General features: G+C 48.4%; 3 protein-coding genes across 7 annotated transcripts in view; all 3 read left to right on the plus strand.

The window, feature by feature from the left end:
- The first annotated feature begins 17250 nt into the window (after positions 1–17250).
- On the plus strand, positions 17251–25665 carry SERPINA4 (serpin family A member 4). Its single transcript, NM_001131754.1, is given in 5 exon segments — positions 17251–17303; positions 19229–19894; positions 22723–22996; positions 23882–24041; positions 25158–25665. Coding segments are annotated over 4 exon segments (1284 nt in total). The 5' UTR covers positions 17251–17303; positions 19229–19245; the 3' UTR covers positions 25359–25665.
- A 9228-nt stretch (positions 25666–34893) lies between these two features.
- Positions 34894–47749, plus strand: SERPINA5 (serpin family A member 5). 5 transcript variants are annotated; one of them, XM_024231752.3, is made up of 6 exons: positions 34897–35006; positions 35131–35226; positions 40820–41455; positions 43504–43774; positions 44212–44359; positions 46688–47749. In XM_024231752.3, the coding sequence occupies exons 3-6, from the start codon at positions 40837–40839 to the stop codon at positions 46868–46870; spliced, it is 1221 nt and encodes a 406-aa protein (XP_024087520.2). In that variant the 5' UTR covers positions 34897–35006; positions 35131–35226; positions 40820–40836; the 3' UTR covers positions 46871–47749. The 5 variants fall into 5 exon arrangements, with proteins under 5 accessions (XP_054386444.1, XP_024087520.2, XP_054386443.1 ...); XM_054530469.2 differs by lacking the exon at positions 35131–35226 and having other exon boundaries at positions 34894–35006; XM_054530468.2 differs by lacking the exons at positions 34897–35006; positions 35131–35226 and adding an exon at positions 35397–35507.
- An 18998-nt stretch (positions 47750–66747) lies between these two features.
- Positions 66748–70745, plus strand: part of SERPINA3 (serpin family A member 3) — an 11654-nt gene continuing 7656 nt past the window's right edge. The window contains exons 1-2 of the mRNA NM_001133380.1: positions 66748–66800; positions 68884–69534. Coding sequence (NP_001126852.1) covers positions 68892–69534 — 643 coding nt within the window. The 5' untranslated portion in view covers positions 66748–66800; positions 68884–68891. The remainder of the gene's footprint in view (positions 66801–68883; positions 69535–70745) is intronic.

Below are 70745 nucleotides of genomic sequence, written 5' to 3' on the forward strand. Positions count from 1 at the left end.
CTTTTGTTCTCTTTGTTATAATTGCTTTGATCAGCATTCTGTTTTGATTTATATCTCTCCTGATTGTTTAGGTGTGCCTTTTTAATTTCAATTTTTTTTTTTGAGATGGAGTGCAGTGGTACGATCTCAGCTCACTGCAACCTCTGCTTCCTGGGTTCGAGCAATTCTCCTGCCTCAGCCTTCCAGGTAGCTGGGATTATAGGTGTGTGCCACCACATCTGGCTAATTATTGTAGTTTTAGTAGAGACAGAGTTTTGCCATGTTGGCCAGGCTGGTCTCGAACTTCTGACCTCAGGTAATTCACCTGCCTCAACCTCCCAAAGTGCTGGGATTACAGGCATGAGCCACCATGCCTGGCCTAATTTTAAATTTTTTAAATTTAAATTGGGGAGGTCTTCAAAGCTGCCTCAAATCCTTTATGGGATCAAGTGTGACATAAACATCTTCATCCCCCTAAGAATGCAGAGCTGGAAAAGTCCTTGAAGATCTTTAAGCTGAACGTACACAAACCTGTACTGTTTGGTATGTATAAATGTCTCTAACTTACTGAAATTAGAGGCCCACAGTTAAAAATTGGGATAGTTTACAATTTAAAATGTCCAAATTTCCAACTTCTTTGGAGTAATCGGGAGATCTGTTGACACGGTCATTGGACTGGACACACAGTTTCATCTATTCCTCCAACAAGTATTCAAGGAGCATCTGTGCTGTGTGGACACAGCCCCAGGCACTGATGACATACGTGGCAGTGGCACAGTCAGGGATCCCCGTCCTCCTGGAGCTGACAGCAGGCTCTCCTCTGAGCTCCCGTGACCTGCCTCCTTGTCATGTTAATGACCTAGCCCCAGATGGTCCAGTTCACAACCCTTTCCTGGTCCAGCCACCTTGATTTACAATTGAGGAAACTGAGGCCCAGAGAGAGAATGTGACTTGCTGAAGACCACTTAGTGACCAATGGCAGACGTAGAACTAGAACCCAGGCCTCCTGACTCCAGTTCCCAGGACATTTGTCTGAGCTGGGCTGGCTGGCTTCAGGCAGCTACTCCCCTGTCCCCATGATCCGGTTCAGCTTTCCCTCCAGGTCCCTCCATCAGGGACCGCCCCTAGGGAGGGGCTCCCTCAGTGCTGCCAGGACCCCCGTGTTTTAGTAAATGTGTGTCCTGTGCTGGGCTGATCTGACCCCTGTGGGGAGGGGCCCCTCTCCAGCCTCCAGCTGAGGGCAGGCAGTGACTTCCATCAGGAATACACGTCATTGGCAGGTCCATCCCCTTCCCGCTGTACAGCCAGCCTGGCGTCTGACTAATCAGAGCCCACAAGCCCACCATGTGAGTAGCCTTGTTGTTCCTTAGGTTGTTTGCCTTTAGTTTTTAAATTTTTTTTTTAACTTACTATGATCAAGCTCTCAGCAGGCTCATCCAACCCAGTCATCCCTGCAGTGAAACCTGTCATTTCAGCTGTGCGTGATGCTCAGCTAGTTGTCTCTGAAGCCTTTCGTCTTCCCACCCACACACCTTTTGGAGGTTGGCAACCGCCCAGTTCTCCTCCCCGGGCACCCACCCCCTCACTGTCTCCATCTTTGCAGTTTCTATGGTACTGCTGAGCCAGGGACCATCACTTTCTTTGCAAGACGGTTTCCATGGCAACGGGTGCTGTGGCGCCCGAGTGAAGCAGAGGCCACCTCTTCTCCAGAGACTTCCTGGTGTGGCCTGGGTGCCCTGGCTGCCTCCTTCCGCTACTGACTTCTTGTGTGGCCTGGGCAACTTGCGCTCTTCCCTTAGCCGGAAATGCTCAGCCATGCTTGTTCATATGGTTTGTCCTGTCCCTCCATGCAGCACTTGGTTCGGATGCCACTTCCTCAAAGTGGACATCACTGACCTTTTGCCCCTAATTACTCTTTATCCGCTGCTCCCCCTGGACTTCTTCTGGCACTTAGTACAAGCTGAAATTCTATTATTTGTTTATTTGTTTACTGCCTACCATTCTGTCTAGAATATACATTCCACAAGGGTAGAAACTTTGTCCTGCTCAATGCTCAATTTCCAGAGCCTTGCACAGTGACTGCCACATAGTAGGTACTCAATGAATAACCAATGATTAAGTAACTGGTCCCATGTCTCCTTTCCAGATCTCAGCCTTCTAGTCCATGGGAACATCATTTATCCAGGTGTGATGTTGGGCTGTGTAGTGTCTGTCAGGCGAGCGATGCGTTGGAGTTCTTCAAAAAGAAAAAGGAAAAGGAACAATGACTTGAAAAGCCTTTTAAATCTGGGACTGTTTGGAGAATCCGTTGCAACGTAACAGATGACCCCAAACCTCCGTGGCTGAAAACAACAATGGCTTTATTTGCTCAAGATTCAGTGGGTCAGGAATTCAGGACTTAGCTAAGTGGTTCTTTGGCTGCATGTGGTGCCAGCCAGAGTCATTCGCTCAGCTGCATTCAGACCATGACTGGCTGGGCTGGTCTGGAAGGCCACAGAGGCTTTGCTTACATGTCTGGTGCCTGATTATTCCTCCATGAGACCTCTCTCTCTCTCTCCATTTGGTTAGCTTGGGTTTCCTCATAGCATGGCAGTCCCAGATCACTTGGACTTCATATATGGCAGCTGGCTTCTCAAAAGGAGCATTCCAGCATGTAAAAGCAGAAGCTGCAGAACTTAAGGCTTAGCCTCACGTTGCATCACTTCTGTCCCATATTATTAAGACAAGCCACAACTGATGTCCAAACTCAGAGAAAGGGGAAATAGACTCCATCTTTTATGGGAAGAGCAGCAAAGGCCTTGAAGCCATATTTCATCTACCACAGGGACAAATCCCTTCCCAGATCCCACCAAAAAGACTTGCATAAATATATACTCCATGGCATCAGGCCTTACTCATTGCCACTGATTGGAGGATTATAATTATCCACAAAAAGGCTAAGCACAATGATGGACTAAGATAAAGGATGAGTTTGCTGTGGAAAGTAATACTAAGGACAAAATTGAGGGAGAATATCAGCCCAACTTGTGAAATATGCTAATACCTGTGCCAGTTATACTTCTTTTGGTTACAAAAACATAATCTTAGAGACCCTTTGGATTGCTCAAACAAATAAACAAAAATATTGGAAGGACTGCCAGGTTGTGGGCGAGCCTCATGGAGCATGGAACAACTGGATCACAGAGAAGCCAGCTGTGGGGATTCAGCTGCAGGGGGCTATGGATTGTCTTTTGAGGCTCTGCTGCAACCACAAATCAGCACTCAAGACTCTGCTCACTGTTTTCCTCACTTCCAAATCTCACTTTCCAGGACAGGGACTCAGTGGCCCATCATTCAGTTGTGCTGCTAGCTCCAGCCTGGGGGACTGATATGGTCTGGCTATGTCCCCATCCAAATCTCATCTTGAATTGTAGCGCTCATAATCCACACGTGTCGTGGGAGGGACCCGGTGGGAGGTAATTGAATCATGGGGGTGGGTTTTTCCTGTGCTGTTCTCGTGATACTGTATCTCGTGATACTGAATAAGTCTCAGGGAGATCTGATGGTTTTATAAAGGGCACTTCCTCTGCACATGCTCTCTTGCCTGCTGCCGTGTAAGACGTGACTTTGCTCTTCCTTCACCTTCTGCCATGATGGTGAGGCCTCCCCAGCCATGTGAAAGTGTGAGTCCATTAAACCTCTTTCCTTTATAAATTACCCAGTCTCAGGTATGTCTTTGTTAGCAGCATGAGAATGGACTAATACATGGAAAGACGCCCAGGCCTGGCCATGGCCTTAGGGACCGTGCAAGGTATCGGGGGCAGATCCTGAAGAGGGGAGGTGATTGCAACCCAGGGGCAGGATGGACACCTCCCACTCAAATTTGATCTGGATGTTGAGACCAACAACAACACATATGCACCCAAGGATATAGAAAGATCTAATGCTTGCACTATGAGGCTTCTCAGGACAGCAGGGCAGGTTGCCTAAGGTACTCTGAACATGGCTTGAGAAATCAAGGAAAGAAGACTGACTGTCTTGGTGTTTTATGGTGGTTAGTGGGTGGGGCTGGGGTGAGAATTCCCAAGCACAGTTTGAGAGGCACTGGGCTATCCCATCAGTGGGCCCAGATGTGGGGTAGAAAGGGGAGAGGGAGGAACCAAGCCTAAAAGCTGTCAGCAGCCAAGCATCAAGAAACGGAGTCAGACTGCATTCCAAGGGCCTGCTGCCAAGTCCTTCATAGCCGCACAACAGTTTAGAAAGCCTGCTCCTCCCCTTACCCTACAATCCACAACAACTCCAAAGCACTGAGACCTAGGAGGCCCTGAGCTGAGGGGTAGAGAAGGACAGGGCAGAAGGTCAGGCGTTTGCTCTGAACCTGGACTTTAGTTAGCACTGCACAGAGACGGCAGCATACGCAGGAAGCCTGGGGTGGGAAGGGCGGCTTCCCCTCCCTCTCTCCTCAGTTCAGAAATATCCTCACCTTCTGAAATCATCAGCTCAGCATCAGTTAGAAAATCCTCATGGCTAAGGTGATACCTGCTCTGCATGGCCAGAATCAATGTCCTCAAATCAAACCAAACCAGGATCAACCTAACGCCCCCTCCTCCGTGACGCCTGCCCCTATCTCCCCTTCCCTCCCCTTGCTCTACGGCCTGTGGCCTCACCTAGGGCTGCCTCATCATGTCCTTGCTGCTCTCTAAGGTCAAGGTTGCTCACGTCTGTGTCCTGGATGTACCCTGGCCCCCGGGGCACAGCCATCATCATTCCATGCTCCATACTTCTACAGGACATTTGCCCATGCTGTTCCCCTACCTGGAACACTGTTCCACACTTGGTACCTCCTTGTCATTCTGCTCAGCTCAAATGCTCCTTCCCCAGGAAGCCCTTCGTAAGGCCCCCTCCCCCAGCCAGCGAGTCCCCGTTGCAGTCAATCCCAGCTCCTGCTCTCCGCTTCAGAGCCCGCCCACACTGTGCAGCTGCAGGAGCTGCTCCCGCCAACCGAAATAGGGTGATTTTGCTCACTGCAGCAGGAGTTCAGTAAGTAGCTGAGAACGAGTGCATGAAGCAATGAAGGAATGAACTCAGGGTCCTGCTGAAGTCTTCTCCTCACTGGGCCAGTGGCTGTTTCTCTTTCCCCTCCAACCTTCGACAAGTCTGAGCTCAAGAGAGGAAGGGGCCTGTGTGATGTGAACCCAGCTGCTGCGAATCTTTCTGAGCCCAGCTCCTCCATTAACTTGCCTTAGTCAAGTTCTATCCCTCACGTAAGAGGGGGTGTTGGGCTAGATGAGCTAGCATTAACACTTTCAGAATAGTAGAAGACTAAGCCTGTGTTTCCAAATGCAAAAGCCACCTTTTCCCACCCAAAGCCCCAGGGCACGGGTTTTAGGAGCGCCTGAAGGCAGAGGATGTGCCAGTGCAGTTACGAAATGGAGGCGCGCCCTCTGGTGGTGAAAATTCAAACTGCAGAGACCGGGCCCCGCCAAGCGCTTGCCCTGAGGCCGTGGGTGATTCTTAAGACCCCCTTGGGGACAGCATTGAAGTGTAGGCCCCCCAGACCCGCCCTGCACGCCCACACCCGTGATTCTGATTCAAGAGACTTGGGGGAAAGCCTGTGATTCTTTGCTTTTAATAACTACTTCTAGGCCAGGCACAGTGGCTCCTAGCATTTTGGGAGGCCAAGGTGGGTGGATGGCTTGAGCCCAGGAGTTCCAGACCAGCCTGGGTGATACGGTGAAACCCCCGTCTCTACAAAAAATACAAAAATTAGCCGGGCGTGGTGGTGCATGCCTGTAGTCCCAGTTACTCTGGAGGCTGTGGTGGGAGGATCATCTGAGCCCAGGAGGTTGAGGCTGCAGTGAGCCAAGATCCTGCCACTTTCTTCCAGTCTGGGTGACAGAGCAAGACTGTCTCAAAAATAAATTAATTAACGAGTACCTCTCTTATGGAGGACTCCAGGGCCACATTTTGAGGAATGTTGGTCTTAGGCAAAAAGCAGCTGAATTCTTTGGTATCCTAGTGCCTCGGTGGTCTTATGGGGCGGTGGCCTCTGTGACTGTGGGTGTGGCCTGCACAGCTTCCTGCAGGGTCACGGGCCCACAGGGGGCTCAGTCTACCCACATAACCCAAGAAAAAAAGCCTAATCCTCTTTGAGGGGAAAGTGTGGGTTGGGACTGCCCCTGGCTGGCTGCACAATTGGTTGAGGTTAAATCTCCTTTCTAATAGTACTAGTCAAAGGCGGAGGTGAAGAGCTTGGACTTTGGGACCAGAAATTTCTGGGTTCAAGTCTCAGTTTTCCCATATAGGAGCTGTGTGACCTCAAGGAAGATATTTAGCGCCCCTGGGCCTCCATCACCTCCTCTCTTTAATGAAGATAAAGCATGTCTCTTAGGATTCCTAGGATCATTTAATGTCATTACATCATCAAAGACAAGACCCAGCACATTGCAAAATCTCTACAAATAGGATCTGGTTTTGTTGTAGTTATTATTGTAGTTATTTTTATTATTTTTTTCCATAGGTTATTGGGGTACAGGTGGTATTTGGTTACATGAGTAAGTTCTTTAGTGGTGATTTGTGAGATTTTGGTACACACATCACCTGAGCAGTATACCTTGCACCATATTTGTAGTCTTTTATCCCTCGCCCCCTCCCACCTTTCCCTCATGTTCCCAAAGTCCACTATATCATTCTTATGCCTTTCTATCCCCATAACTTAGCTCCCACCTATCAGTGAAAACATTCGATGTTTGGTTTTCCATTCCTGAATTACCTCACTTAGAATAATAGTCTCCAGTCTCATCCAGGTCGCTGCAAATGCCGTTAATTCATTCCTTTTATGGCTGAGTAGTATTCCATTGTGTATACATACTGCAGTTTCTTTATCCACTCATTGATTGAGGGGCATTTGGGTTGGTTCCGTGATTTTGCAATTGCAAATTGTGCTGCTATAAACATGCTTGTGCAAGTATATTTTTCGTATAATTACTTCTTTTCCTCTGGGTAGATACCCAGTAGAGGGATTGCTGGATGAAATGGTAGCTCTACTTTTAGTTCTTTAAGGAATCTCCACACTGTTTTCCATAGTGGCTGTACTCATTTACATTCCCACCAGCTGTGTAGAAGTGTTCCCTGTTCACCACATCCACGCCAACATCTATTGTTTTCTGATTTTATGATTATGGCCATTCTTGCAGTAGTAAGGTGGTAACACATTGTGGTTTTGATTTGCATTTCCCTGATCATTAGTGACATTGAGGATTTTTTCATATGTTTGTTGGCCATTTGTATATCTTATTTTGAGAATTGTCTATTCATATCCTTAGCCCACTTTTTGATGGGATTGTTTGTTTTGTTCTTACAGATTTGTTTGAGTTCACTGTAGATTCTGGATATTAGTTCTTTGTCAGATTTATAGATTGTGAAGATGTTTTCCCACTCTGTGGGCTGTCTGTTTACTCTGCTGACAGTTCCTTTTGCCATGCAAAAGCTCTTTAGTTTAATTAGGTCCCAACTATTTATCTTTGTTTTTATTGCATTTGCTTTTGGGTTCTTGGTCATGAAATTCTTGCCTAAGCCAATGTCTAGAAGGGTTTTTTCAATGTTATCTTCTAGAATTTTTATAGTTTCATGTCTTAGATTTAAGTCCTTAATCCATCTTGAGTTGATTTTTGTATTAAGGTGAGAGATGAGGATCCAGTTTCATTCTTCTACATGTGGCTAACTAATTATCCCAGCACCATTTGTTGAAAAGGCTGTCTTTCCCCCACTTTGTGTTTTTCTTTGCTTTGTCAAAGATCGGTTGGCTGTAAGTATTTGGGTTTATTTTGAGGTTGTCTATTCTGTTCCATTGGTCTATGTGTCTATTTTTAAACCAGTACCATGCTGTTTTGGTGACTATGGTCTTACAGAATAGTTTGAAATCAGGTAGTGTGATGCCCCCAGATTTATTCTTTTTGTTTAGTCTTGCTTTGGCTATGCAGGCACTTTTTTTGGTTCCATATGAATTTTAGAAGTGTTTTTCCTAATTCTGTGAAAAATGATGGTGGTATTTTGATGGGGATTGCATTGAATTTGTAGAATGCTTTTGGTAGTATGGTCATTTTCACAATATTTATACTACCCATCCATAAGCATGAGATATGTTCCCATTTGTTTTTGTCATCTGTGATTTCTTTCAGGAGTGTTTTGTAGTTTTCCTAATAGAGGTCTTTTGCCTCCTTGGTTAGGTACATTCCTAAGTATTTTACCTTTTTTGCAGCTATTGTAAGAGGAGTTGAGTTCTTATTTGATTCTCTGCTTGGCCGCTCTTGGTGTATAGAAGAGCAACTGATTTGTGTACATTAATCTTGTATCTGGAAACTTTGCTAAATTCTTTTATCTGTTGTAGGAGCTTTCTGGAGGAGTTTTTAGGGTTTTCAAGGTAAACGATCATATCATCAGCAGTGAGAGTTTGACTTCCACTTTACCAATTTGGATGCCCTTTATTTCTTTCTCTTGTCTGATTACTCTGGCTAGGACCTCCAGGACTATGTTAAAGAGGAGTGGTAAAAGTGGGCATCCTTGTCTTGTTCCAGTTCTCAGAGGGAATGCTTTCAACTTTTCCCCATTCAGTATTATGTTGGCTGTGGGTTTGTCATAAATGACTTTTATTACATTGAGGTATGCCCCTTGTATGCCGATTTTGCTGAGAGTTTTAATCATAAATAGATGCTGGATTTTTTTGAGTGCTTTTTCTACATCTATTGAGACAATCATGTGATTTTTTTTAAAATTCTGTTTATGTGGTGTATCACATTTATTGATTTGTGTATGTTAAACCGTCCCTGCCTCTCTGGTATGAAACCCACTTGATCATGGTGGATTATCTTTTTGATATGTTGTTGGATTCGGTTAGCTAGTATTTTGTTAAGGATTTTAGCATCCATGTTCATCAGGGATATTGGTCTGTAGTTTTCTTTCTTGGTTATGTCCTTTCCTGGTTTTGGTATTAGGGTGATACTGGCTTCATAGAATGAAAGGGAGGGTTGCCTCTTTCTCTGTCTTGTGCAATAGTGTCAAAAAGATTGGTACCAATTCTTCTTTGAATGTCTGGTAGAATGCTGCTGTGAATCCATCTGGTCCTGGGTTTTTTTGTTGGTAATATTTTATTTACCATTTCAATCTTACTGCTTGTTATTGGTCTGTTCAGAGTATCTAATTCTTCCTGATTTAAGCTAAGATGGCTGTATTTTTCTGGGAAGTTATCCATCTCTTCTAGGTTTTCTAGTTGATGTGCATAAAAGTGTTCATAGTACCCTCAAATAATCTTTTGTATTTCAATGGTGTCACTTGTAATATGTCCTGTTTCATTTTTTAATGAGGTTATTTGGATTTTCTCTCTTTTTTCTTGGTTAATCTTGCTAATGGTCTGTCAATTTTATTTATCTTTTCAAAGAACCAGCTTTTGTTTCATGTATTTTCTGTGTTTTTTTTTGTTTTGTTTTTTGTTTCAATTTCATTTAGTTCTGCTTTGATCTTGATTATTTCTTTTCTTCTACTTGGTTTGGGTTTGGTTTATCCTTGTTTCTCTACTTCCTTGACATTTGACCTTAGAATGTCATTTTGTGCTCTTTCAGTCTTTTTGACATAGACATTTAGGGCTATGAACTTTCCTCTTAGCACAGCCTTTGCTGTATCCCAGAGATTTTGTTAGGTTGTGTCATTATTGTCATTCAGTTTGAAGAATTTTTTAATTTCAGTCTTGATTTCATTTTTGACCCAATGCTCATTTGGGAGCAGGTTACTTAATGTCTATATATTTGCATGGTTTCAAAGCTTCCTTTTGGAGTTGACTTCCAGTTTCATTCCACTGTGATCTGAGAGAGTGCTTGATATAATTTCAATTTTCTTAAATTTATTGAGGCTCATTTTATGGCCTATCATGTGGTCTATCTTGGAGAAAGTTCCATGTGCTGTTGAATAGAGGGTGGATTCTGCAGTTGTTGGATGAAATGTTCTGTGTATATCTGTTAAGTCCATTTATTCCAAGGTATAGTTTAAATCCATTGTTCTTTTGTTGACTTTCTGTCTTGATGACCTGTCTAGTACTGTCAGTGGAGTATTAAAGTCCCCCACTATTATTGTGTTGCTGTCTATCTCATTTCTTAGATATATTAGTAATTGTTTTACAAATTTGGGAGCTCCAGTGTTAGGTAGGTATATGTTTAGGATTGTGATATTTTCTTGTTAAACAAGACCTTTTACCATTATATAATGTCTCTCTTTGTCTCTTTTAACTGCTGTTGCTTTAAAGTTTGCTTTGTCTGATATAAGAATAGGTACCCCTTCCCGCTTTTGGTGTCCATTTGCATTAAAGGTCTTTTTCCACCACTTTAAGTTTATGTGAGTCCTTATATGTTAGGTGAGTCTCTTGAACCCAGAGGATTGTTGGTTGCTGAGTTCTTATCCATTCTGCAGCTCTATATCTTTTAAGTGGGGTATTTAGGCCACTTACATTTAATGTTAGTATTGAGATGTGGGGTACCATTGCATTCATTGTGCTATTTGTTGCCTGTGTACTTTGGGTTTTTTGTTTTTGTTTTTGCTTTTTAAAATGTATTTTTGTATTACAGGTCCTGTGTGATCTATGTTTTAAATAGGTTCTGTTTTGATGTGTTTTCAGGATTTGTTTCAAGATTTAGAGCTCCTTTTAGCAGTTCTTGTAGTGCTGCCTTGGTAGTGGTGAATTCTCTCAGCATTTGTTTATCTGAAAAAGACTGTTATCTTTCCTTCATATATGATGCTTAATATCACTAGATATAAAATTCTTGGCTGAAAATTGTTTTGTTTGAGAAGGCTGAAGATAGGGCCCCAATCCCTTCTGGCTGGTAGATTTCTCTGCTGAGAAATCTGCTGTTAATCTGATAAGTTTGCCTTTATAGGTTACCTGGTGGTTTTGTGTCACAGCCCTTAAAATTCTTTTCTTTGTCTTAACTTTAGATAACCTGATGACAATGTGCCTAGGTCATTATCTTTTTGCGATGAATTTCCCAGGTGTTCTTTGTGCTTCTTGTATTTGGATGTCTAGGTCTCTAGCAAGACTGGGGAAGATTTCCTTGATTATTCCTGCAAGTTTGGAAATGTTACCTGGTGTTTTCCAAACTTTTAGATTTCTCTTCTTCCTCGGGAACACCGATTATCCTTAGGTTTGGTCGTTTAACATAATCCCAAACTTCTTGGAGGCTTTGTTCATATTTTCTTATTCATTTTTCTTTGTCTTTGTTGGATTGGGTTAATTTGAAGATCTTGTCTTCAAACTCTGAATTTCTTTCTTCTACATGTTCAATTCTATTGTAAGGCTTTCCAGAGCATTTTGTATTTCTGTCAGTATTTCTATCAGTGTGTTCAATGTTTCCTGAAGTTTTGATTTTTTTAATGCTACCTATTTCCTTGAACATTTCTCCCTTCACTTCTTGTATTGTTTTTTGGATTTCCTTGCATTGGGCCTCACCTTTCTCTGGTGCCTCCCTGATTAGCTTAATAACTAACCACCTGAATTCTTTTTCAGATAAATCAGAGATTTCTTCTTGGTTTGGATCCATTATTGGTGGTCTAGTGTGATTTTGGTGGTGGGGGCGGGGTGTGGGGGGTGGTGTTAAAGAGCCTTGTTTTGTCATATTACCAGAGTTGGTTTTCTGATTCCTTCTCATTTGGCTAGGCTCTGTCTGAGGAAATGTCTAGGGCTGAAGGCTGTTGTTCAGATTCTTTTGTCCCACACTGTGTTCCCTTGATGTAGTACTCTCCCCCTTTTCCTATGGATGTGGCTTCCTGTGAGCCACATTGCAGTGATTGTTATTTTTCTTCTGAGTCTAGCCACCCAGCAAGTCTGCCCGGCTCCAGGCTGGTACTGGGGGTTGTCTGCACAGAGTCCTGTGATGTGAACCCTCTGTGGGTCTCTCAGCCATGGATACCAGCACCCGTTTTGGTGGAGGTGGCAGGGGAGTGAAATGAACTCTGTGAAGGTTTTTAGCTTTGGTGGTTTAATGTTCTATTTTTGTATTGGTTGGCCTCCTGCCGGGAGGTGGCGCTTTCTAGAGAGCATCAGCTGTGGTAGTATGGAAAGGAACTGGTGGTGGTGGGGTTTCAGAACTCCCAAGAGTATATGTTATTTGTTTTCAGCTATCAGGGTGGATAGGGAAGGCCCATCGAGGGGCAGGGCTGGGCGTGTCTGAGCTCTGACTTTCTTTGGGTGGGCCTTGCTATGGCTGCTGTGGGGGATGGGAGTGAGGGTCCCATGTCAATGGAGTTGTGTACCTTGGAGGACTATGGCTGCCTCTAGTGAGTCATGCAGGTAGTCAGGAAAGTAGGGGAAAGCCAGCAGTCACAGGCCTCACCCAGCTCCCAAACAATCTGAAGGGCCATTCTCACTCCCACCATGCCCCTGCTAACAGCCTTGAGTCTGTTTCCAGGCAGTGGGCGAGCAGGGCTTGGGAACTTGCCCCAGGTTATTCACCTCCCAACTGTGAAAGAACAGGGCTTTGATTCTTCCCCCACCTGTGGATTCGGCACACCGGATTCTCACCCTTCCCCAAGTTCTGGCCAGGAAGCTTCTTGCCCTGTTCAAATTGTTACAAATTTTAGCTGGAGACTTTCTTCTCCCTGTGGCATTTTCCCCCACACCTCTGGCCACCTTCCCAAAGGGCTCTTGTGGTGCCAGGCAGGAATGGCCTGCTTGGGGATCCAGCAAGCTCCCAGGCCCTTTCCCGCTGCTTCCTCTACCCGTGTATTTTGCTTGGCTCTCTAAATTGACTCAGCTCCAGGTAAGGTCAGAAACTTCTCCCACAAACTACATCTTCATTTTCCCCAGTGGGGGTGTGTGTTTTGTAGCAGAGGGTCTCCCTTTCCCATTTCCGCAGTTTGGGTACTCACAGTATTTGGTGTGTCTCCTGGGTCCTGCAGAAGCAGTCCACTTCCTTCAGAGGGTCTGTGTGTCCTCTCAGGATTCCTGATTTGTTCTTGAAGTCATTCTGGCACTAAAATTCACCATGCAAGCCTCCGCATGCTGCTCTGTCCATCCGAGTCAGAGCTGCAATCTAGTCTTGCCTCCCATCCACCAGGATGATCCTGAATGACGTCTAATTATTGTTTTTTATTCAACTGACCCTAACATAGGACTTGTTCTGTGCTAAGCAATGTGCTAAGCTGTGAAAGTTAGAGGGAAGGACATGAATTCAGGAAGAAAAAGGAATAAAACACTGTTCTTGCTTCCTAAAAGCCCATAGTCCAGCAGGGACATCATATGTGGTAGTCTGAAAGCATATCCACTTTCAAGATGACTCTAGTCTCAGTTCCTGTCAAACTGCAACCTCATAAGAGACCCTGAGCAAAAACCACCCAACTGAGCCCAGTCAACCCCAGAACTGTAGAGATAGCAATAATAATGACAAACAACTGCCATTGTTTTATGCCGCTAAATTTGGGGTGGCTTGTTTCCCAGCCATACATAAGTAGGACGCATGTGTATCCTGTGTATCTATGTATCTAAAAGCCAGATAGAAAATGATGAGTTTAAGAGAGGGACAGATAATTAGATGTAGAGTTCCTAGAGAGTCTAAATAGCCCACCTACACCTTTTAGCATTTCCAGGCAAGCATCAAGCCCCAGTCCCCTGAGCCCCTCTAACTCCATGGATACATATTGTGTTGCATGAGTGTTTTGTTGAAGCTCTGCCCTCTTAAGATAACATGGGGGAAGCACTTCCCTCCTTCCTCTTTGTAATTCCTTCTCAGTCTCCACCTCTCAACACTTTTCAGTCCTCTTTCACATGAGTAAAGCATTTAAGAATCAGGAGACCTGTTCTTGACCACCTAATCTGGAATTTTTGCATGGAGCTCTCTTTGGACTGTAGCATCTACAGTCTTTGTACCTCCAACCAAACCAAGACTGGAAGAGCTTTGTTGTTGCTGTTCTGTATGAGCACATACCCATTTCTTACAAGACTGGAAGGAAACCAATTATATCTAGTCATAAGCTGAACACCAGATTTGCAAATGATTTTATTTTCTTCTCCAGGTTTTTTTACTTTCCCATATTTTTCATGATGACCATTATTATTACATTGCCAATCAAATTCAAAACAAGGACAGCCTTTTTAAGGGCAGATTAAATTCCTGGCTCCATTTGGAATCCAGGGAATGGGAAGGGGATTGGGAGCAGTTAGCAGGAGGGCAGTGTAAGTGGAGCCTGTTCTGAAATGGGAGACCAAGACAGCCATTGAGAAAGGGTTGGGCTGCAATTTAGGAAGCAGTGGAGCAGAGAAGGGTGTCAGGGAGTGGGATTCATGCCTACAGCACAGTTCAGGCAGTTTCTGGGATGCTGGAAAAAGTGGCTCCCTGCCGGGGACATCAATGGTGTCACAGCAGCTGCCCCATCTGGCTCAGTGGTATTTCCTAGGAGCAAAGAGAAGCGGTCAAGCCCTCTGCTTCCCCACATCCACCCTGGCCTTCCTGGTCAGGCAACTTATTCCTGCTTCCTTAAACCAGTACTTGCCGAGAGTGTTGCAGATTTTGGAGCTTGCCACTGGAACACCTGAGTGGCACCTCTGAGCGGCACCTCTGAGCAGGGGCTTTGGCATCTCTTCATTCATTCATTCATTCATTCATTCAATGACTGGCTTCTGTTAAGCATCTTCTATAGGCCAGGCCTGTTCTAATATGCCCAGATATGACTGTGGCGCAATTCATTGTCCTCTGGGAACTTACAGATGATTAACAAGAAACCCTTGGCCTTCAAGATGTAACAGTCAAGGGTTCAACAATCCTGAAGCCCCCCCAGAGACCTTAAGACAAGAAGCAGCCAGGCTGCTAGGTAGGACTGAGCCTGGAGCTAGCAACTGAGCCCAGCCTGCAGCCATACCAGTCACCGTCATTCCCTCCTTCTCCTGCAGGGTCCAAGTCAGTAGCTCCCACTACATGCCTGAGAGTTCTTTCCACCTTTCCTTTATATGGGCCTGCTCTTTGCAGGAAAAAATAACTGCCCTAGCCTACAGGGACTGCACGGACTTCATGGGATTCAAGAATCTCCCTAAATTGTAAAACATACATCTGTGCATATTTCAGGGAGAGTTCAAAGCTTTCTTGAGATAATCAGGACCACAACTCAAAACAGGTTTAACAACATGGTTTCAGCCATGTGTACACCTCTGGGGATAAATGAGTAATGTACAACCCATATGGAATAATACGACAGACTAACTCACGCTTCCACTGCACTCACTATGGCCAGATGCTATTCTAGGACTTTACAGATGTCAGTTTACTGACTCTTCTTGACAACCCTGAGATTTAGGGGCAATTATTACCCACAGTTTACAGATGAAGACACTGAGGCAGAGTTAAGTAACTTAAGTAGTGGTGGAGTCCAGATTCAACCCAGACAGTCTGGCTGTCCACCACTGCTGGGATGGGAAGGGAAGAAGGAAGCACCCATTAAGACTGATATGGGGCTCAGAACATTTGAGAGTGCTGCCCCCCTGCCCTTAATATCAGTTTTCTGATTAGTAATTATTGCCTCTCATTTGACATGTGAAAAACTGAGGTTCAGAGAGGTGGAGTGACTTGCCCAGAGTCACACATCTCAGCAGTGAGGGAGCTTGTCTGACGCCAAAGCCCAACCTCTGTCCAGAACATCCCAGGGGCAGGCGCCAGAAACTAAAGGGCAGTGACTGTGTGCTCATGGCAGGGACAAGCTGTCCATCCCCTGGACTGCAGCCAAGCACACGCTAACCCCTGGAATCTGTGGCATCAGCCCATAACTCACTGAAGAAGCAAGACTAAAAAAGCAAAACCCCAGACTGTAGACCATTGTAAGGGGAATAATGTATTTTCACATCCATCATAGCAAAAATCCATGGCCATCTTTCACTCATTGACTCACTCAGTCAACATCCATAGAGCGTGTCCCCTGCACCACATTCTGCTCTAGCAGTGAGCAAAGCAGGAGCTGCTATTCCAGTGGCAGGAAAGGTCTGTCCATGTGGAGAAGCAGCAGATGCTGGGAAGGAACATGGGCTTCATGTTCAGTGGCCCTAATGCAGAACCTGACTCTGGAATCTGAGCTAACAATGTCTCCAGGCTTCCATTTTCTCATGTGTAAAATGGGCCAAGCTTAGTATACCTAGAGTGTATAGGCAAGGGAAAGAGAGAGATGAGTGAGGGAAAGTGAGAATCCACTGAGACAGTAGCTCTCACTTTGCCTGACCTACTAGCTTCCTCTCTTGTCCTGGTGTTGACCCATTTTGGACCTCAGGCCAGCTGGCTCCAGGGCTATGCTTGTGCCTGCTCTGCCATCCCCATGTCTACATCGCTCAGGGCTCCCAGCCCACTGTGCTGGTCAGCGGTGTATATTTCACTTACCTTAAGGCCCAACGACCTGGAAACACATCCAGAAGGTCTGCTAGAGGATGCCTGAATGGTCAAGGTCACCTCAGTCAGGATACCCCAGGGCCACATTCCTCCCTGAAGTCCTTCCCCACATAGCTTGAGAAATGGCTGCCCCAGGAGGGTGCAAGGGTGCAAGGGTGCAGGGGTTCACTGATTAGTGGGGAGAGAACAAGTTCAATTCCATGGTTAAAGAAGAAAAATGCAAATTGAATACCTGGCCCAAGGAGGTTCCTGGTCCCAGCCCATGCCACCCTTGCCCTGGGATGTACTGTCCTTATGGTCTGACCTCTGAGATCTCAGTGGACTGTATCCTCAGAAATCATTGTCCAGGATTGCCAACTGGAGGCCCTGCTGTGAGGCCTGCCCGCAGGTGGGTCTTGCCTGGCCTGTAGAGAGCTGGCTCTCTCACTTCCACACATCCCCACCATTCCCCACTGTGGCACCATGGAGTCTTCCTTACCTGATCTATGAAGGCGCTGGAGCTTGCTGCCCCCTGTCTGATCCACCCCCTCATGTTGTAGGAGGGATGTGGGCAACTGAAGCTCAGAGAGGGAGTAAATGAGCTCAACTTCACACAGCTAGTGAGGGGCTGGGTGGAGAGCACATTTTCCAAGTGGTTCTCCGGGCCCTCGGGTAGCAGCAGGGGCCAGACAAACCTCCATGCCCTGCACAAACATGAAGAAGTGAACCCTCTTGGGGTTCCCCAGGTGGAAAGTGGGGTGTCTTCTTGGGAGGGGGTGAACCAACTTCTGGTGAGTTTTCCTTGTCAAGGAAATGCTGCGCCCATGGCCTGTTTGTTAATAATTACCTGGTCGGGAGAGAGTGGGTGGTACTGAGAAGGCCTGGTTTGACCAGTCCTCCTGGGCTTGATAAGACAGAGCTGAGACAGCCACCCAGGGGGTCCACTCCAGGACAGACTGTGCCGTGAGTAACCCCCTGAGACAATGGAGACGAGAGACTCTAGAGGGAGGGTGACCAACTGTTCCGCTTTGCCCAAGACTGAGAATTCTTCTGGGATATATTTTCAGTGCTAAAACCAGGAAAGTCCCAGGCAAGCTGGGACACTTGGTCACTCTTGCTAGAGGTGAGAAATACTCAGGCTAGAAAGGCCCCAGCCTAGGGTCCATGGGCACTGGTGGGTGACTGTGCCCGGAGACCCAGAAAAGCCTCCCCCAGGGACACACAGCTGGTACAGGGCGGCACTGACTGGGGACCAAGGTCTTCTGGCTCCCAATCCAGGTGATCTTGGGGAGCTCATGCTGGAGGGGAGGTGTGTCTGTGAGTGATGCGGTCCTATGTATGTTTCTAAATGATCCCTCCAACTGCTGAGTGGAGAAGAGAGAGCAGAAAGACTAGGAAGCTTTCTGCAAGGGTCTAGGTCAGGGGTCAACAAACCACAGCTTGTAGGTCAAATCTGGCCCACTGCCCATGAGCTAAGAATGCAAGATGTAAAATATAAATATAAAATATAAGTGATAAGTATAAAAGATAAATATATAAATGTTGAAAAATCAATAGAAGAACAACATTTTGTGACACAGGAAAATAATATGAAATTCACATTTCAGCGTCTGTAAGTGAAGTTTCACTGAAACACAGCCACGCCTGTTCATGCATATCCGGTCTGTGGCTGTTTCCAGCTGCCACAGCAGCGTTGGGTAGTGGCAGCAGAGACTGTGTGGTCTGCAAAACCACAGATATTACTATCTGGCACTTTGCAGAAAAAGTTTTCTGAGCCCTGGTTGAGGATCATAGCAGTAGAGGGGGTGAGAGGCTGAAGAACCTACAGGAGAGTCTAGGAGTTGGAGACCAGCTTGGGCAGCATGGTGAGACCCCGACTCTACAAAAAATTAGAGTATGTGAATGTGCACTCCTGTAGTTCCAGCTACTTGGAAGGGTGAAGTGGGAGGATCACCTGAGCCCAGGAAGTCAATGCTGCAGTAAGCCATGATTACACCACTGCACTCCAGCTTGGGTGACAGAGTGAGACCCTGTCTCAAAAACAAAAAAAACAAAAAAACCCGAACCCTGCAGGTCATGAAAGTGGATTAAATGGATTGTGGGTGGATAGAAGCCTAGAAGCTTTTTGGTCTGACAACCAGATACTGGTGGGACCATTTGATGGGGCAGGAGCAGATTTGGGGGAGAAACTGGAACATCCTGTCTTGGACAGATGTTCATTATGGAAAGGGTACCAATTCTATCCCCGCAACTTTGGGCAGGTCACTTATTAAACATTCGTGTCCTCGTCTGTACGGAGTAACAATACAAAGACCAGTTCTACTGACCTCTACAGGGGTGGGAGGGTCAAACTAAATGGCATGAAAGTGGTTTGTAAACCATATAAAGCACTCCACAGATGTTTGTGGAGCAGACACTAAAATAAACTCCGATGATTGCCATCCTCCATGCAAAATCACTGCGCTAATGAAATCAACTCATCTGAAAGACAAGTGTGGGAGAAGCAGCACCTGAGTCTGGGGATGTGGGTTCTGGTTGGGATATGTGCTAGGTAGGTGACTTGGGTGAGTCACTTTGGGAGTCTTCATTTCCTGCTCTGTTGAGTGAGAATGGAGTCTAGTGCTGTGCAGAGCTCACACAGGTGGGAAACACAATGACATGATGGACACAAGGAGTGCGCCTTGTAAGTCTAAAACATTGCCATCCAATAGTGTTGCTGTCACCATACATGTGGAAGGTGGTGGGCGTTACATTGCCATTCACAAGCCTATCTGCAGGAGTTGAGGTTGTCACTCACGATCTCCAGGTGCTGGCCCACTGCCCGCCTTCTCAGTAGGGCCAGGTGTTCTGCTGGGGGAATTTCCTGGGCATTCTCTTCCCTCCCATAGGCCTGAGAGTGCAGAGGATGCATCTTATCGACTACCTGCTCCTCCTGCTGGTTGGACTACTGGCCCTTTCTCATGGCCAGCTGCACATTGAGCATGATGGTGAGAGTTGCAGTAACAGCTCCCACCAGCAGATTCTGGAGACAGGTGAGGGCTCCCCCAGCCTCAAGATAGCCCCTGCCAATGCTGACTTTGCCTTCCGCTTCTACTACCTGATCGCTTCGGAGACCCCGGGGAAGAACATCTTTTTCTCCCCGCTGAGCATCTCGGCCGCCTACGCCATGCTTTCCCTGGGGGCTTGCTCACACAGCCGCAGCCAGATCCTCGAGGGCCTGGGCTTCAACCTCACCGAGCTGTCTGAGTCCGATGTCCATAGGGGCTTCCAGCACCTCCTGCACACTCTCAACCTCCCCGGCCATGGGCTGGAAACACGCGTGGGCAGTGCTCTGTTCCTGAGCCACAACCTGAAGTTCCTTGCAAAATTCCTGAATGACACCATGACCTTCTATGAGGCTAAACTCTTCCACACCAACTTCTACGACACTGTGGGCACAATCCAGCTTATCAACGACCACGTCAAGAAGGAAACCCGAGGGAAGATTGTGGATTTGGTCAGTGAGCTCAAGAAGGACGTCTTGATGGTGCTGGTGAATTACATTTACTTCAAAGGTGAGAGTCAGATCATTGGTATATGCTAAATCCACACCACTACTTCCAACCCCCTAATTTGTTGACTGATTAAATATATTTTTATAAAAAGGTAAGTAAAAAGGTTGTGTCTGATAGGGTTGAGCAACCCTCAGGGAATGCAATGTGAGAATGTTGTATGTTGAAGACTCTGTAGTATCAAGGTTTCCATTCCTTCCTATCCTTAGACATATTTTCTTCATAAAAATAATGTATAAAATGCATTATAGCCAGTGATCATTAGTTGAATTGCTGGATTCATATCTGAGCTCAGCCTCTACCAACAGTGCAAACAGGTCAGCTTGTTTGCTCAAAGCAGGGATAAGACAAGTCTCTAATTCGAAGGTTGGCTTTGAGGATCAAATGATTAACCCATGTATATGCTCCTTAGAAAAGGGTCTAAAGAGATGGGCAAACTACAGCCCATGGGCCAAATGTGTTCAGCCACTGGTTTTGTAAATAAAGTTTTATTGTCACACAGCCAGGCCCATTCATTTATGTATTGTCTGTGGCTGACTTCATGCTACAATGGCAGATTGATTCATTACTGCAGAGATTGAATGATCTGCAATGCCTAAAATAGTTAATATCTCTATAAACTTTTTTGTTTGTTGACCCCTGACCATTTTATGTACTCAATAAATAGAAACTATAATTCATCTAATGATAACAATGCTCATTTTGAAGCTTTAAAAATATGTAAAAGCATAAAGGAGAAAGTAGACATAATCTCTAGTCCTACCACTCAGAGGCAACAAATGTTAATGTTTTAGCATCTTTTCTTCACCTTCCATTCACACACATATATGTCCACACAGTTGATATCGCAGTGTGCGAACAACTTTGTACGGTGTGTATTAGTCAGGGTTTCATCAGAGAAGGAGAGCCACCTCAAGTCAATGGTAAGGAGATCATTATAGGAATTAGGCCCCACACAATTGCGGCTGGGAAAGTGAAGGTCTAGAGGAAAGAAGAGTTGGAAGGACAGAGAGAAAGTTGCCCATGTAAGCGGACAAGTCAGAGCTTAGAGGGGAATCTTATATGCCAGGCTCAACCAGCCATCAGAGTGCTGCCATGGAGGGGAGCATCACTGCATAGTTTCTGGTGGTAGCCTGGGGCTGCTGTTGTTTAGTGGGGTTAGACTTGGGAAAGGAGCTTGGAGACAAGCAGGGGCAAACTGGAGCACATAGAGCACTGCTGAGTCTGACCATCATCATATCTGACTACCAGGGCCTTCAGAGAGTAATCTCCTTCGAAATCTCATAGTTCTAACCAGCTTGAACTCCGAAGCTACAGGGAGCAAAATTCTAGGGAGCAACTCCCAGCCTAATGATTCAGCCAAATTAGTCATCCCACGTAATTTGCATATGGAATTGTCATGCACCATTGAAAACTTTTTTAAAAAAGCTTTGTTTTGAGGCTGGGCGTAGTGGCTCACACCTGTAATTCCAGCACTTTGGGAGGCCAAGGCAGGTGGATATTGAAATCAGGAGTTCAAGACCAGCCTGGCCAACATGGCAAAACCCTGTCTCTACTAAAAATACAAAAAAAAAAAAAAAAAAAAAATTAGCCAGGCTTCATGGCACATGCCTGTAATCCCAGCCACTTGGGAGGCTGAGGCAGGAGAATCACTTGAACCCAGGAAGTGGAGGTTGCTGAGATTTTGCCACCACACTCTGGTCTGGGTGACAGAATGAGACTCTATCTCCAAAAAAAAAGCTTTGCTTTGAAATAACAAAATTTTTAAACTTTTAAAAAAATTAAGTAAGGAAGGAAGAGAAACAGTAGTATGAGTTTCACTGTCAGGAAGACATTGGTTAGAATCCCAGATCCCTTGCTTTTCCCTGGACTAAAATTCCTGGCATGGAGACCTTAGTCCATTCACCCTACCTGCCACCACCTCACTGCACATCGCCTCCTGTCCTTGCTTCCCTCCTCACACTACAGTGATTCCATGGTCATCATTGTGGTCAGTTCCTTACAAACACTCTGAGCTCTTAACTTCCTTGGTTTTCCCTCCTTCTGTCATACTTACCCTCCAAAGCTGCAAACCTGCTTAAACCTAAAGGTCTAACTAGTCCACATCTGCACCCAGCAGCTGAATATGGTTGAAGAAAAACATCCAACGGGGCTGATGGTCTCACTTGATATTTGTGAATGCAAATTTTCATTTATCTCTCTACACTGTCCAGCAATCCTACTTACATATCTCCACTCTCCAAAACAACTATAATAACAGATTCATCCTTCTCAAATGTCCTCCCCACTCATGACTCTCACTTAACAATCTTGTCTCACTCTTCATTGAGAAAACAGAATCACTTAAACAGGAAATCTCTCATCTTCTCACCTCCAAATCTACTCATCTCCAAATCTTCTCACCTCCCTGCATTTGAACCCACAAGCTCAGATGCCCTCCTCTCATCATGGCAGTAGTGACCCACCTCTTATGGAAGGCCAACCCCTCTGCTCACACTCTGCCATCTCCTCTCTTCTTCTCAAGGATGCTCACCTAACAACGAACCCCTCTTTCTAGCATCCCTTGTTTCTTCTCTATCAATCCTACTCACATATTAGAAAACGAACATCCTCTGCTATCTCTCATTTTAAAATTTAAATGAGGCTTAAGGGATCCATTCCCCAGGCATGTCAGGTTTTGAATGATCAAAATGGGACACCTTGATGGGCTCATAGGGCAGGATCTGGAGCGACTGTTTCTGTAGCTCAGAACACCAGATGGCATTCCCTGGCTGGAGGACTGGCTCTGTGGCTTGCAGATGTCCTGTACCTTCTTTTCATCTTCCTTTCAGCCCTGTGGGAGAAACCATTCATTTCCTCAAGGACCACTCCTAAAGACTTCTATGTTGATGAGAACACAACAGTCCGGGTGCCCATGATGCTGCAGGACCAGGAGCATCACTGGTATCTTCATGACAGATACTTGCCCTGCTCGGTGCTACGGATGGATTACAAAGGAGACACAACCGTGTTTTTCATTCTCCCTAACCAAGGCAAAATGAGGGAGATTGAAGAGGTTTTGACTCCAGAGATGCTAATGAGGTGGAACAACTTGTTGCAGAAGAGGTAATCAGTGTGCTGTGGGGGCTGAATCTACAGTACTATCCATCAAATGTACCTTTCTAATGAAAGACAGTGCCCCAAAATAGAGAGTGATCGCCAAATTATGAGAGAATTCTCACTTGCTGTGAGACCTTCCATGGGCTTCCTTTAAATGATGAACTCTCCTGTTATATTTAAAATATGACTTCCCCCTCATTAGAGAAAAAAGAACCACAGTAGGAGTTCAGAGTCCTGGGTTCTAGACATAGCTCTTCCACTGCACAAGACTTGGGTCAAGAGATTCCGCCTCTCTGAGGGGTTACTTCTGTGCAATGAAGAGGTAGCCCTTCTGGCCCAGAAGGTTGACTAAGCTGCCATAGTGGGATTCAAAAAATCTCCATCCACCTACCCAAGGAATTAACAGGAAGGCTTCCCATCACTCTGGTTATGATTGGAAAAAGTCTTCAACCATATATAAGAAAAGGATCCTAGCCCAAGGGCACATGTGGATAGAAAATTCACCCAACTTTCATGATGGAGAGAATCCAATCCAAAGAAATTAGCTGGTTCAAAAAGAATAAAACCCACAGGGCTATAACAGAGGCAAAGGCAAAACTGCCACCTAGCGAGACTTACATCTGTCTCCCTGGGCACCTGAACACCCACAGGAAGCAACCTCTGAAGAGGGGTTCCCAAGGGCAGGAGATCCCACAGACAGCAGGCCCTGGGTACAAAGGAACCTGGCCTTTCAACACCCATTTGTGGGAGGTGGTCTGAGCCGAAGCTGTTTGTGGGGACAGAACTCAGATGGAATACAGCCAGCTAGGAAGGGCCACCAAGGAGGGCTCTGCCCAGCAGGGATCCTGGCTTGTTCATTAATCTAATGTTTTAACTCAATGCCCCTTTCAGGAATTTTTACAAGAAGCTAGAGTTGCATTTTCCCAAGTTCTCCATTTCTGGCTCCTATGTATTAGATCAGATTTTGCCCAGGCTGGGCTTCACGGATCTGTTCTCCAAGAGGGCTGACTTATCCGGCATCACCAAACAGCAAAAACTGGAGGCATCCAAAGTAAGTCGTCAACAGTCAGCAATCCCTAGAGAACTCGGTAGGGCACTTGTGCCCATGGGAGCTGCCAGGTGATGGGGCTCCCAAGCTGCCACATGGAGTCTCAGAGCCTGAGTGTGTTCAGTCATCTATAGGCATCAGCATCCACCAATCAACCAGCCCTAGACGTGGTGCTCGGTGCTGGAGATATAGTGTTGAACCAGCCCCTGCCCTCAGAGAGCTCTCCCAGTCTAGTCGGGGACACAATGTCTTCATAGAGAGATAAACGCAATGATAGAAAATGGAGGAGGGGCCGGGCGTGGTAACTCATGCCTGTAATCCCAGCACTTTGGGAGGCCAAGGCAGGCGGATCACTTGAGGTCAGGAATTCGAGACCAGCAAGGGCAAAATGGTGAAACTCCAACTCTACTAAAAATACAAAAATTAGCATGGTGTTGTGGCAGGTGGTGGGCACCTGTAATCTCAGCTACTCAGGAGGCTGAGGTAGGAGAATTGCTTGAGCCTGGGAGGCAGAGGTTGCAATGTGACCAGAGATCAGGCCACTGCACTCCAGCCTGGGTGACAGAGTGAGTAAGATTCCATCTCAAAAAAAAAAAAAAAAAAGAAAGAAAGAAAAAAGAGGAAACAGAGGAGAAACACAGGTGAGGCTGCATTGGGTGCGTCTGTATTAGGGAGACTTTGCAGATAAGAGAAAGAGACTCAAGACTTCTGACAAGAAAAGTGCACGAGGGGGTAGAGCCTTGGGGTCAAGTTTGAATTCCGGTTCTTCCTCTTATGGTTATTGAAGGGGTACCAGTTTCTGAATTTATTTTCCTCACTTTTCAAATGGACATCATACTGCTGACCTCATAGGATGGCTACGAAGATCAAATAAGATGCATGCAAAGCCCTGGGCACAGAGCAAGTGCTCGTTTAATGAGAGCTACCATGATTGTGTGTGGCAGGAGGTCTCCAGCTCAAAAATCCGCCCAAATGAAATTCTTGCTGTGTTATCCCCAAGAAATGGCCTTGTAGGCTGTTATGTGCAATATTATTCCCTAGCAGTTTCTGGCTCTCGCAGTCTTGTCCAGGCCCCCTCTCTTGATGGCTTGGAGATAACACTTGTGATTTTCCTCCCAGAGTTTCCACAAGGCCACGTTGGACGTGGATGAGGCTGGCACCGAGGCTGCAGCAGCCACCAGCTTCACGATCAAATTCTTCTCTGCCCAGACCAATCGCCACATCCTGCGATTCAACCGGCCCTTCCTTGTGGTGATCTTTTCCACCAGCACCCAGAGTGTCCTCTTTCTGGGCAAGGTCGTCGACCCCACGAAACAATAGCCCTCCCAGGGCTGCTCATCTGTTCCAAGCAGGAGGATGCGGCAGGGGAGGGCTGGGAGTGAGTAGCTCTGTGTTTAGAGTGGGCGACAAGGATGACACCGAAGGTCCAGGAGTCCAGGACAGCAGGTGCTGGCCGGTGGGGAGCGGGGAGCGGCACTGAGATGGGCAGGGCCTGGACATTCCACACTCTGGTGCTGTGCAGCCTCTGGCAGAGCATCCAACCTCTTGGAGCAAGTTTCTGCCTCTGGAAAGGGGGCGGGCCCTTTTCACAACAGGGTGATTGTACCGAGTAAACAACACGATGCCATGAAGACCCTGGTTCAGTGTCTTGCACATGGTAGACACTCAGTAAATGCGTCCTGTGCCTGGCCCTCCTGGGTTTGCCCCGGACTCCCCTGGCAGACCTGGTCCCAGACACAAGGTATGAGAGCTCCAAGTCCCATTCCAGATTCCAGTAGGTTATCCAGGTTTATGGAAAGGGGACTGGGTGTGGGCAGTCAGCTGCCTCAGGCAGGGCTGGTACCTTGCTCCAGAGCAGGGGCTGAGAAAGCCACGGAAGGGCAGACACCACCAGGGTGGCTTCCACAGGGACCTGGTCAGAAGAGCCCAGTGAGGCACTGTCCCCTCCTGTGGCTACAGAGATGTGACCCGTGTCTCTCCCAGGACAATGGCTGTGGCCAAAGAGCACATTGCAGACACAGAGACTCTTGCTTTTACATCCAGGCTCTGTGCTCTGGATCTTCGGGCAAATCCAGCCCTATTGGGCCTCAGTTTCCACACCTTTCTGGCCCAGGTGGTCCAGCTTAGACTGGTTGAGTATGTGGGGTGGATCCACCCAGAGTCCGTGAGAATAGACCACCCCCTCCATAGGGCAAGGCAGGTGGATGGGATGTGGTTCTGTTTGCCCTGAGCCTTGGTGATTTCTGGCAAATGCACTTCTCTGGGCAGGACCCTGTGGTTTTCTTGGTGGCCAGGGCATCAGTTGCAGCTGGGCTCCAGCACTGTCTCCCGCCCTTGATCATGGACACGGAGTTCCCGGGACAGTTAGAGCTGGGAACGGTCCAGCCAGAAAGGACGTCTCCTTTCCTTTTCCTCGGCCCAGCTCACCCTGTGCTTTCAGGGCCAGGGCAACAGTTCCCACACGCTTTCCTATCAGCTGCTCATCCTCCTGCCAGGCAGGCCATTTCACTCCCACTCGGTGGTGTCCAAGTTGCCAGCATGTTCAAAACCAGAATTCCTGGGTTCAAGTCCCAGCTGTGCTCCTTAGAAGTAGTGTGATCCTGGGGAAGTCATTTCACGTCTCTGGGCCTCAGTATATTCATCTATAAAGTGGGATGATGATAATGCTACTGACCTCATAGGGCTGTTGGGAGGATTAAACAGTGACTGTATATGTCAAGTCTCACAACGGTGCTATGCAAACATTAGCTATGTTATTATTGCCCTCATTCCCGCAGCCCTGACCGTCAGTGCTGCCACCACAGGCTCTGAGCTGGGGATCTCTCTCCACCAAATCCCACTGCCATCTGGGGACCCCAAGCATTTTTCATGTTGACACTTTCGCTACTCAGGAAAATTGACACTGAGTCCCCGCAAGGGGAAGTTCCAAAAAGGCAGATTTATAGGCCCTTCTCACCACACTGGCGCCTGAAGTTCCTAACTGAGCTTCCAGAAGTTTCTAAATAAGACTTCAGCTCTCAGCTCTCCTCTTTTGGTAGATCCAGTGGGGGCAGAATCTCCCCTCAGAGTCTGTCCTGGACTGAAAGATTAGAGGCTGCTACTTTAGGACCAGCTCAAAGAATCTTCTAGGCTTTGGGAATCATGGCTGCTCACCACGTCCACTCCAGGGTGCTTGCTCAGTGTCCAGGAGGCCCAGGGCCGATACTGAAAACTCAGCCATGGGCTTCAGAACAAGACCCAGCTGGCTCAGGCTCTTGGCTCTGGCAAGCAGGATGTCTCACTGTCACAAACCCAGAATTTTCACCAAGGAGAAGGTGACCAGGGCAACAGGCCGGAGAGCTGCCTCCAGTGTTGATGACTGTTTAAGAGCCAAAATATTCCAGTAATTGTGCGACACAGGGATCCCTGGCCCAAATAACGCTGCAACCACAGGAACAGGCTCACTGCCAGGAAACCAGGAAACTGATATTTGGAGCAATAGACAGACTACTCTTGTATGGTGGAAAAGTCCTTGCGGAAGGGAGGAAGATGGAAGGGGAAAGCCCAAAAGCATTCGTCTCCCTTCCTGCCCCTAAAATACAGTCCTGAGCTGGACACGAGTGCAGCCTCAGGAGAACCTGATGAGGAAATGTTCCATAAAGGAAATTGCCCGGCGAGGCCATTCTGAGTTAGTTATACCAGCTCTGGGCTTCACTCAGGAGAAGCTGTCCAGTAAATGCCTGAGGGCACCCAAGGCCTCTGGGGCTCAGGGGAATGCATGCTCTCCTTTCTACCCCTTGATTTTGTTGGCCGCAAAGCAAGCCTGCTAGCTCAAAGAGTGATTCATTTCCCCCGTGCCTTCTGGGAAGCTGGATTCTGGTTTTCAACAATCAGGCAAGGAATAAAGTAAGACTCAGGCTGACTTGCTCCCTCTTCTGCCCCCACAGAGGTACGTGGGTGAGTGGATTCCAGGGTGGAAGACAAACCTGAAAGAAGGCCAAGGTCTAGGGTTACTATGGCAACAGCATGGCAGGGCGTGGTGATGTTGAATGACCACAGCCCTGAAGTGATGAAGGAGAGAGAAAGGAAGCAAGTCATCCTCAATTCAGCCTTGAGAGTGAAGCCTCCTTATTCTGATTAATCTCAACCCTCCACTACTCAAAAATAGTTGATGGCTCCCTATTGCCTACAAAATAAGGTTCAAAGGCCCCTATTTATAGTCAAGGCCCTCTCTGATCTGGTCACCCCCTGCCTGTTCTTCCTCAGTTCCTCCTCTTGCTCTCATGTACCCAGTGGCTGCAGTCACAGTAAGTCTTGTTTTCCCAGGTTTCCCATAGCGTCCTACCTCTAAGAATCTGCACTCTCTCAAGACCTCACAGAAACCGCTCACCTCTCTAAGGCAGACTGTCATCCCACCATCAAACATGGTTGACCTGATAAGAATGTCTGCCCCCACCCCCACCATCCCTATTAGATAGGACATTTCAAAGGTGGGGACCTGTTGACCTTGCATTCCTTCAGCTCACCTGGCCCCAGTGCCAACTGGATATGAGAGAGGCCCAACTGATATTTGTTGCATGAATGAATGAATGAATGAATGAATGAATGAATAGAAAAGGTTGAGCCAGGAGCAAGGTCACCGAGCTATTTGCTCTGCATCACCACCCCTTGACATGGCCCTGGAATTGATTGGGCAAATATTTAGTTCAGCTCTTCAGATTTCAAAATGCCCTTTTGGAGCATTAAAAAAAATAATAAAAATTAAAAAGACTTCATGCAGGAGATCTTGCCTCTTTAGAGCAGTACCCGAGTCCGCTTTTCCCGTTGCTGCTCCCCTGTGGGGTCTCTCATTTGTGTGGCCCTTGTTACACCACTAGAGAGGTAGGCCTCTCAACAGCAGCAGTGAGCGCTCGGAGGAACCATGCCTGTTTGTGAGTTCAGAAGTTATCTTCCAGCAGGAAAACAAAGTCTTTCTGCACTTTGCAACTAGGGGAAAGGGCAGAGGAAGCCAATGTGAGTGGCAGTGATGTAGCCTAGTGGAAGGTGACAAGTTTGCATGACTCTAGTAAATTGGTGTGTAGAGAAATGCAGCGTGGGTTTATTTGGTTTTTCATTCTTTCATTCAACAGCTAGTTACAGAGTGGGGTTTGGGCATGTTTGAGATAGGAGGAAACAAACTTTTTTTCAAGTTCTCAACACTACAGTTCACCTCTGGTCACCAAAATGTGTGTGGGATTTCTCCAACCACCAAATTGTCCAGCAGACACTGACTGGGTGTCCTGCAGTTCAATTCAATTCAATTCCAACACTATCTACCTGGAGATAATGTCAGATCCCATTGGTTAAGGGCTCTGTTGCACAAGACTGGCCCCACTTCAGATGCCAGATGCCAGTTGCAAGTAGTAGGCCGTTACCTATACTTTATGACCAACTGGCTATAAAGCGAGGTTCCCACAACTCCCTCCTCAGGTTCAGTTCATTAGCTAGGAGGGCTCACAGAACTCAGGGAAACACTTTTGCTTACTGGTCTATTTTATTAATAAAGGATACAGATGAACAGCCAGATAAAAGAGAGTCAGAGGGCCAGGTGTAGCGTACTGGGCACAGAGCTTCCATGTCCTCCCCCAGTGTACCACCCTCCAGGAGCCTCCATCCTTTCAGCTGTCCCAAAGTGCCCAAACTCTGTCCTTTTTGGGGTTTTTATGGAGGTTTCATTACATAGGCATGATTAATTACATCATTGGCCACTGGTGATCAACTCAACCTGCAGCCTCTCTCCCATCTTAGGAGGTCATGAGGAGGGGGGGTGGGCTGAAACCTCCAACCCTCTAATTCCATGGTTGATTTCCCTGGTAACCAGATTCCTTATGAGCCTACCCAGGAGCCCACCAAGACTTGCTTCACTAGAAAAAAGATGTCCCTATCACCCAAGAAACTGCAAGGGATCCAGGAGCTCTTCATCAGATGCTCTTGCCACTCGGGAAATTACTAAGCTCTCAGGAATCAGGTCAAAGACCAAATATTAAACAAACAATTCTCTTAGTACCCCTATCTACAAGGATGCTAGAGGCACTGTCTCAGGAACTCGAGCCAGAGACTAAATGTATATTTCTTATTATTAATATGTCACAGTTTCACAGGCTGCTAGCCAGGAAGCCAGAGGGACCTCCCCAGTGTAAAATTTGGATTCAGACAAGGCTGCAGTCTCAGCTTCTTCACTAACAATGCACTGCGGGGCAATCGCTTTACCTGTTTGGGTCTTAATTTCCTCACCTGTACATGGCAGTGTCCTCTGGGCACAGAGACCCACTGCAGCTGTGGCAGTAGAAACGGGAGGATGGACATGGGATCCACTGAAGACACAGATCTGGCAGCCCCTGGCTTCTGACTCCATGGAGTGGGTGAAGGGCACACTGGTCTGCTTCATCCCTGACTGCCTGGGAGTGGGCCCTTATCAAAGAAGAGGCAGAACTAATATGAACAGCTCCTGTGCTCTGAGCACCTGCAATGAGCAAGGCATGATGCTGAGTGCTTTCCAGGAGGTATGAAGAGGCTGCAAGCATCCAAGTATAGAACCTGGACTTTGGAGCCAGGATGCTTAAATCTGAATCTGAAATCCAGGAATTACTGAGTGTATTTGCTTCCTAGTGCTGCTCTAAGGAAGGACCATAAATGATGTGGTTTAACCAACAGAAATACATTGTCTCTCAGTTCTGGAGGCCAGGAATCTAAGATCGGTGAGGAAGAATCTATTCCACACCTCTCCCCCGGCTTCTGAAGGTTTTCTGGCAATCTTGAATGTCCCTTAAATGTAGGCACATCACCTCAATCTCTGCCTTCCTCCTCCTGTGGTGTTCTTTCTGCGTGACTGCTGGTGTCCAAATTCCTCCTTTGTAAAAGAACACCAGTAATATCGGAGTAGGGGCCCACTCTGTTATGACCTCATTTTAACTAATTACATCTGCAAGGACCCTATTTCTAAATAAGGTCATATCCTGGGGTACTCCAGGTATGGGCTTCAACACGTGAATTTGGAGGGTTGGGGGCAATTCAACCCATAACACTGGGTGAGGGTCTTGGGTGGTCTCTCTGTGCCTCAGTTCCCTCACTTATGGAATGGAGATGACAATACCTAACTCATAAGCCTATCATGGGTGTTTGCTGAGTTCCTGTATGTAAAGCACTTAAGCTAGTGGTTCAGCATTAGTGCCTTACAAACGTTAACTGCTGTTATCTCATTCATCTTTTGTAACAACTGTGTGCTGTGGAACAAGGGTGACAACTGGTATGCCTGCCAGAGCTGGGCAGGTCACCAGAACAGATGAAGTGGGCTGCCAGTGATGGGGCCCAGGCAGCTGAGACAGTAAGAGCCCCCATTTAAAGGCATTCTGCTCAACATTGTTACATAATAATCTATGGCATGAAACTCACCTATGGAGGCGAGAGCTCCTTGTTGCTCTTGATGTCAATGGAAAAAATTGACCATGACCTACCTGGTCCTTAGGTGGGGTTAACAGCTATTCTGAAAGAAGAATGCTGATTTGACAAGAACTGGGCGTGAAGCCAACCATGTGGTCTAGAAAGGACACAATTGCCTTTAAGCCAAGGCCTAAGCCTATCAAGACTGAGTTAATGAGGCTGCCCCATCAGGCCGGCGGAGGTCATCCCTCACCAGCCCTGGCTGGCTCTCTGGCTGCAGAGTTGCTGAGCAGGGATGGAGAACAGACCAAATGGGGCCAGCCAAGTTCGCACGTCCTCAGAGCCACCCACTCAAGTGTCTAGCTCTCCTGGGGTGATTGACTTCGGTGGGAGCGTGGCTCTGCCAGGATTCAGACTTCTGGCCTCCAGAACTGTGAGAGAGTGAATTCCTATTGTTTCAAGCCACCCAGTTTGTGGTGATTAATTATGGCAGCCCTAGCAAACTAACATTCCTCTTTTCCTCCAATTTCATAAGAACAGGTGTTGCTCTTCTTGACACAGAGCTGTGTGTTCTCTTGGCCTCCTGCTCCCTGGGGGAGTCTCCTTCCATTAATAACCACCTTTAACCTCCCTTTCAGCTTCTTCCCCCAAACCTGGGAAGTCCCTCCCTCCAAGCCACAGCTCCCTCTGCCCCACCTCCTTCCCAGCCTTCTCATCAAGGAGCAATCTGCCTTGACTGTCTCCTTGACTTCTCAGCCTGCTGGCCCTGGGCTCCTGCTCCCACCTTCCCACCCAGATCACCCTGGTGGATTCCATGGACCAGTGACCATCCTCATCTACTTGAATGTTCTGCTGCATCTGACACTGACAGTGACATCCCTTGTCCTCCCTTGTTTCCTGCCCTGGTCCTCCTCCTTCCCAGCCATCATCACCTTTGTGAGCTCTCTCTCCCTCTCTGCTCAGGCTTATGCTGAGGGTCTCAGCATTCTATGCTTCATCCTCTTCTCTTGTCCTCTCCTTGCCCCAGGACACCCCTGATCCCATGTGCTTCCTTCACTTTAGTTCCTGTCTCTGTTCTTGCCTCCAAATCTCTCTTTAGACCCATTCACCTGTGTCATCTCTGCCAGCAGGCACCACAGGCCCTTCAGGCTCACTAGGTCCAAAACTGAACTCATCATCCTCCATACAGGCTTCCAAAACCTACCCCTCAGCTCACACCAGGTCCATTCTCCTTCCTTAATGTGTCTCCTCCTCTCCAGCCTCACCCCTGTTGCCTTGGCCCACACCACCATCATCTCTCGCCTGGATTATCACAGCAGTGTCACTTGGTCCTGTCTTGATCTCCAGGCGACCATACCCATGACAGCCCAAGATAATTTCTCCCTCCTTCTCTTAAGAATGAAGTTCAACCCTGGTTCCCAGCCCAGCAGGACTTCCAAGCCCTCCATCTGGCCCTGATCTGGCTTCTCTCTGTCCTCCCTTCTTCCTCTCTGATGGGCTCCCAGTGCCCCACCACCCCCTCAGGCTGTACTGCTATCACTTCTGTGGTTCTCTCAGCCCAAAATGCAGCCTCCTACTGCTGTGCTGTAAGCTCTTCTGTCTGTTCACTCCTCTCCACCCAGCCAGGGCTGATAAAAACCTAGACAAGGTTCAAAAATCCAGATCCAAGGTCACCACCTTCACAAAGCTTTTCCTATTCCATTCCTCTCTCCAACCACGGGAGAATGGACCATTCCTCCCTGTGTGTCTTTATTGTGGAGACATGTGTCACAGCATCGACTTTCTATCTTTAGTTCATCTATTGAGATATTGGTCTCTCTTCTTGAGGCCAGGGGTATTTTCTGGGACATGGTTAGATCTCAATAAACATTGATATTGGAGGGATGAAATGAAGGAAAGATGGATGGAAGGCTATAAGGATGGGTGGATGGATAAATGGATGGATGGATGGATGAATGGATGGATGGATGGATGGATGGATGGATGGATGGATGGATAGATGGATAGATGGAAAAATGGATAGACGGATGGGTGGATGGATGAATGGATGGATGGATGGATGGATGGATGGATGAATAAATGGGTGGATGGATAGATGGATGGAAGGAAGGAAGGAAGAAGAAAGGTAGTACCGGTATGTTTTAGCTCATGCAGGCAAGCAGATGATGGGCAGAGGGAAGCATGGTGGCTGATTACAGGAGGATCATAGCAGATGTTTAAGGCAAGATTGACAGCCCCACAAAGACTGAGAAGAGAAGACAAGAAAAATGGGAAAGTTATTAAGACACAAGACCTAGATCAGGAGCTAGAGGCTGGATCCCAGAACAAGGCAAGAGCCTAATGACTCAAGTAGCCAACTCATCTCAGTTTGCCAAGGTCTTTGCCAGTTTTAGCACTGAATATCCCACACCATTGGAAATTCCTCAGTCCCAGCAAATTGGAATGGTTGGTCACCCTACTAGTAATTAAGACCAGTGCCCCACTTCAGAGCAGAAGCATCAGCCAGGCCCTGAGTGACATCTTGTAGGCTCTTGAACTGGTCTCACTCAATCCCCATGAGGCCCAGTACCATGGAACAGAGGGCAGGGAGGCTGAGGGCCAAGCAGAGGAGCACCTGTGCTCAGCAGGGCAAGGCATCACAGGGGCCAACATTGGTTTCGCAGCCCTTCTCCCAGAAACCACCTCCCCACTTTGATCCTTTCCCATGCCCTGCTAGGCTCTAGGACACCAAATTCTCATATTCTGGCCACTGGCCCACCCTAGGCACTCACCCTGGGTGTTATGGACTGAATTGCTTCTCCCCCAAATTCTTATGTTGAAGTTTTAGCACTCAGTCTGACTGTAGAGATTGGGCTTTTAAGGAGGTAACTGAAGTTAAATAAGGTTATGAGGGTGGCACTCTAATCTGATAAGATTGGTGCCCTTTTAAGAAGAGGAAGAGTAATCAGAGAGCTCGCTCTCTTCCTCTGCCCATTCCCTCTCTTGGGGTGTGTTTGTGTGTGTGTGTGTCCAGTGTGACCCATTCATTGCAGGCATGGTGAGACTCTCAATCCCTCTCATTTCCACTAGAATCTGACTGTTGGGATCTATGACCCAGTCAGCATAGCAGGCCTGTGGGGAGCTCTCAGGCTCAAGCATATGCCCCCCCTAATCTACAAGAAATTAGCTGCAGAAAACCAAGGAATAGAGCCTGGAAAAAGAGAGGGTTTGCTAGAGCTGTCCCTTTCCCTGCCTCTGGAATGCCAACAACGGGCATTCTCTTGTCTCTCAGGAGTACCCATGCCATTCCAGGCAAACGATGGCTTGGCTGGTGGCGTAAGGCTTGGGGGCAGCGAGTGGGCATCGTGGTCAAAGCCTCTGGATCAGGCAGCTGCGCCTGCAGGCAGGCCTGCTGGCTGGAAACCTGCCAGGAAAGGAAGGGGCTGTCCCGGGGCGGGGCCAGGGAGGGGTGGAGACAGGGCCGGCTGTGGTCAGTGACAAGTGCTGGCTGCAATCCAGTCAGTCCTCTGCCCTTTCCTGAGCCCGAGGGACTGCCACCTCCACTGTGTGCACGCTTAGCTACGGGACACAGTAAGTACCGATGCCGCAACGGGAGGTCCCGAGGGCTTGAGGGCATGTGAGGTGAGGAGAGGATGGACTCTAGAGTTTTGGGGTTTGGGGGCTGCAAAGCTCTGAAGGAGTCTCATCTCTGCAGTTTCAGGTATCCAAGGCAGCAGAGGTGAGTGGGTCCCCCGAGCTCTGTGATCTTATGCTCCACACTAACTCTGGGAGAGCCTCCGTTTCCTCATAGGTAAGATGGAAATAATTATACCCTCTGGATGGTGTGACTGAAGATTAAATACAGCAGGTGCTCTCACTCAGCACATCTGGCCATGTCTGCAGACACGTTTGGTTGCCACAACTGGAAGGGGAGTGGGGGTTAGTGGCATCTAGAGGCCAGTGATGCTGCTGATGATCCCACAATGCCCAGGACAAGATCACAAAGCATCATCCTGTTCGAAAGGTCAACAGGATCAAGGTTGAGAGACCCTGAAATAAGGCCATGGGGACAAAATGTTGGCTGGATAGGAGGTGCGCAGTAAGTGGCAGCTTCTGGTGTTTTCTGTGCCTGGAGTCTTGGGCCTTTAGAAATCAGGAGCAATGATCCAATATTATCTGCTTCCCTGAAATAAGGGCATCTTGCCTGGAGGCTGCCACCCAGGCCGGTCATGGCAGCTGCTCATGATGAGACAGTAACCATTTGGCAGTTTGTTAAATGAAAAAAATGTAGAAATAAAGTAAGCAGAATTTTTAGTTTTTCTGAAGGTAAGGCTTTTGGCCAGATACGCAGCAATAAAAGAGGAAACTGCTTCCTTGGGCCAGTGTCCTTGCTCATAGATCAGGAAACTGAAGCGTGAAGAATACAGGTGGCAGATGCCTGGAGGTGACGGATGTGTTCATGGTGCTGATGGTGATGATAAGTGACAGACGTAGACTCATCTCCAAACTTGTCAGGTTGTAGACATTAAATATGTGCAACTTTATGAATAGCAGTCATGTCTCAATCAAGTGATTTTAATAAATAAAAGGAAGCCAGAGCTGAGAGACAGGGAGGGAGTTGTTCAAGGTCACCTGGCAAATGAGCCCCGGGGCAGGGAGAGCTCAGCTCTGGGTGGCCAGCCTGGCTTTTTCCACTGCTCAGTGTCCAGCTTGCAGTCTAATGTCTCTGAATTACAGAGAAGGAGACAGGGGTCAGTTCATTCATTCGTTCATTCTACAAAGGTTTATGGAGCATCTCTCATGACTGCAAGCTCTTGAAGGTGAGAGCAGCACAAATGAGGGTCCCATGGAGAGAGAGGCCGGAATGAAAAATGTCAATGACAAATGTATATATAAAGGCACACGTGTAATTGAAAGAGCTTTGAGAGAAACAGTCAAGGGACCGTTCCAGAGAATAGCCGTGGAAGGGGAAAAGGTCCAATGTGATAAGGTATTGCAAAGAAGTGACATTTAAGCAAAGGTCTGCAGCCTATGCAGAAGTTGGCCTCAGTGAGAAAGGTCAGGGGAGGGTTCCAGTAGAGAGGGAAGGTATGCAAAGGCCCAGAGTTAGGACAGAACTTGCTGTGTTTGAGAAACTGGGAAAAGAAGAGTGAGCCTGGGGGTATCACGTGACCCAGGGCAGAGCAGGTCCAGGCTAGCTACAGCCAGGTCACAGGAGCCCTAGTGGATTAGAGCACAAATCAAAGTTAGCATTTACCCAAAACACAGGAGTTGGCCATGAGTTTCTTAGGCGAGGAAGCGCTGAGACCATATTTATGACTGAAGGAGATTATTTTACATGCTGTATATAGAAAGCCTTGCAGGGCAAAGAAAGGAAGTTACTGGGGTAGCCCAGGGGAAGATGATGGGAGCTTCCATCGGGGGCAGTGAGAAAGCCAGGGAGAGGCGGCAGCTTTAAGACCTGTTTTGGAGATAGAACTGACAAGCCTTGCTGATGGGCTGGAGTGGAAGAGGAAGTCAAGATTATGTCTTCTGGGAAGTTCTGTTACTGGGTCTTTAGGATCTAGAGGAAGCTGTGACTTTGTCTCTCATCTCTGCCTGGGCTCCAAGCCTCACATTCCTTTTTGTAATTAGAAGATATTGGACAGACCCTCCTCACTAACACAATTCCCACAGCTGAGTCCAGGGTAGAACTGGGCAGGACTTCACTGCCCAACACGGGAAATATCAGCCAGCAGATTTGGGTTTCATGGATGGTGGGGGGCCAGCAGAAAGACTGACCAGGGCCTACCCATCACATCCCCACCACCTGCCACCTCAATTCACCTTGGCCTGAGATGACAGATGAACTTGACTGATCCTCTCTCTTCCCCCTGCAGAAACACTAAAGCCAGAGACCAGGAGAGGGGCAGCCCAGCCAGGCTTTCAAGGCACTCAGTAGAGGCCGGTCTGGGGGATGGGAGGCTCCCAGGGCTTCACCTATCTTTGTCAAAGCCATGTATTTCCACCAGAGGCCCAAGAGTGCGATGGCAAACCCTGGGTTTGAAACTAAGAAGCGTAAAACAAGCACTGAGGACTCCACTGCCTCTTGGAGTGACCTCTCTGACCCTCTGTTTCTTCTTCTGCACTGTTAGGATAATGATACTAATTCCATGTTGCTGTGGAGAAGTATAAATGAGCTAATATAGGTGAACCGCATGGGGATACCAGGAGGTGAGGTCAAGGAGGAACGAGGTATCACTCCTCAGAGCCACTCAGAGACAGGCTGTGCACGAGTCAGAGGAACCTGGATTTTAATTCTGGTTCCATCACTCAGTAGCTGGAACAAGCTATTCCATTTCACTTAGCCTCAGTCTATTCAATCTGTAAACTAGAGTGAGTTTACTTTTGGAAAACTCTGTAAAATAGAGAGCTTACTTTTGGTGAAGGTTAAACATAGTAATATTTATGGAGTGTCTAGTAGGGCTTTAATAATTAGTGGTTTTACTGAAAAATAGAGAGAGTGGGCCCAGAGGAAGCAAGATTTCTGGGTCTCAAACATTTAGCCCAGGAGAACCTAAGTGAACCCGGGGCCCTCTCCAAACAGACCCTGGGGGAGACTCAGTGCACACCCAGAGAAGCAGCTCCTCCCCATCGGATCTCTAGCACTTGGCAGGGGGCAGGGTCTTGAGGGGGTGTCCACAGCACATGGCAGACTGCAGATGAAGAAACTGAGGCCCAGAGGGGGTGAGGCTTGCGCAGGGTGACCTAGTAGCTGCATAGATGGGAGAATGGAGGCCGGGGCCTCACTGAGACTGTCTGGTCAGCTGCCCCTGGGCTCTATCCAAGAAGGAAAGTCCCCTGCTTCTGAAGCTGTTCTCGAAATTATCAGCTAAGTGTGACCCTGTGGGGGGTTGAGCCATATTGTTTCTTTAGCAGCATCTCCATATATGGCTGGTTCCAACACTTGGCAGGAGGGACCATATTGTACTGTAAAATAGACTCATTTAGAGAAGCCAGAGATTAAACCACCCACCCATGTCCTTCAAAGCTCTCCAGGCAAGTGCCACGGTGGGAACAGGTAGGGAGTGTCAGTGGGGGGAAGCCCAGACTCTGCTCACTCATTATCTGCAGATTAGGGCTATTGTTGGTGGCTACTAAGTTAGGGATTTCAAAATCAGGAAGATGCAGTACAGGAACAGAGGAGGCAGGACTCTGCAGAGTCGGAGTGATAACCGGGTCTGAGTCCAAGCTTTGCCAATGTTAGCAAGCGACTCCATCTCTCTGAACCTCGGATTACCCATCTGTAAAATAGAGCTAGCAGCAAGACGTACCTTTTTGGGTGGTGCAGGGCCGAAGGAGTTGGCACAGTGCCTGAAAGAGGGTGCGGGCAATGCGCCCAACTGCTGTGGCTGCTGGGTTCGGTGCTGGGTTCGGTTCTGCAGGCAGAAACTTCTACATGAGCCTCCTTCTCGGAGGGAGCTCAGCGCGCAATTTGGAGGCTGGGCTGGCAAGGGTGACCTGCTGGAGCTATTCAACTTCACTTAAAGACAGGCCTGCAGTCCAAGCCTGCCCAATTCCTGAGACCATTCTCTCTCCACTGCTGAGCCCCACAGCCACTCTGCAAGCGATTTCCCACCCAGCTGTTTGGGGCCCTTTGGAGTTTGGTTTTAATTGGGTCACAGGATGCTGTGACAGGCTGCCCCTGCCTGGTGGGGATCTGGGGGCCCTGATGACATTGTGCCCATGGAGAGAGCCCAGCAGAAAGGGATTCCCTCCAAGGCAACACACAGGGCAAAGCTCACATCAGAAGCCAGGCAGGCCCTCTGCACCTGGTAATTAGCCGGCCCGGGTGCTGTCAGGCTCAGTGGTATGTGTGTGTGTGAAGCATGTACCCTATGGTACAGTTGAGAATATGGGGGCCTCAGATGGGGCTTTTGCCGGAAACTGCCATGCCTACTGCTCACACTTCCATAGCACGTGCCCCCAAGCACCCCGTGGTGTAGGTGCTGTTATTATCACTATCTTACAGTTATGGAGCAGTGGCTCAAGGTGTAACTGATTTGCCCAAAATCACACTACAAGGACACAGCAGGGCTGAGATTTGAACCCAGGCAGCGGCTTCAGAGCCTGGGCTGTTTCCTACTGCAGAGGGAGGAGGCAAGACTTCTACCTGTAGCCAGATGGGGAAGCATGGGCACAGGAACGGCTCCTGGGTGAAGTGGAGGGAGGAAGAGGAGGACTGAAGGCGAAGTCCACGTCAGGAGTGATGGGAGACCCCACAAAGCCCTCCCTGAGAAGCGCTAGAGACAAAGATGAGTGCCTCCTCATCTGGAAGATGAAAAGGTGTCCTTGCCTGCATGGGCTGCCGTCACAAAGTCCCAGGGGCTAGGGGGCTTCAACAACAGAAATTTCTTTCTTTACAACTCTGGAAGCTGGAAGTCTGAGACTGAGGCACCAGCAGGATTTGTTCCTTCCAAGGCCCCTCTCCTTGGCTCACAGGTGGCTGCCTTCTCCCTGTCGTCACCTGGTTTTCCCTCTGTGAGTGTCTCTATCCTGATCTCCTCTTTTTAATTTTTGTGTAAGGACGTAGTCATATTGGGTTGGGGCCCACTCTAGTGCCTCATTCTAACTCAATCCCCTCTTTAAAAGCCCTGTCTCCAAATATAGTCACATTCTGGGGTATTGAAGGTTAGGACTTCAGCATATGCATTTTGGGGGGCACAATTCAGCCCAGAAGAGGAGGACAGTGGGGATGTCCATATGAAGAGGGCAGGCAGAATTCTTTAGGAGGGGAAGGTGTCCCTCTGTGGGACAAGGGTGGCATGGAGCAGCCCCTGGGGGAAGGAGAAGGGGACAGTTTGCATACTGGTATCCTGCCTACCCCAGGGTGAACACTCACTCAGCGTTTGCTGAATGAACAGGGCAAGGCCAGCAGTGCTGATGGTCCCAGGCATGCAGCTGGTCTGAGTTCATAGAAGGACCACAGCGCCCTGCCATGTGCCAAACCAGGACACCAGAGGGAAGGCCAGAAGCTCACATGGAAGCAGCTTAGTTCCCTGGTAACCTCGAGATGCTGATGAGACAGAGCAGAGCAGGGGGATCCCTCTCCCTCCATATCCCATCCTCTAAACTGTGTCCCTTGATGTGGATGGGCAGACAGGGTTCCTGCCCTGGCAGCCAGACCCCTGCCTTGGGTCTGCACCTCCTCTCCCTCCTTCCTCTCCCCATCATCCCTAAATCTTTGTCCTCGAGCCACTGCCACCCTGTGTAAACCCTCATGCCCAGTCTCGGGGGTGCCATCTCTTCTCTTTGAAGCTGAATGGACCAAACCTACCCATTGAGTGTTGGGTGGGGACATCTCTGGAAAGTCAGCACCTGGACCAGCCCCACCCCTCTCTGAGGACACCTTCTTTCCCTTTCAGAACAAAGAACAGCCGCCATGCAGCTCTTCCTCCTCTTGTGTCTGGTGCTTCTTAGCCCTCAGGGGGACTCCCTTCACCGCCACCATCCCCGGGAGATGAAGAAGAGAGTCAAGGACCTCCATGTAGGTGCCACGGTGGCCCCCAGCAGCAGAAGGGACTTTACCTTCGACCTCTACAGGGCCTTGGCTTCCGCTGCCCCCAGCCAGAACATCTTCTTCTCCCCTGTGAGCATCTCCATGAGCCTGGCCATGCTCTCCCTGGGGGCTGGGTCCAGCACAAAGATGCAGATCCTGGAGGGCCTGGGCCTCAACCTCCAGAAAAGCTCAGAGGAGGAGCTACACAGAGGCTTTCAGGAGCTCCTTCAGGAGCTCAACCAGCCCAGAGATAGCTTCCAGCTGAGCCTCGGCAACGCCCTTTTCACCGACCTGATGATGGACCTGCAGGACACCTTCGTGAGTGCCATGAAGACGCTGTACCTGGCAGACACTTTCCCCACCAACTTTAGGGACTCTGCAGGGGCCATGAAGCAAATCAATGATTATGTGGCAAAGCAAACGAAGGGCAAGATTGTGGACTTGCTTAAGAACCTCGATAGCAACGCGGTCGTGATCATGGTGAATTACATCTTCTTTAAAGGTAAGGCTCTTGGGCCCAAACCTGCACTTTCTTTGGCTTTTCTGCTGCTTTTATCTAAAGAATACCCAATTCCCTCACATACGTAAAAGACGGGGAGTACATTAAGTTCTTTCGGGTGCCTGTTGAGAAAAATTAAGTAAACAAGCAGCCAGAGAAGGTAAGATGAATGCCTTCTCGCTGTGGATGGAATTAGTGAGCCTGAGATGCTGTTTCCTCCATGGAGGAAGAGCTGGTTACTGTCTTTGGGCCCCTGGGGACATCTGAAGCCCCAGCTTTCATACAGGCTCTGAAGCATGAACCCATTGTGGCCACCATGGCAAAGACACCAACACCTTAGCCACTCAGGGCAGGACACGGACCCCAGAAGGGCTTAGAGGGCATTTCCCAGTCCCCCGTATCCCCCAGATCCTGGCCCCTCTGCCCTCATAGAGGCCAAGACTCCCTCAGACAAATGCTTGTTCCTCTGAAGTGCCTCCTCCTGACTCCTCAGCAAGAGCTGACCTCTGCTTATCTCCCTGACACTCCTTGTAAGCATTCCTGCTCACCTCTGCAGCTCCTGCCAGTTGCTGACCCTGAGGAAAGCAAGAGTGGATAGAGAGGAGAAGAGAGGAGAGGAGAGGGTGGGAAGGGTTGTGGAGGAAGGTAAATTGTTAACACCTCCCCTTCCTGTGGTCACAGATCATGAGTATCTTTGGCCATTTGGGTGGCTATAACAAAATACCGTAAACCGGGTGGCTTAGCAACAACAAACATATATTTCTCATAGTTCTGGAGGCTGAGAAGTCCAGGATCAAGGCACTGGCAGATGCAGTGCCCATTCCTTGGTTCATAGACAGTGCCTTCTTAGTATATCCTTGCTCGAAGGAGCAAGGCAGCTCTCTGTGGTCTCTTTTGTAAGGACACCGATCCTGTTCATGACAGCTCCACCCCCATGACCTAATCAACTCCCAAAGGCCCCCTGTCCTAATACCACCACCTTGGGGGTTAGGTTTCAACATATGAACAATGCGGGGACACAAACATTGAGACCACAGCAGTGAGTGTCGAACTTGGACTCTGAGATCTCCTATCTCCTGGTGCAGGGCGGTCCCCATTACACCAGATTGCTGAGGACAGCTGGAAAATAAGCTAAGGACGGTATTGGCTGGGGTCTTCCTTTGATAACGATTAAGAAATTGGAAACAGGCCAGGTGTGGTGGCTCACGCCTATAATCCCAACACTTTAGGAGGCCGAGATGGGCGTATCACCTGAGGTCAGGAGTTCGAGACCAGCCTGGCCAACGTGGTGAAACCCTGTCTCTACTAAAAAAATACAGAAATTAGCCAGGCATGGTGGTGGGTGCCTGTAATTCCAGCTACTTGGGAGGCTGAGGCAGGAGAATCACTTGAACCTGGGAGGTGGGGGCTGTAGTGAGCCAAAATTGGGCCACTGCACTCCAGCCTGGGTGACAGAGCAAGACTCCATCTCAAAAAAAAAAAAAAAAAGAAAAAGAAAAAGAAAATAAAAAGAGGTTGGAAACAATCACTTGTAGCGTTTTGTTCAGAAGTTCCCATAGGAAGGTCAGAGAAGGGTCATTGAAGACTTCCCAATGGGAAAAACCATTCATTTCCAGGATCCATACTAACTTCTCTCTAAAACTTAAATCAAAATATTGGGAAGAAAGTGCAAACAGAGAAGCTTACCCAGATATCAGGTAGCATTCACAGCCAGCCACATTTTTCACCCTCTTCACTTGGAGATTTGGTCTTTAGTAAAACGTTAGAGAATCAGAGAACATCAGGGGTCCAGGGCCTCTGAAGATGTGAAAACCAACCTCCTTGTTTTGCAAATGTGGAAGGAAAAGTCCCACGAAAAGTCCAAGAATGTGCTCAATGTTATAAAGAGACTTGCCTTGATATCCAAGAGGTTCAACAGTCACTGCTCTGAGGCTGCCATAAAGATGGTCTCTGCTGGCTATCTTTACTGTCTTCACTCCTTTTATTTGCAGCTGAGAATTTCTAATTCTGACACAAAATTCTTTTTCATTTTTCCCTTTTTTCATCTTTAGCTAAGTGGGAGACAAGCTTCAACCACAAAGGCACCCAAGAGCAAGACTTCTACGTGACCTCAGAGACTGTGGTGCGGGTACCCATGATGAGCCGCGAGGATCAGTATCACTACCTCCTGGACCGGAACCTCTCCTGCAGGGTGGTGGGGGTCCCCTACCAAGGCAATGCCACGGCTTTGTTCATTCTCCCCAGTGAGGGAAAGATGCAGCAGGTGGAGAATGGACTGAGTGAGAAAACGCTGAGGAAGTGGCTTAAGATGTTCAAAAAGAGGTACTTTCAGACTACCCCAGGGCCAGCCTAACCCCACACAGCCCCAGGGAGACACACACGCCCTACCAGGGCCACACAGCTCTGGTGGGAAGGACTCACCCAGCCAAGGAGCTGCCTCCAAGCCCAGAGGCATCCTGTGACATCCAGGTCCCGGGGGCCGAGCCCAGTTGGAGGGACAAGGGCTGGAAACTGGGTTCCTTAGCGTGGTGCCAGAGTGGGCAGAGACCTCTGGGGCAGCCCACGTCCAAGTCCAGAGCAAGGGGAGGCTCATCCTAGAAAAGAGGCCAGAGGAGCCATAACCACCATTGTTCCTTGGGTTAAGGAGTCCTTTTTTAAACCATCAAAACTAAGAATCCAGTGCATTATGAAGCCAAGGGGTGAGGCTCAGTGTGCCAATGCCCCAGAACAGTCTAAGAAAGCTCCTTTTCCCTTTCCAGGCAGCTCGAGCTTTGCCTTCCCAAATTCTCCATTGAGGGCTCCTATCAGCTGGAGAAAGTCCTCCCCAAGCTGGGGATCAGTAACGTCTTCACTTCCCATGCTGATCTGTCTGGCATCAGCAACCACTCAAATATCCAGGTGTCTGAGGTGGGTTCAGAAGCTCCTATGCATCTGCTTCCCAAGATCTATTCTGTTCTATTCTATTCTATTCTTTCTATTCTATTCTAGTCTATTCTATTCTATTCTATTCTATTCTATTCTATTCTATTCTATTCTATTCTACTCTACCCCATTTCATTCCATTCCATTCCACTCAACTCCACTCCACTCCACTCCAGTTCACTCTATTCAATTCCACTCCACTCCACTCCAGTTCACTCTATTCAATTCCACTCCACTCCACTCCACTCCAGTTCACTCTATTCCATTCCACTCCATTCCACTCCTCCACTCCTCTCGTCCACTCCACTCTACTCCTCCACTCCACATCTCCACTCCGCTCCACTCCTCCACTCCACTCCACTCATCCACTCCCCTCCTCCATTCCTCTCCTCTGCTCCACTCCACTCCTCCACTCCACTCCTCCACTCCACTGTACTCCACTCCTCCACTCCACGCCACCCCTTCACTCCTCCACTCCCATCCTCCACTCCACTCCACTCTTCCACTCCTCTCCTCCACTCCACTCCTCCACTCCACTCCACCCCTCCACTCTCCACTCCACTCCTCCACTCCACTCTTCCACTCCTCTCCTCCACTCCACTCCTCCACTCCACTTCACTCCTCCACTCCACTCCACTCCAGTTCACTCTATTCCATTCCACTGCACTCCACGCCACTTCACTCCAGTTCACTCTATTCCATTCCACACCACTCCATTCCTCCACTCCACTCCAGTTCACTCTATTCCATTCCACTCCACTCCACTCCATTCCATCCCATTCCATTCCACTCTATCCATTCTATTCTGCTCCATTCCACTCCACTCCACTCCTCCACCCCACTCCACTTGTCCACTCCACTCCAGTTCACTCTATTCCATTCCACTCCACTCCACTTCAGTTCACTCTATTCCATTCCACTCCACTCCACTCCATTCCACTCCATCCCATTCCATTCCATCCCATTCCATTCCACTCTCCTCCATTCTATTCTGTTCCATTCCACTACACTCCACTTCTCTACTCTTCCACTCCACTCCTCCACTCCACTCCAGTTCACTCTATTCCATTCCACTACACTACACTCCTCCACTCCATTCCACTCCTCCACTCCACTCCATTCTTCCACTCTACTCCACTCCTCCACTCCACTCCACTCCATTCCATTCTATCCCGTTCCATTCCACTCTATTCCATTCTATTCTATTCCATTCCACTCCACTCCACTCTACTCCATTCTATTCTATTCTATTCCATCCCACTCCACTCCACTCCTCCACTCCATTCCTCGACTCCACTCCACTCCAGTTCACTCTATTCCATTCCACTCCACCCGACTCCATTCCCTTCCATCCCATTCGATTCCACTCTACTCCATTCTATTCGATTCCATTCCACTACACTCCACTTCTCTACTCCTCCACTCCACTCCTACACTCCACTCCAGTTCACTCTATTCCATTCCACTCCACTCCTCCATTCCATTCCACTCCTCCACTCCATTCCATTCCACTCCTCCACTCCATTCCATTCCATCCCACTCTACTCCATTCTATTCTATTCCATTCCACTTCACTCCACTCCTCCACTCCACTCATCCACTCCACCCTTCCACTCCACTCCATTCCACTCCTCCACTCCACTCCACTCCACTCTATTCTATTCTATTCCATTCCATTCTACTCTATTCTATTCCATTCCATTGCAGTCAACTCCACTCCACTCTCTACTATTCTATTTCACTCCTCTCCCCTCCACTCCATTCCATTGCAGTCCACTCCACTGCACTCCACTCCTTTATTCTATTCTGTTTTATTCTATTCTATTCTATTCTATTCTATTCTATTCTATTCTCTCCCTCTCCCTCTCTTTTCCCCCAAGTAACAAAAGTTTCACTTTGTGTCTTATCCTTCATTGTGTCTTATCCTTCATGTAATGGGAAGCCATATCCACCACTGTTCCTTGAGTTAAGGAGTCCTGTTTTAAACAATCAAAACTAAGAAGGCACTTCCTAGCTATATGATCTCCAAAAAATACTTGACTCTCTGAGCTTCCTTTCTCTCTTCTATGAAACTGAAGAATTACGCCTTGCTCCAAGATGTCATGAGAATTCAATGACAGACACATGCGAAGTCACCCCCCAGCACAGTGCCTGGGGCAGAGTAGCTGCTCCATTGTTCCATTTCCTACTTGCTCCATGGCTCAGTTGAACAGATACTTAGAGGGTGATGCCCATAAGCAGAAGCTTTGCAGTTTGCTATGATGACTTCACCCACCCCTGGTGGCCTGGTGATGCCTGGTGTCTCCCCTGCAGATGGTGCACAAAGCTGTGGTGGAGGTGGATGAGTCTGGAACCAGAGCAGCGGCAGCCACGGGGACAATCTTCACATTCAGGTCGGCCCGCCTGAACTCTCAGAGGATAGTGTTCAACAGGCCCTTTCTGATGTTCATTGTGGATAACAATATCCTCTTCCTTGGCAAAGTGAACCGCCCCTGAGGTGGGGCTTCTCCTGAAATCTACAGGCCTCAGGGTGGGAGATGAAGGGGGCAATGCTATGGCCCATCTGTATGCTGGTAGCTAGTGATTTACACAGGTTTAGTTGACTAATGAGGCATTACAAATAATATTACTCTATGATGATTTCTTCCACCCACACAACTGCAAGATACAGGTACCTTGGGGAAATTTGAAGAACATTCAATCTTGCCCTCACTGTTCATCAGTGAAGACTAGCACTGAGATCCAGAGAGGCTGGATGACTTGCTCAAGTTCACCAGCATGGTAGTGACAAAGAGAGGTCCAGAGTCCAGGCCCTTGATGCCCAGCTCAGTGCCACAAAGCTCAGTAGGAGGGTTGTTCCAGTGGATGCGGGCCACCAGGAAGCACAGGTCCAAGGCTGGCCCCCCACCTATCAGCAACAACAACTGTCAGTTCATCCTGCATGGGAAAAATGTTGGAATGGGAGTCTGAAGTGGGGCTACTGTTTTGGTCCTAACGTGCTGTGTGACATTGGGACAACACTTCCCCTCTCTGGACCTCAGTTTCCCTCTGTATACAAGGATCAGATTCTTGCTGTGATCCAAGAACTCCTGAAATCATATAGAAAGGCTGGGGTGGGCCCTGTCAATCGTGGTTGATTTCAGTACACTCAAGTGCTATTCATCCTTTAAGAAAAACATTTGGATATCAAGGTGGAAATGGCCCATTTAATGATTGATTATATCATTTCGTGGATATAGTTATAATCTTATGGGCCTGGCTGGGAGTGGAAGAAGGGAAGCCTTTTGCAAATAGTACAGTATCAGTTGCAGGTGCCAATGACTAACTTTTTGAATTTTATGTTGGCATTAACAATAAAGCATTTTGCAAACACTGGTTATAACTGTCTTTATGGAGGCAGCTCTGGGAATGGTGACATTGATAGCTTACCATGCTCCAAGCTGGGTGCCTGGCCCTTCACCTGGATGGTCGCATTTGCCCCTCATAAGACTCCCATGAAGAAAGGCACCACTGCTATCCCATCTGTTATTCACAGATGGGAAAGGCAAGGCTTGAAGTGGTTAGGTGGCTTACCCAGTCACATATCTTCTAAGTGGCGCAGCCAGAATTTGGCGGGGGGAGTGCAACCAAGAGCCCTACACTCAGTCCTGTGCTCTGTGCTGTGGAGGAGAGATGACCAGGAGCAGAAACTTCATTCAGGGGCATCTCAGGCACCAGCTCCCCCATGAGCCAGGTAAGTTCCCTCCATCCCTTCACCAAGCACCATGTGTTTCCTCATCTGCCGAATGAAGAGGATCAGATACTCAAGAATGGAATGAGTGGGTGAGTGAGTCCTTCGCTGCACCCAAGTCTGACTCTCTGTGCGCCTGCTCACCCCACCCTGCATGTTCTAAGCATGCTTCCATGAGGCTGTGCCCCACCCTCTGATTCTAGAGTCTGGACTGTATCAGAGATGAGTGCCTACTAGAGGTAACAAGGTCAGGACCCCGAGCCTTGTCCATCCCCTAAAGTACTGAGCCCCCACCATGCACCAGCCCATGCCATGCGCTTTGCACTTGTGATATCACCCATCCCTTGACAACCCAGCAAGTTCTATTATCATTCCCATTTTACAGACAATAACGTAAGTGCTTTCCCAGGGTCCCACAGCTGGTGACAGTGAGGGCCCAGGGTCTGAGAGCCCAGATCGCACATGTGCGGGCTGGTAGCGGGGCAGATGGCAGCAATCAGACTGAGACATTTCTCTGTAATTGTGCTGTGGGCTCAGGGTGGCTCTTTACGACGGGGCCCCTTCGTGGGGTCATGCACTCCTGTGTGCTTTCCCTTGCATCATGCCTTGCCTGTCTTGGCAAATACTTCTCTGGAGTTTATCCAGCCAGCCCAAGGTCACAGGGAAGCCCTGTCTGTGTCTCACATGGAAGGCCAAGGTCCATCACTGTCCAAACTTTACTCAGCAAACAGTCACAAAGCAGCTCCTGTGTGAGGGGTCAGGGGTGGGTTCACTGTGGTCTCTACTGCGTGTCACACATTGAAGCACTGTGCTGGGGGTCATCGCAGGCTGTTTAACTCAATTGTCACATGAGCCTGGGTGCACAAAATGGTAGAGCAGCTCAGAGAGAGATGGACAGAGAGAGAGCATGAGCCTCTGAGGAGTCAGGTTTTCGTGGATGAGGGGACGCTAAGATGGCTTTGGAACTTCAGTCTGGGCCTGCACAGGGCATGTAGAGGAGACAAGGAGGAGGGAGGTGGCTGTGCTGGTGGTTCAGTGACAGAGATCCTGAATGGGAGGCCAATGTTTTGTCTGATCTCTTTCATCCCAATTTCAGGGTAGTTTGGTTATCCATGCCACACTCCAAGTGTCCCCTGGGCCCTTTCTCTCCCTCACCCTCCTGTCTGCACAGGAGTAGATGCCTCCATGCAGCCCTCCCAGGACGCTCACCTCTATCCACAGCTGCTTCTCCAGCACCCACCAGGCCCTCCCATGGAATGAGCTCACCTACAGGGTAAAATCAGGTCACGGTCACATATAGGCCTGACTACTCCCCTCAGGACCCTCATTCACAGCCACCGTATTAATTTGCTGGGGCTGCCGAAACAAAGTGTCCTCGTCTGGGAGGCTGCAGTAGATTTGCTGATACTGATTTGCTAGCGTTGCTGAAATTGATTCAAGCTTGATTCTGGAGCTTGAATCTAAGATCAAGGCATGTGCAGGGCTGGTTTCCCTGAGGCCTCTTCCGTTGGTTTGCAGGTGGCTGTCCTCTCCCTATGTCTTCACATGGTCCTCCTCTGCATGTGCCTGAGTTCCAGCTTCCTCTCCTCTCCTCATCTCCACCTGTCCTGTAGGATTAGGGCCCCCCGATGACCTCATTCTAACTTAATAACCTCTTTAAAGGCTCTATCCCCAAATACAGTCACGTTTAGAAATATTGAGGGTTAGGACTTCAGTGTATGAATTTTGGGAGGATGCAACTCAGCCAGGCTCACTCTTATCATTACAGCTGCACTAGTGCCATGCCTGGTTCCTAGTGGACACCCCAGGAACAGCCATCCATCCAGACTGATGTCCCGTGACATCCCCTACACTCCACGGCTCATCACATCACACTCGTCTCCAGTCGGTCTGTCTGCCTGGAAGTCCCACACCTGTTCCCACATCCACTGTCTGGGAGGTCCTTTTCATGCTTCAAAGCCAGCTCGGTGTCCTCCTTTGTGCAAAAAAATGTCCTGACCTCTCAGAACTTCATTCTATCTCTCTGTCGATCTTTCTCTGAACTCCTCTATCATTTTGTGCACCCAGGAACGTGTGACAATTGAGTTGAACCGGCTGCAAAAACGAAAAAGAAGAAATGCTGAGTTAAACAGGCTGCAACGACCCCCAGCACGGTGCTTCAATGCATGAAATGCATCAATGACTTGCAGCAGAGGCCACACTCAGCCCCCTCTGCCCTTTGAGTTTTTGCAGCTCTTGCCAAGATCATTCTTGTTCTTAGAAAGCCCACCGTTATTTTCCTCTCTAGCCACATGGATTCTAAAACCTCCTCTTGTGAGCTGTAATCAGAATGCGGAGAAGTAATACAAGGTTAGTGCCCAGGACTCCTTCTCCCACCTCTCCCTGCAGAGACTCAGATTTTTTTTTTTAAATGACCTTGTCCTTCGGGGGAAGAACTTCCCACCACAATGAGCAGCCATGCCCAGCCTACCCTTGACTGTGGGGCTTACTTAGCTCATCCATCCAAAGGCTATTCCTGGGGTGCCTAGTGGGAATCCAGGCATGGAGCTAGTGCAAGCGCAATGATAAGAGTGAGCCTGGCAGACACTGACCCCAGCAATAACCATGTAAACAAATAAACAGAACTACAAACTATGATGACAACAATTCATCCGTCCACAGATATTAACTGAATGGCCACTGTGTGCCTGGCACTGTTCCAAGTGCTGAAGAAAAATGAAGAAAACAAAAATCCCTGCCCTTGTAGAGGAGACATTGTAATGTGGCAAGATAACATAATGAAAAAGAATGAAGAATAAAACAGAAAAGTAAAATGGATTGCACGTCACTTGACGACAAGTACTGTGGAATGAGGCTGTCATCTAAATGGAACACAGAAAGTGGAACATGGCGACATCTCAGCCAAAAGACCTGGCAGACACCACCTTGGCCAAGGGATCGAGGTTGGCATCGCCAGCTGTGAGCAGTGCTGACATCTTGTTCTCTTTGATATGGCGTCATGAGCAGGCTGCTTCCTCTTGGTGGGATCTTCCCCCAAACCCAGAACTTCTTCTAATCACGAGAAAATGACAGCCAATCTCAAGTTCAGGGACATTTGGCAAAATAGCCACCACTCCTACTTAAAAATGTCGAGGTCATGAAAGGCAAGGAAACCCTGGGAAATTGTCATTGGCCAGAGGAAACTAAGCAGACATGACGACTAAATGCAATGTAGAATCCTGGGACAGAAAAGGACATCAGTGGGAGAGCTGGTGAAACCCAAGTAAGTCCAGGCTGTACCAATGTCCACTTCCCAGTTCTGAGGAACATGCTGTGGTCACGTGAGATGTCCACATTTACGTTAGGGGAAGCAGGGAGAGTGTATATGGGACCTCTCTGTATTGTTTTTATAACTTTTGTGTAAATCCAAAACTGTTTTAAAAAGTTTTTTAAATTATACTTTAAGTTCTGGAGTACAGGTGCAGAATGTGCGGGTTTGTTACATAGGTATACATGTACCATGGTGGTTTGCTGTACCCCCTTTTTTAAAGAAAATGTTTCAAAAAGAAAAACAACCAATTAGGGGAGGGCACATGAGTGGGGTTGGGAATTACAAAGGCAGAAGCAGGAGACCAGTTAAGGAAGAGAACGGGGCACTAAGAGAGGCAATCAGGAGGACCTTCCGCAGCCAGGGCCCTGAGGGTCTCCCTGAGGTGGTGCAATTGAAGCAGAGTTCTGAGGGACAAACAGGTGTAGACACCGTGAGTCTCAGAAGTGGGAAAAGGGGAGTGCTGTGCACGAAATTGAGAGACGGTGCCTGTGGCAGCTGCTGGGGAGGGAAAGAGAAGGTGGGATGGGAGGCCCATCCCTTCCTTGGCCACAAGGACACTGAGTAGGGTGCTAAGACGGGAGTAACAGTAATAATAACAGGCAGCACTTGGAGGCTGTGTCCTGTGTGTCTGGCACTTGCCTAAGCCCTTTGTGCACATTGGCTGAGTTAATGCAGAGGTGAACTGAGAGGCACCTGGGGCAGGGACTGGGGGACAGGAAGCAGGTGACATCTCCGGTCCTCTCCAGCGTCCTTAGAGCAGGTCCACAGTACTGATCCTTCTCTGCCACCCTTCTCCAAGACCACCTTGGTGGGAGTAAGGGGCTCTAAGGTGACAACAGACACAGGAGCCACAGACAAAAGACACAAGACACTTTTGACTCCCAGGAGAACCTAGTATGGGCATCCACACGCCCTTCCTGATGGTGACTTTTTACGTAGACATGCAGAGTGCAGTTAACCAGCTGCTCCTGCACACGTCTGGATCGCTACTCACACATCTGTGCACATGCGTGAGTGTGTGTGTGCGCGTGTGTGCACACACACACACAGCCTCCTGGAGCACTGTGGCTTCTGGAGCACTAACACAGCTACCGCCTCTGGTTGTGCTGAGCTGAGCACCCATTGCCAGCTGGGGTGGGGAGAGGGCGGGCACTTTCCCTGCGTGACCCCGTTTAACCCTGTCAGTGCCCCACTGAGGTGGTCCCTGTTGAATGACAGAGGAAGAACCTGAGTCGGGACCCCCAGAGAGGTGTCTCCACTAAGCAGAAGCCTCCGTTTCTCTCCCAGCCTCTCCCAGAGGGGCTGCTCTGAAGCGGGTGGATTTGATCAGGATAATCAAGGTAAATGATCCTTATCCTGATCCATCACAAATGTTAAGGTACAAGGCTGTGGGGGTGGAGAGTGGGTGGAGTCTCTGCTGCCCGGTATCCTAAGCTGGGTGATCGCAAGCAGACAAACACGTGACCACCTCTCGGGCCACACAGGGGTAATGAATGTAATGAGGCCGAGGTTACAGGGTTGTTGAAGGCTCAGGGGAGACCAGGCAAAAAAAAAAAAAAAAAAGCTACGACCTGCGACCTCCCTATAGCAGTGTTTCTCAAACTCTGATTAACGTTACTTGAGGAGCTTGTTAAAAATACGTATTCCTGGCACTGATCAGATAAATCAGGATAAATCAGAATATTTGACACAGATTCTTTAAGCTCCCCCTTGGGATTCAAATGCACACAGATTTTTGGTGCTTTGCCACCTACAGTGCAAGAGAGGGCAGGGCTGTCCTGTTCAGTGCACTGTGACCCAGACGCTCAGGCCCCAGGAACTCCCCTACTCCCTCTGCTCCCTGTGGTGCCACCCACCTAGCTTTCATGTCTGAGGGTGGTCCTCAGATTCCTCCTAGAACAGGCCCAGAGGCTCTTAGCTATGTAAGTATCCATTCCTCCAATCACTGCAGAGCACTCACCAGGTAACAAGCACACACGCCCAGGCGAGTTCCCCATGCTCTTCCCCACGCTGATATCTCAGACTCTACAAATCTGCAGCTGCTGCCTAGGACTCTGTAAGTCCTTGAGCTTGGGACCCCTACCACACACAAGCGCTGGGCATGCCCCACAGGCGGGGAAGTGCTGGCCATATACACCCAGTGAAGCGGGAATTCCAGATAATGAGTAACTTTTTAGCACAAGTACCCATGCCCTTTGAATTGTGAGGTATCTTTGTTTGCTAAATCTGACAATTCTACCTGTAGGGAACAGGGATGATTGAGAAGCAGCTGCTCCGATGGCCAGAAGCCAACAGCCTCCCCTGCAGAGATGCGGGAAGTCCCAGGGACAGCAGGAAAGGCCAGGCACTGCACTGGCAGTGGGATTGGGGCTTGGGTCAGAAGAGGGTCAGGGCCACAAGGAAGGACCCTGGGGGGCTTCCTGCTACATAATATGAGGGCCGGGAGCATAACAAAGGATTGACTTATCCATGATTGCATCAAACTGAAGCCTGAGACAGAACATTCTGTGAGATCGCCTTGTTCACTGCAGAGGAGCTGACTCACACAGTTTTGTCTGGAAAGTGCAACCTGTGCCAGGAGTAGCCAGCCTGGGAGTAACAAAGAGGCTTTTCTACTGCAGGTTTTCCTAGAGCTCCTCTACCTAGCTGCAGAGATTGGTGGTGCTAGCCCAGAAAGGGGGGTCTTCTGGACCTGGGGACGATGCGGTTGGGCCTCAGGGTACTGGGAGGCCAGTAGGGGTGCTTCAATCTGGCCAGTGACCTGAAGGACTCATATTCTTAAGGATATCCTGGTGGCCACGTAGAAAACAGTCTGGTGGGATGAGGGTGGAAGTGAGGACCAGCTCAGAGGTCACTGAGGGTGCAGCCAGACAGGCTGGGACCCACATAGGCAGCAGAGATGGGGAGTAGGGATGTGGAGGGGGAGACCCAGCCCCACGCTGGGGGCCCCGAGGGGAGGTGGGGGCTGAGCCGGGAGAAGAGGCATCACCCACTCACTTCTTGCTTGCTGAATGACTGTGAGGAGCAGGAGGAGGAGAAAAAGAGCAAGCGAGGAAGTCAAGGGGGTTATTTGGGGGCAATGCTCCATGTGAGGATAGCTAAGGACAGTGCCAAGGAGGCCCCTGTGTCAAAATCCCAGGTCAAATTGTTAGTTACCAGAGGCCTCTGATAAAGACAGAGCCACAGGTAAAACGCAGCAAGCACAACCCCTCGACCCTAAAATCAGAAGCCTATCTGTGTCCTGGCGAGGAGAGAAGCACGATTGATCATCCACACCTCCAGGACGCAAGCCCGTTATTTCTGATGCAAAACCCAGGCTCCTTCCAGGGCTGGCACAGAGGACTGCCAGAGGAGTCAGGAGGCCTCCACCTTCCCCAGCTGGGCAACCTCAGGGGGTGTCTCCTTATCTCTGGGGTCACTGTGTCTTCATGGCCAGGCTGGGCACAGGTCAGCTGGGAGTGGAGCTGTGTTTGCAGGGAAGGAATGAGGGTGGACGCCTAAGCCAACCTGCCTGGTTCAGAATCCTGGCTCAGCTTGGCACTTACCAGCAGTGGCGGTGAGGTCTTGGGAATGAGCTTCGCTTCTCTCGTATTTCTGTTTCCTCATATCTAAAATTGAGGGAGTAATGGGACCCGCCTCAGTGGGTGTTCATGTGGATTCCATGTGCTCTTAAGCATAAAGAACAGAGCAGCTATGATGACCATCATCTATGTCACTGGGCCTCCGGGAGTGAGGGAAGGAGAGGCAGATTTGCTTAAGTACAAGGAAGGCGGAGGAAGGTAGTAAGGCATCAGCCATGTGGCACAGATTGTATTATGAGATTGACCGGTTTTCTTACCTCATCCTCAAATTTCCCTCTTTACCCGCTTCCCATGATTCCTGAGAGTCAAGAGGACTGGAGTTGTGGAATGTGTTAGTCATCTACTGCTGCAGAGTAAATAGTCCATGATTATCTCATGGAATTCCTGAGGGTCAGGAATCCAGGAGGGGCTAAGGTGCGTGGTTCCAGCTCGAGGTCTCTCTTGAGCTTGCTGTCAAGCTGTTGGCCAGGGCAATCCCAGAAGGCTCACTCATGAGGCTGTATGTAGAAGTTCTCGGTTCCTCCTTATGCGGGCTACTCACAGGGCTGCTCAAATGTGACTTAGAGAGAGAGAGACAGAGGTTTGTTTGTTTAGTGTCTGGGACTGAGAGAGGATATAGAGAGAAAGCACAAAAGAGAGAGAAAAAAAGAGAAAGGCAGAGAGAGAGATAGAGATAGAGACACAGATGGTTGTTTAATGTCCAGGACCAAGAGACAGACAAAAGAGAGAAAGCACAAAAGAGAGGGGAAAAAAGAAAGACAGAGAGAGTGGGACACACAGAGAGAACCCACAGCAGAAGCAGTAGTCTTTTTTTTTTTTTTTTTTTTTTTTTTTTTTTGAGACAGAGTCCTTTTCTGTCGCTCAGGCTGGAGTGCAATGGCGTGATCTCGGCTCACTGCAAGTTCTGCCTCCCAGGTTTGTGCCATTCTCCTGCCTCAACCTCCCAAGTAGCTGGGACTACAGGTGCTCGCCAACACGCCTGGCTAATTTTTTGTATTTTTAGTAGAGACAAGGTTTCACCGTGTTAGCCAGGATGGTCTCAATCTCCTGACCTCGTGATCTGCCTGCCTCGGCCTCCCAAAGTGCTGAGATTACAGGTGTGAGCCACCGCACCCAGCCAGAAGCATCAGTCTTTTTATAACCCAATCTCAGAAATGACACCCCACCCCTTCTGCCTTAGAAGGAAGTCACTAAGTCCAATCCAACGTGAGGGGAGGTAATTAAGCTCTATCTCTTCAAGGAAGTGGTATCAGACATTTGTGCACACATTTGTAAAATGACCAGAGCATTAGAACCTCAGAAACCAGCAGAGTAATTGCCCTCATAGTAGATTATTAATGTTTTAAAAAATGGGTGGACTAGCTGAAGGAATAAATGAACGAGAGAGTGAGCAGGATATTTCTGTCTCATTTCACATACAGAAAAGGCACTGAGGCTCAGAGCAATTAGGACATGTGTGAGGTTGTCTAGGCAGTAAGCGGTGGGGGCTGGCCTGGTTTGCCAGAACTCTGAGATGCAGCATGCAGTGTGCAGCAGTTCTGAAATGGAAGCCGGGGATGGCAAGCCACAGCAGCCACTCCCTCCCAGAGGGAGAACAGACCCAACACCAGGGAGGAAGGGATGGCTCAGCAGCCCTCAAAACAGAGTCAGGAGTTCTCCCTGCTCTTGCCAAACCCTCTGCAGGCACCTCTTATCCATATAGGGACACAGCCAAAGGCCTGACTGTGCTGAAGGAAATTTGCAAATCCTGCCTCAAATCTGCAGCTAGTGTCTCCCCCAGCAGCCACCAAACCAGGCCAGCACAAACCCAGCCAGAGAGCAGCATAGGTGTCAGGCAGAAACATGCTATTGACTCTATCCTTTTTTAACAGAGACCAGAGTCCTCTGGCCTTCCACAGAGAAGGCGGGGTATTCTCAGGGTTCTCTGGATCTGCTGGTGTCAGTCAGTATCTATTTCTTCTTCCTAAGAATTCTTTTTTTTTTTTTTTTTTTGAGATGGAGTTTTTGCTCTGTTGCCCAGGCTGGAGCGCAATGGCACAATCTCGGCTCACTGAAACCTCTGCCTCCTGGGTTCAAGGGATTCTCCTGCCTCAGCCTCCCGAGTAGCTGGGATTGCAGTCACCCACCACCACACAGGGCTAATTTTTGTATTTTTAGTAGAGACAAGATTTCACCGTGTTGGCCAGGCTGGTCTCAAACTCTTGACCTCAGGTGATCCACCTGCCTCAGCCTCCCAAAGTGCTAGGATTACAGGCATAAGCCACCGAACCCAGCCTCCTAAGAATTCTTAAAGGAGCTACGGTTGACAAAAGAGATTCAGAGAGGTAAAGAAATGGCCCTAAAGTCACCCAGCAAGTAGATGTGGCAAAGCCATGTTGCAAAAGAAGCCCTGGTGGGTGACACTCTTTGGATGGCCCCTGCCTCTCTGGAAGGCACCAACATTGGTTTCTCTCCGCCTCACCTTCCCATGCAGGTGGGCATGCTTGTGCTTGGGCTCCTGCTGGTTATGCCCCAGAAGCACACGCTTCCCTATTTGCAGTCCCAGCCCATGTGTGGACACAACCCATTTCCTAGGCTGTTCCTTAGCCCACTGCACCAAGTCAGCATTTAGGAATCAAGAGTGGCACCACAAAGGCAATAGCTGTGAAGACCACAAGCAGCATCACAGTGATCCAGCTTGCAGAATTCCAGTGTCTGATGGACTCTGTGTGTACTAAGGTGACTCCAATCCAAGGACAGTGAAAGTCACTATTCCTTGGACTAAGCATCTGCTTGTCCCAGGTCCCAGGCTGAGCATTTGATGTGAATCTTTAGTCTCTTCACTTTTGAGATAGGCATTACAGCCACACTCACACAGGTCCCAAAGGCCAGTGCCACCCACTACCTCTGCCATCTCCACTCTTGCATTCCACCGGATTCCCTGACCTTTAGAAATAGTCTCCTGGAGGGCAGGCCTGCTGGCTCAAACCTGTAATTCCAGCTCTTTGAGAGGCTGAGGTGGGCGGATTACCTGAGGTCAAAAGTTTGAGATCAGCCTGGCCAATATGGTAAAACCCCGTCTCTACCAAAAATACACAAATTAGCCAGGTGTGGTGGCAGTCACCTGTAATCCCAGCTACTCAGGAGGCTGAGGCAGGAGAATTGCTTGAACCCAGGAAGTAGAGATTGCAGTGAACTGAGATCTTGCCACTGCACTCCAGCCTGGGCAACAGAGTGAGACTCCATCAAAAAAAAAGGAAAAGAATAGTCCCCTGGAGCCCCTGGCCCTGACCTCCCAAAAGCCAGAGTGAACTTTCAATCTCACCATAGGCTGACACCCTGTGTCCATTTTAAGTCAGAGGACCATACCCATCCACAGTCAAAGGAGAGGGTGGTGACCGATGTGGACAAAGCTCCCGTTCAGCTGAGACCCCAATCAGTAAAGAAAATCTTTCCCTACACAGATCCACAGACAACCAAAGCCTTAAAAAGGCATCAACCCTAAAGCCTGTGAAAATGTCATTTTCTCTCCTGTGTTCAAGAATAGAAATGCCTTCCTTCATTTTTAAAGAAGGATCAGGGGATGGTGGCGAGAATCTGGATTTGGCATTGGATTGGTCTTCCCTAAACTCCAACAGCTCCTGCATTTAACAGCTAGGGGTATGTGGGCAAATCACATGATTAGACATAGGAAGCTTTTTCCTCCTTCCTAACTCCTCTTCCTGGAGGTTGACACAGACCAAAGCTTGGTAAGAAAACTTAGGATAAAAGAAGGGGCAGAGGCCGGGAAAGGTGGCTCATGCCTGTAGTCCCAGCATTTTGAGAGGCCAAGGTGGGTGGATCGATTGAGCCCAGGTGATTTAGACCAGCCTGGGCAACATGATGAAACCATGTTTCTGCAAAAAATTACAAAAATTAGCTGGGCATGGTGGTGTGTACCTGTAATCCCAACTACTCGGGAGGCTGAGGTGGGAGGATCACTTGAGCCCAGGATGTTGAAGCTGCAAATGAGGTGAGATTGCACCACTGCACTCCAGCTTGGGCTACAGAGTGAGTTCCTATCTCAAAAAAAAAAAAAAAAAAAAAAAAAAAGAGGGCAAAGATTTTTTTCAACATCATCAGAGATGGGAGCTATACAAGCTATACAAAGAGAGGAGACAGTGAGCCATGGCAATGTCAAATATTCGTTAGCCAGTACGTGTTCTGCCTAGGGAAGTTTCCGCACCTACTGGGAGGTATGGGGAAAGGAGGCAGGGTTTAGCAGGATCAAGAGGCCGTGGGGGATGCAGAGTACAGGACAGCAATCCCCGGATGGCCTTGGCCGGCCCCGCTTTCCTTCCTCCAACTCTTAGCTCTCAGGATAACTGTAGAATGTGCTAAGAATGCAGTGCCCTGAGACAAGGAGAAAATATCGGGAACAACCTGAGCTTTGTCTTCATTCCTCCTAAAACTTGTTTTCAGCCATCCAAGTGACTTCCGGGATATAAAACCCAGGGAGGGGTGTTTTCCAGGCCCCTTAGCTGTGGTGCAAAGTGAGGCACCTGCAAACAAGACTCCATCTGCCGGGGCAGCTTTCCTGAGCCTTGGGGGACTGGTTCATCATGGATCCTAGGCTTCTGTTGATTCTTGCTGCCTATATCTGTAATGAAGTTGGTTTGCGTGGCTTGCATCGTATTCTGTCACATCAAACTCATACTCTAGCAACTGGGTTTGTGTAAAACCTCCTCCCACATCCAGGAAACTAAACAGAAATTAGCAAGATGTTTAGAGTCCTCTCTGAGGAGCGAGGCAGGTGCACAGTGTTGGGGACGTGTTGGGAGTCCTCCTCCCAGATTGATGACGAGTGCATGGGACTCTGCTTCCCAGAGAGAAGAAAGAGAAGATTTCAATCAGGAAGGGGTTCCCTGCAATTTCAAGTAGGGCAGGATGGAGTTGAGAGGTGGGATGGAAGCAATGAAATTAACTTGCATTTCAAACCTCTGGGGGCAATGCATAGGCTGGAAGCTATAATGTGAGCCTGAGCTAAAAGAGTAGGAGTGTTTGTTCACGATTCTGGACTCCATATGCATCTGATCACTTCACAGCTACTTAAGGAGATTGTCCAGGGGTCGGCTAACTAGGCCCACTGACCAAACCCAGCCCCCAAACAGACAGCTTTTATATGTTTCACAAGCCAAGCTTCATACATTTTTAAAAGATTATGAGGAAGAAGGAAGAAAAGGAGAAAGACAAAGAGGAATAGGGGGAGAAGAGGAGACAGAGATCATACGTGGCCATCAAAGTCTAAAGCGCTTACTATTTGGCCCATTACAGAAAAAGTTTGAAACCCCTGGAATGTAGGCCCTGCTCCCTTCCATTAAGGCCACTGTCCCAAAACTGCAGAGATAGTGTCACCCTGAAAGCGGGAGCATGATTTGTTTTGCTCATTGCTGGATGCCCAGTGCCTAGGATCATGCCTGGCACATAAAATCACTCTTTAAATATTTGTGGAATAGAGGAAAAAATAAATGAATGAACAATGTATAGAAAAGCACTTGGTAACCTATAAAGTCCATGTATAGGACAAATACAAATACATTATTTATTTATTTTAATTTTTTTTGAGAGGAGTCTTGCTCTGTTGCCCAGCCTGGAGTACAGTGGTACAATCTCAGCCCACTGCCACCTCTGCCTCCTGGGTTCAAGAGATTCCCCTGCCTCAGCCTCCTGAGTAGCTGGGACTACAGGCATGTGCCATCATGCCTGGCTAATTTTTTTTGTATTTTTATTAGAGATGGGGTTTCGCCATGCTGGCTAGGCTGGTCTTGAACCCCTGACCTCAGGTGATCCACCTGCCTTGGCTCCCCAAAGTGCTGGGATTACAGGCATGAGCCACTGTGCCCGGCCTACATACTATTTTAAATCCACTGCACCTGTTCTTATTCTGGAGGGGATGCTGAATTCTGTCCTTGGACAAGGCCCTCAGTGTGTTCTGGGAGAGCCTGGCTTGAAGCCACATCATGCAGAGGCAGGGCAGGTACCTAAGAAACAGAGCTTCTCAGGCTTTCTGGTGCACACAAATCACCTGGGGTTATTATTAGTATCCAAATTCTAAATTAGTATGCCTGGGCTGGGCCCCAAGAATTAGCATTTCTAACAAGCTCCTCTGTGTTGCTGCAGCTACTGGTCCCTGAATCACACTTGCCATACAGTAAGGATGTCAAAGCTGTCTTCCTCAAAGGCAGGAGCATCATCTCAAACCCTAGTATCCTCCTCATTTCCTCTTTGCTTCCTTTTGTGGGGCTCCAAAAAACAGTAGGAATGCCCTGGATTCTGATGAAAGAATATTCTCAAGTGATTGCTGACTCGGGAGGCAAACAGCTCCAGCGATCCTGCAGCCCATGGGCTGGTGGGGAGATGACCCGCAGGGGGCCGTTCCAAAAAGGAAGAGCATTGGACCTGGAAGAGTACAATTTGGCCTTAGTGTTGCTTTACTTTTCTGTCTTAATTGCTCTGTGATTTCATCTGGCCATGGGAGTCCACGATGACATGTGCCATCCTTGTATGAATGGTGCTTGCAGAACCGAAGGAAGGGCCTGTACTGATGCCTGGGGCAAAGCAAACCAATGAAGACTTGTAAGAGCCCAGAAAAGAGGCTGGGAGAAGTTCAGGAATGGGGTACATGTGGCCTTGGGGCATCCACCTGGAGCTCCAGGTGACCAGCAGCACCCAGAACAATACTTGACCCTCTGCAGGTCCTCCAAAGCATCCTCAGTAGGACCTGCAGAAGGTCAAAAAATTTCTGCTTTCACGTTGGATGGAGGTTAAGACTAAGTCAGCTCAGCTATAAAGAAAATGATGCTCTTCCCTTTGAAAACTGGCACAAGACAAGGATGCCCTCTCTCACCACTCCTATTCAACATAGCATTGGAAGTTCTGGCCAGGGCAATCAGGCAAGAGAAAGAAATAAAGGGTATTCAATTAGGAAAAGAGGAAGTGAAGTCTCTATTTGCAGATGACATGATTGTATACTTAGAAAACCCCATTGTCTCAGCCCAAAATCTTCTTAAGCCAATGAGCAACTTTAGCAAAGTCTTAGGATACAAAATCAATGTGCAAAATTCACAAGCATTCCTATACAACAATAACAGACAAACAGAGAGCCAAATCATGAGTGAACTCCCATTCACAATTGCTACAAAGAGAATAAAATACCTAGGAATCCAACTTACAAGGAATGTGAAGGACCTCTTCAAGGAGAACTACAAACCCCTGCTCAACGAAACAAAAGAGGACACAAACAAATGGAAGAACATTCCATGCTCATGGATAATAAGAATCAATATCGCGAAAATGGTCATACTGCCCAAAGTAATTTATAGATGCAATGCTATCTCCATCAAGCTACCACTGACTTTCTTCACAGAATAGGAAAAAACCACTTTAAATTTCATATGGAACCAAAAAAGAGCCTGCATAGCCAAGACAATCCTAAGCCAAAAGAACAAAGCTGGAGGCATTATGCTACCTGACTTCAAACTATACTACAAGGCTACAGTAACCAAAAGAGTATGGTACTCATACCAAAACAGATATATAGAACAACGGAACAGAACAGAGGCCTCAGAAATAGCACCACACATCTACAACCATCTGATCTTTGACAAACCTGACAAAAACAAGCAATGGGAAAAGTATTCCCTATTTAATAAATGGTGCTGGGAAAACTGGCTAACCATATGTAGAAAGCTGAAGCTGGATCCCTTCCTTATACCTTATACAAAAATTAACTCAAGATGGATTAAAGACTTAAATGTAAGACCTAAAACCATAAAAACCCTAGAAGAAAACTTAGGCAATACCATTCAGGACATAGGACATAGGCAAAGACTTTATGACTAAAACACCAAAAGCAATGGCAACAAAAGCCAAAATTGACAAATGGGATTTAATTAAACTAAAGAGCTTCTGCACAGCAAAAGAAACTATCATCAGAGTAAACAGGTAACCTACAGAATGGGAGAAAAATTTTGCAATCTATCCATCTGACAAAGGGCTAATATCCAGAATCTACAAAGAACTTAAACAAATTTACAAGAAAAAACACAAACAATCCCATCAAAAAGTAGGCAAAGGATATGAACAGACACTTCTCAAAAGAAGACATTTATGCAGCCAACAGTCATATGAAAAAATGTGCATCATCACTGGTCCTCAGAGAAATGCAAATCAAAACCACAATGAGATACCATCTCATACCAGTTAGAATGGGGATCATTAAAAAGTCAGGAAACAACAGATACTGGAGAGTATGCGGAGAAATAGAAGTGCTTTTACACTGTTGGTGGGAGTGTAAATTAGTTCAACCATTGTGGAAGACAGTGTGGTGATTCCTCAAGGATCTAGAACTAGAAATACAATTTGACCCAGCAATCCCATTACTGGGTATATACCCAAAGGATTATAAATCATGCTACTATAAAGACACATGCACACGTATGTTTATTGCGGCACCATTCAAAATAGCAAAGACTTGGAACCAACCCAAATGTCCATCCATCAGTAATAGACTAGATAAAGAAAATGTGGCACATATACTACATATACTATCCAGCCATAAAAAAGGATGAGTTCATGTCCTTTTCAGGGACGTGGGTGAAGCTGGAAACCATCATTCTCAGCAAACTAATATGGGAACAGGAAACCAAACACCACATGTTCTCACTCATAAGTGGGAGCTGAACAATGAGAACATATGGACACAGGGAGGGGAACATCACATACTGGGGCCTGTTGGGGGGTTGGGGGCTGGTGGAGGGATACATTAGGAGAAACACCTAATGTAAATGACAAGTTGATGGGTGCAGCAAACCAACATGGCACGTGTATACCTACGTAACAAGCCTGCACATTGTGCACATGTACCCCACAACTTAAAGTATAATTTAAAAAAAGAAAGAAAGAAGGAAAATGATGTTCTTCTGAGGCTGGAGAACTTGAGAACACTCAGGTAATGGTCTGAGGCAAGATGACTAGTCATCTCCAATGTCCACTCTCTTTGTCTCTCTCATGGTAATGGAACTCTGAATTTTTAGCTGGGAGGTGGCTACCTAGAATCTTGACTGCACTGCACAGCCTCCTTTGTAGCTAAGTGTGGCCATGGGACAAAACTCCAGCCAACGGAACACAAGTGGAAATAACAGGCAATGTTCAAGGCATTCCTTTCAAAAGAAAGGGTGTGCCCTTCCCTTCGCCTGTGGTCCTTTCTATGGACTGGAAGGTGGACATAGCAGTGAGCCATCTTAGCCCAGACAAACAGATGTGGAGGGGCAGCTGAGCAACCAGACAGGAGGATGTGGTTTCTGACAACATGGAGCCACCATATCAACCCACTGCCTCCAAGTGGACCTGCAGGAGAGGGAAATGAACTTCAGTCCCATTTTAGCCACTATTTCTTTAGGATTCTGTGTAACTTGAACATATGTATTGGCCAGGTACAGTGGCTCACACCTATAATTCCAGCACTTCGGGAGGCTGAGGTGGGAGGATCCCTTGAGGCCAGGATTTCAAGACTAGCCTGGACAACACAATGAAACCCTGCGTCTACAAAAAAAAAAAAAAATTTAAAAATTAGCCAGGCATGGTGTTGTGCGCCTGTGGTTCCAGCTACTCAGAAGGCTGAGGCGGCAGGATATCTTGAGTCCAGGAGTCAGAGTCTTCAGTGAGCAATGAGCAATGATTGCGCCCCTACATTCCAGTCTTGGGTGACAAAGCGAGTCTCTCTCTCTCTCTCCCTCTCTCTCTCTCTCTATATATAATATATATTTTAAAAAATTATATATAATATATAATCTGTATGTGTATATGTATATATGTATATATATACACACACACACATATATAGAGAGAGATATATATAAAGATACACACACACACACACATTCAATTCTGAAAGTGGGAGCCTGAAAGTCATTTAAGGAAAATGGGCCCAGACAGTTATTGGTCATCTTAGTGCCTTATAGTCAACAAGTATGTAAGTACTCTAAAGATGCAGCACTATCACAACAAACAAAAAATCCTGTCCTCGTAGAGTGTACATTTAATATAATTTCATTTCATGTTGATTACCACTCTGTCAGGGAACGTTACCTTGCATCTTAGACATGAGGAAATCAAGCTGTAGAGATTTCCCATGATTTGTTTGAAGTGAGTCAGTTGGTGAGTCAGACATCAGAGATTCAAGCCAGGTCAGCTCATGCCAGAGCTACAGCCTCGCCACTGGTCCGGTGACCTCCAAAGCATGCCGTCTAGAGAGGCCTGTCAGGGCTATCCCGGATGGGGACTGTGACCACGAGGAATCAAGAGGAAGGATTTTTTTTTTTTTTTTTTGAGACAGAGTCTCGCTGTGTTGCTCAGGCTGGAGTGCAGTGGCGTGATCTTGGCTCACTGCAACCTCTGCCTCCTGGGTTCAAGCGATTCTCCTGCCTCAGCCTCCCAAGTAGCTGGGTTACAGGCATGCGCCATGATGCCCAGCTAATTTTTTTTTTTTTTTGTATTTTTAGTAAAGATGGGGTTTCACCATGTTAGCCAAGCTGGTCATGGACTCCTGACCTCAGGTGGTCTGCCCACCTCAGCCTCCCAAGGTGCTGGGATTACCAGCATGAGCCACTAGTCCCGGCCAGGATTTTTTTTCTTTTTCATGAGCCAAAGAAAGTCCCCGGACTAGCTAAGAGAGAGGCCCAAGGATACCTGAAGGCTGGGGAGGAGGGACAACCACTTGTTGGGGTGAACCAATCGCAGAGATTCAGCAGGACAGAGGCCAAGGCCGAGGAGGCTCCCACAGAGAAACAGAGCCTGAGGACAAGGGGTTCCTCACACCACCTGTGCTCCCCGAAAGCTCCCCTCCACACCCCGCTCTAGGTGCCCTACTCTCTGGGGTTGGTGAAGGGGTGCCCAAAATGCAAACTGATCCACAGAAAAATAGAGTCCTGTATTTTAAAAATATCTCTAGGTTTATATATGGACATTCACATCACACAGACACACAGACACACATACAGCCACACACACACAGAGAGATACCAAAGAAAAGTGCCTTAGAAATACACCAAAATGTGGCCGGGCGAGGTGGCTCATGCCTGTAATCCCAGCACTTTGGGAGGCTGAGGTGGGCAGATCACGAGGTCAGGAGTTGGAGACCAGTCTGACCAACATGGTGAAACCCCGTCTCTACTAAAAATACAAAAATTAGCTGGGTGTGGTGATGTGTGCCTGTAGTCCCAGCTACTCGGGAGGCTGAGGCAGAAAGTTGCTTGAACCCGGGAGGCAGAGGTTGCAGTGAGCTGAGATCACGCCACTGCACTCCAGCCTGGGCAACAAAGCAAGACTCCGTCTCACAATAAAAATAAAAAATAAAAAGCAATAAAAAAGAAATACACCAAAATGTTAGCTGGGGTCCTCTCTGGGTAGTAAAGTGCTGGGGGATATTTTCCAAAATCCTTCTTTACATTCTCTGAGTTTTTCCATGTTCTTCAATGAGTATTTAATAAGCAGATAAAAACTATTATAACAAAAGATTTTTTGTGTGTGTTTGTTTGACCTTTGGAGGAAGAGATTAGAGCTATTCCCATAACCAGGTTATTTGAGTGGGTCTAACAAGCCCATGTTACCAGAAATTATCTTCTGGTCATTTCCAGTCCGAGAACAGAACACTTGGTTGTCCTGGCATTTCCCAAGCAGGGGGAGGAGTTCTCTGCAGGAATAAATAAGCCTCAGCATTCATGAAAATCCACTACCCCAGACAGGCGGCTTTGGAATCCACCTGCTACATCCAGCTCCCTGAGGCAGGTAATCTATGATGTTTTACATCCTGGGAGTGGAGGAATCTGTTTTTCCAGGAGAGTTTTAGGCAGCAGCCTGGAGTTTGCGGAGTGTGAGGGGTAAGCAGAGGCCAGGAGGAGGTGTGCTCAGGTGTTAGGGGCCAGGGGTCTGTTCTCGGCTGCCGCTGATTCCCTGTGCCTTTTTTTTTTTTTCGTTTTATTTCTTTTATTTTTTACTCTCAAGATCAGAATAACACAAACAAGAGTGCTAAATAAGATCTACCCAAATAGAGGCATCCTCTGCGTCTGAGTTTTCACACCTGCAAAGGGTAGAGGTGCCCTGGGGCCTCTATGGTCATTTCTGCCTTGGTACTTACAGATTCTGATTCGAGTCAGCTGTGCATCTGACCCTCAGGGAAGAGGTGCTGTCCCCTTGCCTGGAGCAGGGTGCAGCTCTCAGAACATGTGGCAGATGTGATTATTGCAGCAGGTCCCTCTGAGCAGAGGCCACAGGCCTCACCATGATTTCAGGGTCTCCATGGGGCTGCCTCGGGGGCTCCACTTCCCCAAAAGGACCCCTGGCCAAGTCAACAGATGGGCTGTGTCTCTGTCCAGCAACAGAAAAGACAAACTGCTGGGAAACAGCCAGCCCTCCAACTTGCCCAAACAGAAAAGACAAGCCTTTGCCCCTGAAATAATTCTGGAGAAAAATATTGTCTAACATTTATCCAGAGAAATGGTTGCATCAGCCTCAGAGTAAACAATTGAAGCAAACAAGGTGCCTCTGTCCCTGGGCTTGGCCAAAGGCATTTCCACTGGCCTCCCCTCCTTCCCCTCCTTCCCCTCCTTCCCCTCCTTCCCCTCCTTCCCCTCCTTCCCCTCCTTCCCTTCCTTCCTCTCTCTCTTCCCCTCTTCTTCTCCTCTCTCTACCTCTCTCCCCTCCCCTCCCTTCCAATCGCCTCTCTTCCCCGCTCTTCTCCCCAGCACCCAAGCTGCCCCTTTTCTCTTCTGAATTCTAGGACTGAGTGGGCGGAGGCTGAAGGTGAATAATCTTGTTTGCTGTGGTCACCGGCTTGGAACTCAGCCCTTCCAAGGTCTCTTGTGCAGTAGCTCGTGGCTCTTCTCTGGCTTGTAGTTTCAGGAAAGGGGTAGTATGGGAGGTGGTGACCCCTCGGTACATCTAATATGAACCAGGTGCCTTCATCATTTATCTCACCTGAGCCACTTAACAGGTTGTACAGAGACGGAAACAGGTTCAGAGAGGTACAGTCACCTGCTTGCCACTACACAGCAATCAAAAGTGGCCAAAATAAAATCCCAGTCCAAGTCTGGGAGACTCCAAAGCCCTCTCTGCCTTCTCCCCACTAAGAGGCCCTTGCAGGCTTATGGTGGACACAGACACCATGTGGCAATCTGGCAGGGGCAGAAAAGAACATTTGCCTTTCTTTGGTCTTGCTGCCGACCATTATGAGGGCCATCGAGGCTCCAGACACTGTACCAGGGACTTTCATTTCCCTCTCTCAGTCAACCCTCACTGCCACCCAGCATCACACCGTGGAGGCCTGCGGAGGCCACACCACGTGACATCTAGAGGCTGGGAGAGTCACTGTGGCCTCTGTCTCTGCCCGGGGCTCCTTCATCCCTGGGTTCTACTTTGGTGGCAGTTGGGGGAATGGGGGAAGTGAGCCCCTGCTTTCTAATCCCCTAGGATGAGGTCTGCTCACAAAGCAGGAGGAGAGGAGCAGGCATTCTAATTGGACTGAACCTCGGACCCCCCATCAGCTTACAGACCGAGGAGCCAGGCAAACCTGGCTGCCCACTGGGCTCCTTTACCTGTTTGCTGTATGGCCTTGGGCAAGCCCCCTCACCACTCCGTGCCCGGTTTTTTTCCACTAGAAGAAAATGGCAACAATTATGGTACTTACCTCAAAGGGTGAAATGAAGCAGAGTGATGCGTGTTGTGTGCCCCAGAGAGCACCCACCTGAGGGAGGCTCCAAAGCTAGCAAGAGGCAGCAGAACAGGGACCAGGATGCAGGCCAGGTGGAGGGCAGTGGGGGGTGGTCAGGGCTCCATGTGGCCCTCTGAGACTTAAAGGATCTTTGCTTTGCAGAGTTGAGAATGGAGAGAATGTTACCTTTCCTGGCTCTGGGGCTCTTGGTGGCTGGGTTCTGCCCTGCTGTCCTCTGCCACCCTAACTGCCCACTTGACGAGGAGAATCCAACCCAGGAGAACCAAGACCGGGGGACACATGTGGACCTCGGATTAGCCTCCACTAACGTGGACTTCGCTTTCAGCCTGTACAAGCAGTTAGTCCTGAAGGCCCCTGATAAGAATGTCATCTTCTCCCCACTGAGCATCTCCACCGCCTTGGCCTTCCTGTCTCTGGGGGCCCATAATACCACCCTGACAGAGATTCTCACAGGCCTCAGATTCAACCTCACAGAGACTTCTGAGGCAGAAATTCACCAGAGCTTCCAGCACCTCCTGCGCACCCTCAACCAGTCCAGCGACGAGCTGCAGCTGAGTATGGGAAATGCCATGTTTGTCGAAGAGCAACTCAGTCTGCTGGACAGGTTCATGGAGGATGCCAAGAGGCTGTATGGCTCCGAAGCCTTTGCCACTGACTTTCAGGACTCAGCTGCAGCTAAGAAGCTCATCAATGACTACGTGAAGAATAGAACTAGGGGGAAAATCACAGATCTGATCAAGGACCTTGACTCACAGACAATGATGGTCCTGGTGAATTACATCTTCTTTAAAGGTGAGTGCCTGGCTTGGGGTTCAAAAGAGATGGATCTCAGGGCTATTGCTGTCCTGACTCAACAATGGTGTTATTAGGCAAACCACGGTAGAGGAGAGTGCCCACGGCGTGGGGGCAGCGTGACCATCAAGGCCCCGCCCTGCCCATAGGCATCGCCATCTCCTGTAGGGTTCTTCCAAATTACAGTTTGTCCTTCCAAGACATGACTCAGTGGAGCCCATCAGCCCCTGGTCTGAGTCAGTGTGGTGCTTTTCACTCTGATTTAAACTTGTCCGGCAAACAGAAAGAAGGAGCTCTCCTTTCAAACCACTCCAGGGCGCGTAGGAGCTACAGCTCCCTCCTTGCAGGGGCGCTGCTAGACTGGGCCAGGAAGCCGCTCTGTCTGGATGCACCTGGGGCTCCTGCCCTGCACATGTGGGAGGAGCACGGTCCAGCCAGGGGCCTTGGTGTCTGGAGGTGGCCAGGTGGGGCTGGGGCCATCTTCACAGGGCAAGATAATCCCCAAGGAGCCTGGCCACTTCCAAGATTCTATGATTCTACTCTGCTATCATCTTTAATTATTTTTAAAAATATGTCACTGACACATAACAAATGAGGGCGGAAATGGCATTGTTCCCATCTGGGGAAGAGCCTCAAGGGTGGGCGGTATACAAAACATGACCCTTTGCCAGATTCTAACTGGTCCAGTGCCCAATCCAATCCCATTGATAGAAACTCAACCAATGCAAACCTCAGCCTGCAAGCTCCGAAGGGGCAGAGTGCAAGCAGGTAGCTTCTGCCTCCTGGAGCCCACAGTCCAGATGGGAACAAAAAAAGAGATAGGGAGACAAAGAGTGATCACTAAGTCAGAGAGTGGAAAGGTGCTTAGGAGACATGAGCTGCTTGGAGGCAGAGTCCTGCTTGGAAGCTGTTGGTTGATTCCTGGGCAAGCCGCTTCCCCTCCTGGGCCTGGGTTTTCATCTGTAAATGAAGGCGTGGATCCAGATCTCCCTCTAAGACTACTCCACGCCTCACATGCCATTTGTTCTCTGAGTTTCCCGTGTTCTCGCCTCCTACCACCTAGCCCTGTGCTAGGACTCTCCCCTCCAGGACACAGTAGCCAGCCCAGCTTTCCCCTCCCCACCTGCCTCTAACAATGGGAAACAGGCAGGTGGTAAACAGGTGGGCAGTGGAGGTGGCCCCATGTCTCCAGCCTCCCCTGGAAGCTCCCA

This window comes from Pongo abelii, chromosome 15 (genome assembly GCF_028885655.2).
Source record: "Pongo abelii isolate AG06213 chromosome 15, NHGRI_mPonAbe1-v2.0_pri, whole genome shotgun sequence".
In the NCBI taxonomy this organism is placed as follows: Eukaryota; Metazoa; Chordata; class Mammalia; order Primates; family Hominidae; genus Pongo; species Pongo abelii.

Excerpts from the sequence above, each read along its gene's own strand:
- SERPINA5 (XM_054530468.2), top strand. The coding sequence starts at position 35,399 with ATGCCCAGGACAAGATCACAAAGCATCATCCTGTTCGAAAGGTCAACA. Across the intron at positions 35,508-40,819 it reads AAATGTTGGCTGGATAGGAG|AACAAAGAACAGCCGCCATG; the intron begins GTGCGCAGTAAG and ends TTTCCCTTTCAG. Across the intron at positions 43,775-44,211 it reads CTTAAGATGTTCAAAAAGAG|GCAGCTCGAGCTTTGCCTTC; the intron begins GTACTTTCAGAC and ends TTCCCTTTCCAG.